General features: G+C 47.9%; 1 protein-coding gene across 1 annotated transcript; it reads left to right on the top strand.

The window, feature by feature from the left end:
- Positions 1–8,795: 8,795 nt before the first annotated feature.
- LOC127226678 (receptor-interacting serine/threonine-protein kinase 4-like) lies at positions 8,796–31,666 on the top strand. The gene is given in 10 exon segments (XM_051190772.1): positions 8,796–9,034; positions 17,297–17,588; positions 22,316–22,464; positions 24,085–24,134; positions 25,962–26,120; positions 26,791–26,894; positions 27,963–28,227; positions 29,885–30,133; positions 30,136–30,497; positions 30,499–31,666. Coding segments are annotated over 10 exon segments (2,358 nt in total). The 5' UTR covers positions 8,796–8,852; the 3' UTR covers positions 31,045–31,666.
- The last annotated feature ends 24,408 nt before the right edge of the window (positions 31,667–56,074 follow it).

The following is a 56,074-nucleotide window of genomic DNA, read 5'->3' as shown; positions in this document are numbered from 1 at the left end:
ACACACACACACACACACACACACACACACACACACACCACTTAGCATAGACCAAAATGAAAATAAAAATAAAAATAAAAAAACAAGTAACAGTCAATTTGCCTCACAGCTCTGGAGGCTGGAAGTCCAGGTCACATCTGCTAAGGGCTTCTGGTTGTTTCATAGCATAACAGAAAGCATCACACAATGGGGTGAGACCCTGATATAGCAAATCTGCTCAGCAGGGCTGGAAAGATGGCTCAGTGGTTCCATGGACCCAAGTTCAATTCTCAGCAGCCACATGGCACCTCACAACTGCCTATAATTCCAGTTCCAGGGGATCCAACACTGCCACACAGACATCCATTCAAGCAAAATATCAATGCACATAAAATTAAAGATGAATAAATTAAAAAGAATGAAAATCAAATCTACTCAGTTATGATGATATCCATCTGCTTCAGAGGACAGATCTCTCCTGGCTTGGTTACCTCTTAAAGGCCCTGCCCCTCAACTCCATTGCCAAATCAAAAATTTTCTACATAAGTTTGGAAGGGATATTCACACCATTGCTCCATCATACTAGATTAATGTGGCCCTGTCAGAGTATATCCTTATAAGAAGGGAGAATCTGAGACACAGATAGGCACATGGAACAATCTAGGTGCTTGGAGGAGACTGGAGAGGTGCAAGCATTAGGTAATTTTAAGGGCCTGGGAGCAAACAGGAAATACCCAGGACCCAAGAGAATAAAGGACCAAAGATCACCAGACATACAAAAGGCTAAAAGAGATTCAAAACAAGGAGGAAAACCCATGGACCAAAACCAATCCAGGAGCTACAGAGATGTTAGCACTAAGGGAAAGTGATAGCTATACAACATATATGTTCAATAAGCCAAATAGAGGCATGGAAAGATTCATTTATTTGTTGAAATAGGGTCTAAGGTGCGATGGCAGGCCTAAAACTCATATCTATCCACCTGCCTCTGTCTTCCGAGTACTGGGTTTAAAGACCTGTTCCACCACATCTGTCTGAAAAGTTTGTTTTTAAAGACCTATATTGGGCTGAGGATGGGGCTCAGCTGGTAGAGTGCTTGCCTAGCATATGGAAAGTCCTGGGTTCTTTAAATATGCATTTCATAAGCGGCCCCAATGTGGGGCTGTCACACTACGGGGCAGACTACCCCCCACAGACACCACGACACTTGAGTTCTGCAAAGCAGAACTGTTTTTAGCTTCACTTTCCAAGTCTACAAAGAGAGAAACTGAAGCACCACAAGATACTTGTGTCACCTTGGGGTGTGTGAAGGTAGGACTGTAGCATAGCTCTGTTCCTGCTTCCAGCTGAGTTCCAGCATTGTTACAGAGGAGCAGAAGAGAGACACAGAGGCAGCGGCCAGGCCACCACCAGCAGGAGTCCTGGAGCATTTGTTGGGTGAATGAGAACTTTGGCAGGAGTTTGGTGGGCTCATCCTGCCACTGTGCAGAGGGACAAGCAACCAGTCTGCAGTTCCCAGCAAAGCCTGAAGGTGGCAGTTGGTGCCCGGTGTGGACACACTGGACACTGGCAGAGCTGTGCAGGGCATGTGTGAGAAACAGAACCCTGAGAGCATTCTTTTCCAAACAGAGGGAGAAGTTTGGCCTCTCTGGCAGAGCTACTGAGCTGGGGACCCAGTCTCACCCCTGAAAGGCGGCTCTCACCTTGCTCACCTGTTCTGATGCCGCTGATCACCAACGTCGAAAAAGCAGCTGCAGCCACAAAACAGGCTAACTATTGTGGGAAGTAATGGCTCCATCTCTAGCCCCCTGTAAATGGACATTCAGGAGGCGGAGGCAAAAAGATCAGAAGCTAAAGTCATCTTTGGTACATAAAGTGGTGGATACCAGCCTGGGTTACATGAAAATCAGCCTTCCACCCCAGATACAAATGAATCTAATCAGTCTAGGAAATAAAAGGCTCTTCTGGTTCTAGAAAGTATGGCTTGGGTAAAATAAAACCTTCAAGATCCCATGTTCACTGGGGGCTCTCTAGAGAAGCAGGGCCAATAGGAGATGTGCCTATGTATCTTGTACACATCACACATGCTCCTGACTTACTGTGAGAATGTCCCATTGAAATCACAGGAAGTTGAAAAATACCATACATGTGAATATATTGAACATACTCTCTCAACCTTCCTAGCGTAGCCTTGTCAGCCTTACTTAAACATGCTCTAAACACATACATCAGCCTACAGGCAGGCAGTTATCCAACACTAAAAGCCCGTTGGATGGTGAGTGTGCAATATTTCATGCTACCTACTGAATAGTGTCTCTCCCTGTACCCAGGGACAAACAGGTGCACTGCTGTGTGCCTGATTCTGTTCTGTGGTCTTAGCAGGTCCTCTTTGTCCCATTGCCGTCTAAAACCAGTTTAAGGCTTACAGAAATGGACTGTCACTCAATCCTCTCCTGTACTTCTGTCTGGCCAGTCATCGGAACACCAAGAAGGCGACCAGGAAGGCACATGGTTATCTCCTGTGCTGCAAGCTCCAAGGAGTAGAGTCAGCCATCCTCAGAGGGCACATGACCTGGTCAAGCCTTAGAACTCTACAATAGTGAGAAGAAATCAGGTTCCCTGGACCACTCTAGGTTGGACCCAACAAACCTGCCCTCTGTAAACTGCCTGAAGTCCACATTCAGGACTGGCTAGAGCTAGATCCTGGACCCTGTGCTGGGCTTACCCCACCTGGAGATAGAACTGCAGCCCTTTCTTGGCCACTAAGATCACCTTTCATGACAGAGTCAGACCCATTCTCTACTACCCAGGGTGGTTGCCTGAGAAGTGTAGTGGCTTCTAGGGTACTCCTGTGGGTGGTGTGTGCTCCTTAATTACCATGTATGTAGCTACTGCCACCCCTCAAACCTTCCTGTTCCCCTTTCTCCTTTCAAAGTAACAGCAGCTGAAACAGCCTGTCCCATTTCTCCTCTGTTCATCTTGGTGTCACAAACACTGGGATGAAATCTAAGACTCTGAGGTTCCCAGGGCTTTCTCCATACTTTCCTTGATGTGCTGCGAGGGACCAGTGCCTCTCTATATGTCTTTGGAGCCATGCCTCAGCTTCCATGGTTTGTGTCCCAGTTCTGGAAATGCTAGACTCAGTTCCTTGAATGGGCTCTAAGCATCCTGTGTGATACCAGTGGAGCTGGGTGTCATGACCTTCCCTTTGCTGCCACAGTGAGAGTGGGTGTCTGCAAGTGTGAGAAAGCCTTCAGGGCATGCAATCATTCTTCCAGAAGCGTGTGTCTCTGGGAAGTAATTGGCCAGGTATTTACAAAATCACCTGAAAGGGAAAAAGTGAAAACAAGGAGAAAGGAGAAGCTGGGGCCATGCAGTCAAATGGTGTTTAGGACACATTTAAGTATTGGCTTGACAGTCAACTGAGTCATACAGGCAGATGAGGACAGCCCAGACTTGTGGTAAAGGGCAGCACAGAGAACTCACATGAGGCCGTGGGATAGCTCAAATTTTGGAGGGAGCCAGTTATGTCTGTTAGAAACGAGGGAACTTAGCACTTTCAGCATTAGGTTGAGATACTTTTGTCTGTTTGTATATTTATTTGGTTTTGAAGGTGAGGGTCTTACCCTATTGCCCTGTCTGATTTCTCTGCTTCAGTCTTCTGAGTGCTGGGATGCTAGGATTGCAGGCATGCCCCACCATGCCAGGCAGTATTAACAAATTCCTTTTGATGATGTCATGTCTTTGCATAGTTGGGTTTTCAGAGATTGCTATGATACAGAATGAGTGCAAACTAGTGTGGGGAAAGACCAGGCCCAGAGTGGTTCCCACGCTGGGAGAAAGTATGCCTGCAGCTCTCTCGCTATGAAGCCCTGTCTGGACTAGATCTTGCTATGTAGATCAGGCTGGTTTTGAACTTGCAGTCATCTTCCTACCTCTGCTTCTGAGTGCTGAGATTCCAGGTGTGTATCACCTGCCCTACTTAAAAAAAATATTAATTACCAAGATTTTCCTTTTTTCAGACAAAGTCTCAAGTAGACTGGGCTAGCCCTAAACTCACAACATAACTGATGTGGCCCTGAACTCCTGATCTTCCTGCCTCGACATTTCTAGGGCTGAGGACATAGGTGTGCACCACATTGAACTATTTTTTTGTTGTTGTTTTTTGTGTTTTGTTTTTTTCTTTGCAAGGTTAGAGATGGAATCCATGAGTTAAATACAAGCAAGGCAAGTACTCTCCCACTGAATTGCATGGAGCTTTTCTTTTAAGTTATGTGTATTAATTTTGTGACACCCTACTAAATAGTTAGGGCCTAATTTTATTATAGTAGTGGTAAAATTCACATAATACAAAGTTAACTACTCAAAAACAAACAACCCACTTGGTGCATTCAGAGATGTACATGCTCTCTTCCTTTTTGGTGTTTCAAGGCAGGGTTTCTCTATATCCTGGAACTTGCTCTGTAGACCAGGCTGGCCTCAAACTCAGAGGTCCACCTGCCCCAGTACTATGATTAAAGGTGTCACCATTGCCCGGTTATGCTCTCCAATTCTGAAACATGGTTATAGATCCAAAGGAAATCTCACTGCTGCTAAGAAATGATTCTCCACTCCTGTCTCCCTCTAGCTCCTCACAGGACTGATTTCCTGCACCTATGAACTCACCTACTCTGAAAATGTTATCTGAATGGGCCACATAAATCATGATTTTCTTTTGAATGTGACTCCTGTTACTTATCACATTTCTTTGAGGGTCACCTGTATGGCATACATAGAAATTCACTCTTCATACAGTGGCACTGATATGGAGGTCACATGACTACTTTTGGGGGTCGGTTCTGTCCCTTCATTTTGCTTTTGAGGCAGGGTCTCTCTTGTTTCTGTTCTGTGTACTCTAGCCTAACTAGTCTATGAGCCTCTGTGAGATTCTCCTGTCTTTAGCACTTATTTACTGGAAATACAGATGTAGGACAAATCTGGGCTTTTATGTGAGTTTTTAGGTCTAAATCAAGTTGTCAGGCATCACCAGAATTTTCTTTGACTTTCAGTGGCTGTATAGTTATTTCACAGTGTGGAGATGCCACAGCTGGCTTATCCACCCAAGCATTATTGAGCATAGGGGCCATTTCTACTCTTTGCTGTTATGGATAATACTGCTGTAAACAGCATTTTTATTTGCATACTTGTTTTTAAGTCTTTGGGGGCACACACTTAAAAAATGGTCACCTGGTAATTTGAGGTTTAATCTTGTAGGAAAAGCCATATCTTAGAAATTGTTTGGGTCTAACTACCTAACAATGAGACCATCAGATATTGCTTTTGGTCTGAAGGCACTAGACAATACGACCAGGATAGGGTGCCTCAGGTAAAGTGAGTCTGATCCAGGAGTAAATGCAGTAGCTCCTGAGCATCCTGGGGTCCCTAAGCAGGACTCCCTTGAAGAGCTCATTAAATGCAGAGGCCTCAAGGTACTCCAGGGAGACTCTAATCCCACAGCTCCCACTGGCTCCAAGAAGCTAAGTCAGTCTAGTTGGAGGGGTTCCTGGATGTTCTGTTTTGTTTTTGTTTTGGGGAACTGTCTTACATAGCCTAGGTTGGCCTCAAGTTTGCTATGTAGTTGAGGATGGACTTTCTAATCCTCCAGAGTGCTGGGGTTGGTTTATATGGGTCTGGGACTCCATCCTAGGATTTTATACACCTGTTAGCACTCTACCTGCTGAGCTTCACCCCTAGACCTGGGATGAGGACTTTAAGGAGTCATGGGTGTGGAGGAGGCTGACAAGTGGGACAGTGTCCAACATGGCTATAGCTTCACACCACTTCCAAGCACCAGACTACAAGCCCCTGGGATAGTCAGGCGGTCTTCCTGGGGTTAAAGCTCTGGGGCAGGGAATGAATGAAAGTTCTCCAGAAGATCGTGGGAAAGGCAGAAGGGAGTGGTGATGATCTGGGGCCAAAGAGGGTGGAGTCTCTGTGAGGGGGAGTGTTTGTGTAAACAGAGAGTATTTGCTTCACAAAGACATGGGGAGTCAAAGAGGGTAGTCTAAGCCCTTTGCCCCCAGGGGGGCTGCTGAACACCTACCTAGGCCTCTCCCAAGCCAGGTCTTTAGAATTAAGGCAGGCAGAAACCCTGCCAAGAACAGGCTGGATTCTTTTAGAAATACCACTCAAAGTAAGCCTAGAAGTCTCAAAGACAACCATGCAAGTTGTGACAGGAAGGAAGCTGAGGGGCTGGGGGCGGGGTGGCTTCAGGATGCTTCTTTAGCTCCAAGTTCCTGGGTCTTCGAGATTAACTGCATCCCAGAGTTGTGATTGCCCTAGGGAGCCTGAAGTTCACAAAGTTGAAAATAACTGTTTAAAGACCCTTAGCCCAGATACACACCAGGAGTAGGAAATGACTGCCACTGTTTAGTTGTCTGGTTGTGTTGGTGTTCAAATTATCATCCCCAGGCTGCTTGCAGCACTATCCTGAAGCAGGCACTATTCTCCCACATCTGAGTATCTGAGGGGTGTATTCACTCTTGCAGTAACAGATTTGGGACTCTGTCCCAGCTAGGGCACCCGCAAGCCCAGAGTCCTTTGCTCTAGTACCCTGGACCTGGAAAGCTTAACTGTGTCCTTCCAGGGAAGATGCCAAAGGCACCTCCCTTGCCCTCTTAAGGTCCTCTGCCTGCCTCACTGGTTTGGACATAGTGATAAGTGGTCCAGATGAAGAAGACTTGACCTCAGGACATGTCACTCACGTTGATAGTTAAAGGGTAGGATAAGCATTGGGAGGGTGGGGGACTTCAAATGTGGGCAGCACCCTCACCTCACTTCAGGTTCCCAGTTGGAAAGCAACCTCTCCTCTGAACCTTACCATCTCATCTCCTAAAAACCTTCCAACTGTGCACAATGGCAGTGTTTTGCGGCTGGGATCCGAGCTGAGTGATTTCCTCACATAATCACTCGGGTCCTTTCACAGATTCGTTAATGTTTCAGGGATCCTCACTGCAACAGCTTCCCAGTTCTGGGGCACAGAACTGGCATTTTTCTTCTAATCTGTACATTTGTCTTTTGGCCTACAGTGTATGTAACTTGCAGGTTTACCGTCTCACTTGGAGATGTCAACTGCCAGCTAGTGAGTGCTCCTACAGCAGGGTCCGGCCCCACCTTCCAGAGATAGTCCCCTCTTACAGATGAGCAGACTGTTAGAAGGGAGGGATAAACCTGGTCACTTACCAGGAAGAGGGAGGACTCCGAGACAGTTCCATGTTGTGATCTGGGTCCCCATGGGAGCTGGCGGTTTTGGTCTCCCTGGGTTCCAGTTTCCATATGGAAACTGTAGCAGACACTCCATAAATATTTGTTGAGTGAAGCACACAGATGATTAAATAAATGAAATTGGGGTGTTTTATTACTTGACTACTATGGGCTGTTAGTCACTCCCTCCCTGGTGTTGAGCAGGCAGAGTGAGACTAGAAGCTTGGGGGAAAAGGCACCAGGGGTTATACCCCAGAAACGGTGCCGTGGCTCATTTTCTAGTTAACTCTTTTAGTTTCTCACCAAAATAATGTTTACTTTCAAGTTATTTTTTATCCATTGAAAAGTCCCAATTATTCTTTAAGTGTTAGCTTAAACACAATTATATCCATTAAAGGTGAGTTTAAAATAGATATCTGCTGCCTTGGACTCAGAAATTTGTGGAAAAAGAAGGCTGTGTCTATAGCTCCCAGGAGACCCACCCCACTCCCAAGCAAGCATCTGGGCTCTTCCCCTGTGAAGCCAGCCAGGATGTGGGGCTCAGGGGAGAAGGCTCAGTCACCAGGTATGACTTGGGGTGGCCTTCCTCTCAGGAGAGAGGTTCTCCAGCATTCATGCCTCACAACGCCCCCTCTTCGCTTCCCCTGAGGCCCATTATTCATCTGCTTTGGTGAGGAATAGCTCTCTTACACACAGCATGAGTGTTGCTGAAGGTGGAGAAGTCAATCACAGGACTTCCACCTCTGACCCAGCTGTCCTCCCAAAGCTGACTTCCTTTTCCAGTCATCTGTTTACATTGAAAAGTTCACTGTTTTCCATAATGAAGGGACCCTATGCATTTGCAATGGAGAATTATTATGTACATGTTTGTACATAATTATTACGTACATGTTTTAAAATAAGTTCTCACTCTGCAGCCCAGGGTGATCTGAAACTCGAGGTGATCCTCCTGCCTCAGCCACTCCAGTACTGTTATTACAGACTTGAGCTACAGGGAAGGAGTGGAAAATCAATTCCAAAGATTGGGTACTTTATAACTCTTTAATATAAACAAAAGTTTTCAAGAAAAACGAAGGAAGGAAGATAGAAAGGAAGATACATAGGTATTATGACCGCCAGGGCCTTCTTAAGAGGGCAGTTACAAAAGGTATCCAGAAAGGCACCTAATGTCCCGTTTCTCCACTAGCGTCGGGTACATGAACCGAATCAGACGATAACATTGTGTAGGACTTTTAGCGTCCGCAAACGGCACAAACATAACCGTGGAAACCTAAGCAAGCTCGGAGATGGGATCTAAGTCCAGGTCCTAGTTGGAGACTATACTTTTTTCTTTGCCGCGTTTTGCAAAGTGTCAGCACTGTGAGCCACGATCTATGTGCGTGAGAAGCCGGCCAGCAGCGGCGCTCCCTAGGGACCGCGGGAACTCCATACATCCCTAGTGGGTCCGCAGCACCCAGCGCGGGACACTCACCGCTGCGGATCCCGGGAGGGCGTCGGGGGGTGGGCCCAGGCTCGGCGGGGCGGGACGGGGTGGGACTGGGCGAGCGTCGGAAGTGACGTCAACGGGCGGGGCGCGCACCTGAGCACCTGGGCGGTCGCGGTTGAGCCGGGCAGCGGCGATAACGCACGCGATGGAGGGCGAGGGCCGGGGCCGGTGGGCGCTGGGGCTGCTGCGCACCTTCGACGCGGGCGAGTTCGCAGGCTGGGAGAAGGTGGGCTCAGGCGGCTTCGGCCAGGTATACAAGGTGCGCCACGTGCACTGGAAGACGTGGCTTGCGATCAAGTGCTCGCCCAGCCTGCACGTCGACGACAGGTCAGTGGCCGGGCGGGGCCGGGCTGGATGGGGGCTCAGCGCCGCGCGAGGAGCCGGGGGACAGAATTCGCGGCTCTCAGCCCACCGGCACCCTGCAGCTCCGGAGCTTCTGGGATCCGGAGCTGGCCTGGCGCAGTGGCCCTGAGAGCCCGGAGAAGCTCGACGGGCTCGCCCGGGACCCACCTAGGCGCTGCGGTCCGCGCCCGGCTTAGAGAAATTGCGGTGTGGGTCTTTGTGCTTTGTGAATGAGTTAGATTTAGTTCCACGTACTAATTTTCTTCGGAGCACAAATTAGTGTAAGACCGTAATTATTTCGGTCAGAAGCACCGGCTGGGTTCGGGTGAGGCATCCGCGGCGCCCAGCCGCTTCCAGGGCTTCGGGTCCCTCATGGGTCCAGGATTTGGTTCTGCCCACCGTTTTTCTGCGCACACCTTCGTTTTAGGGGACTTCGGGTGGAAGCCGTGGCTTCAAAGAACGTTTTGCTTTGATCCTGGCCAGATGCCGCCCCCACTCCCCTTCCCCAGTATCCTGGGCCTTTGTCCCTCCTAGCGGTTTGTTCCAGCAATAGGAAAGGACTCAGAGCTGACCCCGGTAAGCCCTAGGGCTTTTGTGATCTGTGTAAATTCGGAGGTGAGGTGCGAAGCAGATTCTTGAAAAGCATTTTCCCCAGATTGCACTGTTTACGTTCGGTGGTGATAGTTTATGTATGAGCAGCAAGACGGCACGTTTAAATGCCTTATTCTTTAACCAAGCTGACATGAACTTCGTGTTGCATTTTACCAGCTTAAGATCCCTCTTAAACCCCATTGAGCCATGGCTGTCGGCAGGACCAGCCTTAAACCACAGCAACTTTGAACTTTTACTGTGGAACGGTGACCGTGGCAGGGCCGGAGTGAAAATAAGAATGGTTTGAGGATGAGATCTCAGCCTACTCCCTTTACACCTCATCCCTACTTCTGACTCCTTCAGAGAGCTGCTGGTCGTTTTGTTGTTTGCTTGCTTGCTTTTTGCTATAACCCAGTTTTTCTTAGAAAGTGTGGTACAGTGAGGACTAGTGTCTAAAATCACTACCAGCTCACCAGCCTTACCATGCTTTGTAAACCCTCCCTCAACCCAATTGTGGGAACCCTTCAGCCCAGTCCTCCCCCACCCTCCCGCAGGGGCACTGTGGTTATTTTGGTGAAATTCAAACCATTTTGAATAGCAGCCAGCAGTTTCTCAAAGGAAAAACAACAACAGACACAAAACAAAACAAAAATCCTCAAACTCTTCAGGGATGTGTTTGTTTGTTTGTTTTTTATACCACCAGAGACCTATGGGATTGTGTTTTCTAGGCAGAGAGAATATTATTCACCATCAAAGACTTGACACAGGTATCATATGCTTTGCAGGCCTCTAATCCTCACATCTTGTATTTTGGTGACCAGGTTGCAGGCAGGGTTTTTCCATTTGCAAAGCGCCTGTGTTGAAGTGTGTATTCTTTAACTGCAAAGCCTTTCTTCCCTGCCTGAAGCAGGCAGGTGGTGGCTTGTCAGCAGCCAGATAGAGGTCAGCAGCACCCAGCAGGAAGTACTTGGCCACCAGGTCAGGCTGGCTGCTTGTATGTGGAGTTGACTTCTCCCACCCAGGCCACATTTGGGTGTTTAAGCTCCTGCATGTTAGGAGCTCACATCAGTTCTCAGGCTGGGAAATACTAAGGAATTCACTTGGTTCTCCTACCTGAGTGGCCTGGGCTGTATCTGAAGCTTGAAATAGCAGTTGAGGGAGGGAGGCTCACTTTTCCAGGGCTGTTCTAATTTATGTCCTTCTTTTGCAAAGCATTACCTAGAGAAGAAACAGAATTTTCTAGGGACTTTGTGTGTAGCCCCCAGCCAGAGGACACAGGGACTTGTTCTCAGGCTCTTACCCTCAGAGATGAGAGGATTTAAACATGGACTTGGAGAATAATTTTATTGAGGTTCGAGAGAAGAAAGCAACAGGACCAACAAGCATCAAGTCTTGAGAAAAAGAGAAAGTCCTGCTTTCTGAGTTAAGAGATCAGGCAGGCAGGCGCCACAGTGGCCCTCAAGTAGCTCCACAGGGAAGGGCTGAGAGGAGACAGAGAGAAAGACAGAGTGGGGTGGTGCCCGGAGTGTCAGAGTGAGCAGGCCAGCATCCCTAAAAGGGTGCCAGGAAAAAAGAAAGGAAAAATTGTGGAAAACACACAGGCTTAACAGTGAGGACCTCCACTCAGCTGCCTGAAAGGAAGGGGCTTTCCAGGCATCACACATACATCTCATTAACAGAGTAGTTATTTCTCTCATCTCCTTAACATGCTTTTAGGTATTTCTTAAAGTTAAACCTTTCCCAGGGGTCTTTTTCTGTTTAGATGCTCAACAGGCCCCTTTGAATTAATTCTGAAGGGAAGGACAATAATTTGTCTTTACAGTCTTGTGTGTATTCTGCAGACAGGTAGAACTCAGGTTCAGTTCTTTTGACCAGAATAGATTAATCTGGCCAGGGTGGTGCATGCCTTTAATCCCAGCACTCAGGAGGCAGAGGCAGGCATATCTCTTTAAGTTTAAGATCAGCCTGGTCTTCAGAGTGAGTTCCAGGACTATGGAGAGCACTGATTCTCAGTCTTCTTAGTGCTGTGACCCTTTAATACAGTTTCTCGTGTTGGTGACTTCCACTTACAAAATTATTTAGTTGCTACTTCATAACTGTAATTTTGCTAATATTATGAATCATACAGTAATATATGATATGCTGACAAACACTGATGTAGAGAGACCATATCTTAAAAGAAAAAAAAAAAGTTAAAGAAAAAGTATATAAGCCAGCCATAAGCTGCCAGGAGGAAACAGCTTTCCCTCTCTGGTTCTCAAAGCCTCTAAGGAGCTGCCATTGTGGTACTTCCCCAGGGGTAGTGGAAGCCGTGTCCAAAGCTAATTGTGAGAGTGGGGTCCATCCACAGTGACCTCCGAGCCAGCTAACATCTACCTCTGCTGCCTAGTATGTAGCTGAGGTCATGTATAGTCTTTACTTACTGCTTGGGGGGTAGAGGGAGGGGTCATTTTAGCCACAGCTGTGGGCCGGTCCTATTTTCACTGGCCAAGGCTGTTCACCTTCCAGGATAGCTGGTAGTGTCTTGGCCCTCAACAGCTGCCCAAGCCCCAGCCTTTACCCATCCTGTGGTTTGTGACCCTCCATTTCTGTTCTGGGAAGGTGGGGCCTTAATCAGGTCAGAACAATGGTAAAGATCCTTGTGAAATTTCTGCCAATGGAGGGACACTTAGAGGACCTCAGCACAATTCGCAAGACCTCTCCACTGATCAGATTTCTCCTCTTGGGAGGGTTCCATTGGTTGGCTTTGGGGAGAGGGCTGTCTTCCTTGGCTGGCTATCACTTAATGAGGTCACAAGTACAGGGAGGGGGGCAGACCTGGCACTCAGAACAAAATGACCCAGAGGCCCCATGCCTCTCCCTGCTCCCAGCTAATAGGAGCTCAGAATAACAAAGTCCCTGGCACAGGGGCCCAAGAGCTGCTAATGCAGAGTTGGGCCTCAGCTAGTCAGGGCGAGCCTGAGCAAACCCCAAGTCTGTAACTACAGAGCTGACAATTGGACAAGTCTGATTCTTGTCAGTTTTAAAAATAGCAGTCGCAGTGTGGGAACCCCTCTGAGGCTCCTGGGAACGTAATTGGGGTGGTGTGCAGGAGCCTATTGGAGAGGCTGAAGTACTCTTCTCCCCCAATGCTTCCCAGGTTCCCTGGCAGCTGTTACTGAGCCCCCTCTACTCCCATGTTCCCTGAAGGCATCAGGCCCATTCATGGCTGACTTAGGTTCTCTCTCCCTTTTTCAGTAATGGGATCCTCCACTTCTTACCATCCCAGGGTCTTTGGAATTTCTTGCTGAGCTGGGAGGTAGGGGTTTGTCTCCCAAAGACCTTCCAGAAATGATGGGTGTCGGCTATCACTGACATTTATCTGTACTCCCTCTCTTGGTGGGAGACCACACTACGCTAGGTGTAAATGGGATGTGTGTGAATTATTATAAATGCTTTTGAAAAGGTTCTTAGGCTATAATCTTAGTAATCGGGAAGCTAAGATGGGAGGATTGTCTTGAGTTCAAGGTTTGCTTAGACAAAAAAAAAAAAAAAAAAACTTGGAGGGAAGCTGTGACTATAGCTTCCTGGTTAAATCCTTGCCTGGCACATGTGGGATTCTGGGTTCAGTAGCCAGCACTGTGCAAAAAAAAAAAAAAAGTGTCTTTAGAAATTGTAACGCTAAATGGAACCCCAAAACAGGGATGAGAGCCGGGCAGAGGTGCCTTTTCTCTTCCTTCTCAGAGGCACCGCTATCCCAGGGGCAAAGGAGATGAGAATATTAACTCCGTCCAGCCTTTCTGCACTATGCAGAAGCAAAGATCAAGTTGTGTTTTAATGAACCTGACGTCAGTGGGTTCCTTGGCCCAGAAGCATTTGGTTCACTGAGCAGAAAGGACAGAATGGAACAGAATAGCAGCCAGGAGCATGCCCTGGGCTTGCCACCGTGATCCCTGCCCCACCCAGGCATCCATCCAGGCTAGAGACAAGCTGGAAAATCCCTCTAGGTTTTAAAACAATAGTAATAATTACAAATGTACAGTTCCTTTTGTGTTGTTACCAACACTAATCTGAAAACACTGCTTATGAGAAAGGTATGTTTTAAATGATAAGAATCAGGGAAATAAAACGATTAATTCTATGTATACTGGAGTCCGTCTGCCTCTCCCAGGCTAGTAGCTAGCCCAGTTTAGGCTTATGGAGTGGCAGGTGCCCCTGACAACACCTAAAGCCTGAAGCTTCCGGCCCCGGGTAGCATGTCCCCAGAGCATCAGGATGATGATGTGGGTATTTAAGTTACTCTGGATGTCTCTGGACTCTGCCGCAGTGCTAGTCTCTGATTTTTGTCCCAGGAAACAGTGGTCATTTACCAATGAAATGCCCTGAAGTATGTAGCCCAGGCAAGAGGTGCTGTCATGGGCTCCTTCTAGCCTGCTGTACAGAGTAAGTGTGTAAATGTAGCAGGGGACAGCTTTCTCTGGCAGCCCTATCTATAGCCATGTTCTTTTTAAATGAAGTTTATGTTCTGGAAAGGGCCTGGGCAGAGAGAGGGAACTTGCTGGATTTTGAGTGGTGGAAAAGGTAGAACTAGTTATTTTTCTGCCTGTGGGACTCGAAGAGCTACCACAGAAGTTGCTGTGGGCATTAAATCCTTTGGGCAAATAATAGATTGGCTGAGTAAGACTATCCAGTGGAGGGAAAGTGGCCCATACTACAACCAGGCAGCAGACATGAATACTGCCAGCTCCTTGGACTGGGGATGGACAGGTGTACCTCTCCAGTTCACTTGGTTGTGGGTTCCTACACTCTGGAGTTGCAGTCACCACACTGGAAGGTACAAGCTGGTGACTTTATAGAAGAGAATGAAAGTAGCAGAGGCGGTGAGGAGGGTTTTAAATTATAACTTTTATTCCCCCCACCATCCCCCAGACAGTGTTTCTTGGTTTGTAACCTTGTCTCTCCTGGAACTCACTCTGTAGATCAGGTTGGCCTTGAACACACAGAGATGCGCCTGTCTCTGCACTCCGATCCTTGGGATTAAAGGCACACACCACCATCTCCTGGCTTATAACTTTCATTCTTAGCACAAAAGAGAGCAGAAGCAGCACCTGATAGTAGGTCTCAGATGCTGTGTGTGTGTGTGTGGCTGACCAGCCTGGTCCTTATCTCCTGTCTTCCCTTGGGGAAATAGGAGCCCAATCCAAGAAATAGTGTCTACTCCTTCACTGTCAGATTCTTGTGGCGTATAGGAACAGGCCTGGGAGTGTCCCAGCCTGTTGTAAACTGTTAGTGGCTAAGGTAGGATGGTCCCCTGATGCTCACGGTCTGCCTCCTGTTAGGGTCAGACTCTTGGAGCCTTCCAACAAAGAAGAGAGCCGTGGACAAGATCCTAGTATGAGGGCAAGTTTGTCTACTCAATCAGGGGGTCTTAAAGACTGGCCCTGCATCCCTGTGACTAGTTACTTTGGGCAATGTCTCCAGAAGGCTGGGTCAGCACGCCATGCTAGCTCTGTTCTGAAGCCCTTTAGTGATTCATTTCAGAGGCTTCATTTAAGGCAGAGGCCTGTTGCCTGCCACTCTACCATAGGCTCAAAGTGCATGTTAACTCTAGGACTGACACTGGTTGACGAAGATCTGATCTCCTCAGCCTTTAGAACTTGTGGCAGTTCCCCTGAAGAGACTGATGCTTTTTGCGGTGTTCTTTTTTGTTTGTTTGTTTTTTGTTTTTGTTTTGGTGCCCAGATGGCTCTACCTGCCTGCCTGCCTTTTCCTTCCTGCATGGGGCCAGCGAAGCCTGGGAGTCTCCTACAGTTTCAGAGGGGAGGCCGGGTTAGAAAGTGCTTTGTCAGCACCATTCTGGGTTCTCCAGTAGGCTCCTGGTGATTTCCCAACAGGTACTTTAGACCCAGAAGAGCCCCTTTGGGGAGTAAGGAAAACCCAGAGAGTTTTAGGCTACAAGTGGAACTTCGTGTTAGACTCTTTTGGGGAGGCAGCAAGGCACCTCAGCCTACCAGGCCTATGTGTGAACACGCAGGCTGCCAAGTTCCAGCACCAGCATGTCTCTCTGGAAGTGGCTCTACATTTCTAGGAAGCAGATTTTTTGTGTCAGGGAAGCCTCTTCCCAGCTTACTGGGTGCTTTCTTGTGTGTATTTGGAGAGATGCTGACTCTGTATAGCTTAGTCACACCCTCTTGGGATGGGGCCTTTTACCCTGAGTGCACACTGAGACTTTTGACCCTGTTGCTGGCACAGGCTATTACACAGCAATTCACATCTGTACAAACATCATGGGATTGACCTTTGGCCGAGACTGGTGAATGCAGCCCGTGCTTCATCTGTCTCTGCCACAGACTGTACCTAAATGTGTGAGATGTCCCCAGTGGAAGATCACTGTCGAGGAAGTAGCAGGCCGTGGACAGCAGCACCACAGCTTCTCTAGATGTTAGGCGTAGACCTGCCGCATGATTCAGCAGCTCTGCTTCTGAGCAGATACCCAGAACTGACATAAGAGCTGTCTAGACTTTTGTCCCCCAAAGGTACAGCGTTACTTTCAGGAGCCAACAGGTGGGAACAATGTCTTAGTTTGCTTTCTGTTGCTGTGATAAAACACTAACCAAAAGAACCTTGTGGAGAAAGATTTCTTTCATCTTTCATCTTACAGCTTGTCATAAAGGGATGTCAGGACAGGGACCTGGAGGCATAGGCTTTGGAGGAATACTGCTTCTGACCTTGTTCCCTGTGGCTTACTCAGCCTACTTTCTTATGAAACCCAGGACCATCTGCCACAGTGGCCTTTGGGCCCCTTCTACATCGATAGTAAATTAAGAAAAATTTCCCCAACAGGCTTGTCTACAGGCCAGTATCATGCAAGCATTTTCTCAATGGAGGTTCCTTTCCAGATTACTCTAGATTATATCAAATTGACAAAAACAAAAAACTAATTAGTACATACAGGCAGTCTTGTCCATAACCATGTGGGTGGATTAGCAAAATGTAGTGTATACCTACACCATTCTTGGCCATACAAACAGAACTTGGATGTGCATAACAATATGAATGGGCTTTGAAAACACCTCATGAAGTAAGGCAGGCATGGAAGAATGATGGAGATGATTCCACCCATTTGGGGCACCTGGATTTAGAAACAGAAGGATGTAGAGTCTGGTGGGGGTTTAACGGGTACACTTTGTTGGAGGTGATGAAAATGTCCTGGGTGGTGATGGTTACATATGGAATGCCCCTGTGTTTTCCACTCATCTGTAGTTAGAGGAATATGGACAACCTCTGTGTAATCAGTAGAAGGTGTGGACAGTTATTTGTGGCCCTTTTGGCCAATCCCCTGCTATTCTGTTAAGTATGAGATTAGATCTAGGAGTCATTGGGCCAGAGAAAGAGTTGGGATTAAAAGGCGAGGGTGAAGGTCCTTGGCTAGCTAGCTAGCAGTTTTCCATCCAGACAAGGGATGTGATGTTGCCTGTAGGTATCCAGATAACTGCTAGGCTCTGTCCTCACAGTGACCCCAGGTGCAGAGGGTGTAGGCTTTGGAAGGCCCTGTGTTTAATTATGTGACAGTGAACTCTGAACACGTGTGCATTTATCACTGCTTGTATCCTGGCCTGTGGCTCTGTGTCCTGCTAGGTGACAGCTGCATGCCCTTACACCTATGGACTTTTTCAGGGAACGCATGGAACTTGTGGAGGAGGCTAAGAAGATGGAGATGGCCAAATTCCGGTATATTCTGCCTGTGTACGGCATATGCCAGGAGCCTGTTGGTCTGGTCATGGAGTACATGGAGACGGGCTCCCTGGAGAAGCTGCTGGCCTCCGAGCCTCTACCTTGGGACCTGCGCTTCCGCATCGTGCATGAGACAGCTGTGGGCATGAACTTCCTGCATTGCATGTCTCCACCACTACTGCACCTAGACCTGAAGCCAGCGAACATCCTGCTGGATGCTCACTACCATGTCAAGGTAGGGACAGCATGTACCCTGGGGAGTGGGCAGCCAGGACACTGGATATTTTAAGGAGGACTCTGTGTCTAAGATTTTGGAGGCTGAGATTCACGGTCTGGATTCTGATAAATGAAGTGATATCCCCGAAGCAGAAAACTTGGAAGCTAGGGGCCGCTCTCACTGTAAGACCTGCTAGAGCACCGAGCTGGTCATACTTGTGATAGCCACCTGAAAGTATGACCCTTGTAAATCCATGGATCTCTCTCCCCATATCCTGAGCACCCTGAGGCAGGGGTGAGATCAGAAGTTGGGCTGTGAGCTAGAGAGACCCCATGCCCTCTGATAAGCATGTTTTTTTTTTTCTTCACTGGTCTGGCACTGTGAATAGGTGCACAGCACAGGCTGTGAAAAGGACTCATTTACCTGTGTGCCCTCTGCTAGGAAGCTGTGGGCAGTCATATTGATGTGAGGCCTATAAGGTTTCTTTGGAAGTTTATAAATATGGTGTGAAGAATGACATGGGAAATGGGTTGTGTGCCTGGATGTAAGTATTGTTAGTTTGCAATGGGTTGTATGGCTTTGGACATATTTTTCCCCTGAACATCTTTACCTCAACACCAAGGGTAACATAACACATCTGTCATGGACTTTTTGTCCTATGACATGCACATGACCTTGTGGGGCCCACAGTATTGGTCACATCCACCCCTTTCTTTCCCTGTGGGCCTGAGTGAGGGAGTGGGCCCAAGGGCCCAGAATCAAAGTGTTCACACAAGGAACTAATATTGTCCCCAGCCTGTCACTGTGATATGTGATTGCATAACACTTCCAGAGCCACTCTGCTGGCCTGACCTTCAGTAGACTCACTGTACCGCTCAGCTTGACTCAGTGCCCCATGTGGCATAGCACTCATACTCAGCCAAGCAAAGAAACTGATTTCTATTCTGGACAATAGCTATGAGTTGTGGCTTAGGTAGATATTGCTCAGTCATGGCTTTTATATCCCGAAAAGTGAGACAGGATATCACACAAGTTAGTGTGAGCCAGCTTCAAGGTGAGCAGGCTAGCAGTTTTCCATTCTTCCTGTGCAGGACAGGGCCTGTGGGCCCAGTGGGTCGTAAGATCATTGCTCCCATATGTGTAACCTATACTAGAAATAGAAAACAATAACAACAAGCCTGTACCCTGGGCCAAGGCCTCACCACAGAGCAGAGGTGTAGTATGGTCAGGTGGTGGCCACAGAGGGGTTAGATTATTGCGTCGGGAGGTCTGGAGCGGAGGTCGAAATGATAGACTCCAGAGATTGATTGATTGATTGATTGATTGATTGATTGAGACAGGGTTTCTCTGTGTAGCTTTGGAGCCTATCCTGGCACTCATTCTGTAGCCCAGGCTGGCCTGGAACTCACAAAGATCCACTTGCCTATGCCTCCCAAGTGCTGGGATTAAAGGTGTGCGCCATCCATTCATGACCTGTTCAGGAAACCTGCTTATTGACACACCAGAGTCACAGGAGACCAGGGTGGTTTGTGAAAAGTAGTAGGGTATGCAGACAGGCCCTGGATACCCAGGGCTGGCCTTCACATCAGATAGGCCTTGCTTCTGTGTGCAGCAGGCATGCAAGGGCAGGGGAGGGAGGCCTTTAGATGGAAGGAAGTCCAGAAACCATATAAAATTCTGGGCATTTGAGAAGAGGTAAGGAAAATTGCAGACAGTGCTGGGTGGTGTATGAAAGCTCCCGTGTCTTTAAGAACTGCTGACACCTAGCGTTACCTAGGCAATGGGTCTGGTGTTGCCCCCAGAGTCATTCTACCCAGGGTCCCTCTGCTGCCCTAGATAACAGTTGTTTCCATCTTATTCCCTTGCATGTTGCCCTCCTCTCCTGACAGGCATATGGGTGTTTGGGAGAGTTATGCTTCTGGGTGGGGGGAAGGGGGTCACAGAGCTGGGACATGGGCAGAGCTTCTCAGCTCTGTCATTTTGCTGAGAGGTGTAGTAAGGAGACACTTTACTTTGGGTTATCATCTGGATCAGTGAGGATGAGTGCTCACAGAGTGCCCCTGTGGGAATACAAAGCAATGTCCTAGTATCTGGTTTGTCACTAGTAGGTTGTCCTTTGTAGGTCTGGGTACTGACTTTTCTAGGTGTTTTCTCAGTTCCAGGTACACAACAGGCGCTTAATGCTTTTTCTTTGAGGAAGTGAGGGCTGCCCTTGACAAATTCTGGGTTAGCATTCCCTTCAGGCCATTGTCCCCTCAGCCTGGTGATAATTACAGTTCCTACAGTGTCAGCTGATATCTGGGCTGGGAGCTATAGAGCCATGTTGAGAAGGTGTTCCTTTGTTAGGTTGGTTTTGTTTTCTTGTTTGTGATTTTGTTTTTTTTTTTTTTTTGCTTTGTTTTGTTTTTTGTTTTTGCTTTTGTTTTTCCCTCTGTGTAACCATCCTGGCTGTCCTGGAACTTTCTCTGTAGACCATGCTGACCTCGAACTCACAGAGATCCACCTGCCTCTACCTCCCTAGTGATGGGATTAAAGGCATGCACCACCATGCCTGTCTGAGAAGGTTTTTCTTTATCATGAAAGAACATTGTCTCAAAGCTGGGATGCTGAAGCCAACCCCTAACCTGAGCCACCCTGAAAGGCTCTGCAAAAGCTGCTTTTGTGTGGTGCCAGGCTATTATTATCAGAGAAGTTAGTCACTGACAAAAAGATGAAAACAAACAGAAATGTGCTTATACAACACAGTTTCTTTGTCTTGTAGAAAGAGCCTCACAGGAGGAGCCTGTGGTGCTGATGGGTCTGTACCTCCCATGCAGACAGATCCCTTGCAGTTCTGAGCCATTGGCAGTTCAGACTTACATTGGGAATCCTGAGGCAGGGCCAAGAGCTGCTATTCTGCCAGCCTCGTTTCCCTGTGTCTGGCAAAGCACTGCTGTTCTGAGCCTGTGCTCAGTGTGAGTACTACTCATGCTTCACAGCAGCCTGGGGTTGTCAAGTGCATTTCTCTATTAAGTACACTAAATATCCAAGTTAGAGCCAGATCTGGATATCCCCAACTTCTTATTCATGGTGTCTGGCAAGAGGGGTTCTTCCTACTGGGTCCAAAGAAGCCTTTCTCTCTGAGGTAACAAGGGGCCTTTGGTAGCTTGGTCTAGCTACTGTGTTCCTGTAAACCCTGAGCTCTTTGGGGCTCCTGAGTCAGGTGCCAGTGTGAGAGCATCATGAGACCTCAGGTGTCCACTGTTGAAAGCTGGGGGAGGAGGCTACCCTGTCCTAGGTAGGAGGATGAGAGAGAAAGCACCCCACCCGGCTTTCTGTCTCACTCCGGTGTGCCTGCAATGCCAGACTTCCTACAGTGATATTTTTCCTCTTAAGTGGTTTTTTAAGTAGCTAGTGTGTCCAGTGTGCACATGAAGGGACAGTGACAGAGAAAAAAGAGTTGTCTGGTGCTAAGGTTTTCTGAATGTAAAACATTTAGTCTGCTCTCCCTGAACTCTTTTGAGAGGCGCAGTGAATGAGCGCTCTGCCTCCCACCTCTGAGCCACATGAAGGTTCTGTGGGACTTGGTGATAACTTTGTCATGGTCACTGGCTGCTCTTCCAGAGCTCTTGTTTCTCCTGAGGCCATATAGGCTTTCAGAGCCAGCAGACCTAAGGGGCCCTAGAGGTCTGCTGAGCTGAGCTTAGAGTGCTAGCAGAGACGGAGGGCCAGCCCTGAAGGATATCTTCCTGTCAGCTCCCACAGCCATCCTCAGGGTCTTTTAATCACCACTCAGTCTTTCTGCTGTTGGGCACTGATGACACCAGGCAGGCCCGTGGGCTCCTTTCATGGGTATGGCCAGGCTGGAAACAAAAGTCCTGACTCAGCCCATTTCCTGTTGCTGCCAGGGTGTGTTTGAAGACGAGCCCAGAAGTGAATTAAAAGGCTTAAAACCACATCAGCCTTGAAGGAGACTAGAAAGGGGCCATTTCTATGTACACTGGAAAGCTGTTTGGTGCTGAATTGGGGCTTAAGTACACAGTGCTTCAAAGGGTCTGCTTTGTACCAGGATGTGGTGACATGGTCAGAAAAGGGAGACTCCCAGAGGCGCCTGCCAATTCTGCAGTAGAGGTGTGAGTTACAGGGACATCTTCACCGATGGGGGACTTTGGAAACAGAGATGGGGGTTCCTCACAGTGACATCATAACCAAGGGAAGGGACAGCATATCTGGAGTGAGCCCGGAAGGTGATGAGGCGTGTGTTTTGCTCACTCTAAATCCCTCTGAAGGCGTGTTGTGCTTTAAAGGACCTGCTGGCACTTGTAGCTGCCCCAGCTGGAAGGTGGCATAACCGGACTGACTATGGACAGGATACGCCCCAGCTTGTCACGTGGCTCCTTTGCCTGAAAGCTGAAGGCTGTTTTTCCGTTTCTGCTGACCGTGACCATCAGCCACCAGAGCAGTCATGAAGCGTTACAGCTCTTTGTGAGCTCTGTCTCCAAGTGAATTCCGTTCTTTTATTTAAGAATGATGTCTTTCGTCCCTATCCATCAAGTTTATACTGATAGTGCATCCAGGCTTGGCCCTTTCATATCCCTCTGTTCCTGCCTGCCCAGGGAAACCTGGAGCTCAGCCCCTCTGTTTGGATGTGAGCACCTGTATCATGTGTTGGGGAGCCACCATCTGTTATGGCAGTGAAGAGAGATGCCACAGCCTCTTCTGGCTCTCTTTAAGGCTGACATGAATCCTTTGGATTGCTTTTACAGATTTCCGACTTTGGGCTGGCCAAGTGCAATGGTATGTCCCACTCTCACGACCTCAGCATGGATGGCCTGTTTGGCACAATCGCCTACCTCCCTCCAGAGCGCATCCGTGAGAAGAGCCGGTTGTTTGACACCAAACACGATGTATACAGGTGTGTGACACGACACCATGCCCTCTGTGCAGGCTGGGAGCTCTGAGTTTCACTCTTCCTTCCTGCCCTGAACAGCAGTTTCCAAAAAGGCTCTGGGGCACCGTTCAGCCATGGGGTTTGGCCAACGTGCAAGTGGTGTGTGCCTGTTGGGCTTGGGGGTTTTAGCTGGTAGCTACATACTCCCCAGGCACAGGAAAGACTTTTTCCTGTGGGTGGTACTGGCTGAGGAAGAGGCTGTTCCTGCTGCTGGTACTAGGCAGAAGCAGTTAGGAAAAGCAGCTTCAAGTCCAGTGTTGTTCATGGTGTGGTATTTCTTTGAAACATGGGTTTTTCTACTTGTCTGGCAGAAGAGCCTGCTGCTTTGAGTAGCCCACAGATTCATAGGTCTGTGGATTTCGACCCCTCAAAGCACACACTCCTCTGAATCCCAGCTCACACATATGGGTCACTTGCCTCTGAAGGAGGGACATCGGCTCACATCCTAACTCCTCAGTGAATAAACTGACAATGCCCCGTGGTATGGTTAAAGAGGGTTTTATTATAGATACGAGTGAGAACAGCCAGAGGCATGTGGAAGATTCTAGAGCAGAGAGAGAAAAGTAATAGACTGAGCAAGAGACAGGGAGACAAAGAAAAGCACAGGCAAAAGCACAGGCATAGCAAGGTTATGAGGAGAATAAGTAGCTGTGGGGGTGGGGGAGTCTGTGAGCTGGAGAAGTTTAGGGCAGGGGAGGAGGCCAGAAGGGCTTGTATGCCAGTGTGGACTTTGAAATGTGTAGCAGGTACTTGTGATACTGAAGGAGCCTGGAGGTCTGTGTGAGCTTTGCTATGCTGATAGGCACTCATAGTCACTTGTCCCAGTGATAACGGACATGGCAGTGTGGAACCAGCTCCACGAGTTTCTCAGGAATGCTGGCTTTTTTTTTTTTTTAAACCATCAGAATTTGGGGAAATGGTGTTTCCTTTGGACCCGATGTCTACCTGCCTCCCTTTCCTCCTCACATCATGAGGGCCCTATGTCAACCAACTCTGTCTTTTGTCACCAGGCCCAGCTGACTGGTTTGACAGAAGCCTGTGTGCTGAGTCTCTCTGGGAATGGCCCTCTGGGGACTAGTTGGGGCTTGTAGAGTTTGGGGAGAATCCAGTACTTTATTTTAAAGTTGGCTTTAACTTTTGAACCTGTATTTTCCAATTGATGAGTTAGGCTCAACTCTCTCTCTCTCTCTCTCTCTCTCTCTCTCTCTCTCTCGTCTTTTTTTTCTCTCTCTCTTTCTTCCTCCCTCCCTCCCTTCCTTTCTTGTTTTAGATTGGACTATTTCAATGATTTATTTATCTAAACATATGTCCCCCGGTAGCTAAGAGAGGGTTCCGGGCTCAGCTGGTTGCTTCTTAGTACTTTCTATACATTTTCTTTAGCTACTGTCTGACGAGGCCTCTGAGGGCCTTTTGGAGTATTTTAGTCAGAACCAACCTGACCTTGGATTTAAAAGTCAGAGAACAGAGGTGAAAGTGCCCGTAGATGTCTGAATCTTGTTCTGTACCCCTGTGAGAAGGTGGCTCAGAGTTTGGGGACTCTACCAAACCTGAGTCTCCAGCACTGACACCTAGTTTCTCTTCCAGTTTCGCCATTGTGATCTGGGGCATGCTCACACAGAAGAAGCCATTTGCAGGTAAGTGGCCCTGCATGAAAGCAACGGGGATGTCCTTGAATTTTCCCAGCCCTTCTATAATGCCTCTGGTTCATACTTCGCTGCATTGGGACTCCCAGTGTTCAAAGCTTCATGGCAATCCTCAGGTAGACCCCTTATACCTGCCCTGCAAGTACATTGGAGGCCACAGTCAGCTTACTGCAGGTGGCTGACAAAACACTCCTGCTATGTCACCTATATATAGGACAGATCAATTGTGGGACCATCAGACAACACCTTGTTCTTTGATGCCACTTAATGTTTTGTGCTGGTAAAAAAAAAAAAAAAAAAAAATCTATATAACAAACATTTAAAGTGCTTAACTCCTTGGCATTCAATATATTTCGGTTTGAACAAACATCATCACTGTTTAGTTCTGGAACATTCACATCACTCCAGAAGATCTCTGTCTCCAATAGTTGTTCCTGTGATCCAGCAGTTAATTTCTTCTTCCCTCCCTCACCTCCCTTTTCCCCAACATACATGACAGAATCTACTGTTTTAACCATTCTAAGCACGCTGTGGATTGCAGTAAAAACATTCATGTGTTTGGCCTCTAAGACTTGAGTCACTTTTAGCTGCATTGGTAAGGGAGGAGTCTCTTTGCTTTTGTGACATTTCTGGAAATTCACACTACGGGATGTGACCAAAGATGTGTGAAACGACAGAGCATACTCGGTATATATGTGGCTCTGGGTTCAGGCTCCAGGGCCAAACAGACACTCTAGCCAGGCGTGCAAAAGGGGAAGGGTGGAGACAGCAGGATTTAGGATAATGCTGGGAGTTTATTAAACACTCAGCAGAGTGAGTCTATTATGTTTCTGTCCTCCGTTTTTTGTTCTTTGAAATATTTTATGGATATATGTGTGCAGGAGTCTGTGGAGGTCAGAAGAGGACATTGGATCTCCTGGAGCTAGTGTTACAGGCAGTTGTGAGCAGACGGAAGCAGGGCATCTGAAAGAACAGCCATGTTCTTAATCCTTGAGCCACCTCTCCACTCATGCCCCCACACCCACTTCCAATTGCATTCCTGCAGTGGAGGTCCACAGTCTGGATTCTTTTCCATGCAATAGCCTACTGGTTGGGTGTGAAATTGTCTGATAACAGTGACTCAGATCAGATGTGTGGTGTGTCAGAGATCTAGGCACTCAGGTTTTATTGTCTCCTAGATGGGGGGAATCAAGGTGCAGGATTTCCCATATCATGTAGGCTTCATCTGGCTCGCTTTGGCAGCAGGCATTCTTTTGACTTTCGTTGCATTTGGAAAGCCTGCTGGGTTTGGAAGGTTGGATTATTGTGGAAATAACCTGCAGATACTGAAGAGATAGGCATTGCACAAGACTTAACGGGAAAGTGAACAAAGCATCAGTGTGGAACCCTGGCAGCCGGTGGTGACTTTGGGCCAATTTTCCATACCTGCCAATAGGCTCCTGCTGCTGTACAGGGTGTGATTGGAATGCAGGGGTGGGGAAATGCCCGTGGGAATAAGTGGCTGATGGGCTGCATGGTGTAAGATGAACAGAAGGTTGGTTACCCACTGAGAGTCACATTGAGTCCTTCCTGGTAATAATAGATAATGGCAGAGTCTGTGCCCATGAGACATAGTTTTTAAACTTGGGAGAACAGAGGATGGATGGTATGTCCTATAAGGATATGGGTTAAAGAAAGCTCCCAGTTTGGAAAAGGAAATAAATGGTAGTGTCCCGGGTGATGTGCCTGTCACAGCATATCCCAGGCACTTGTCCATGCATCTGAGTGAAGAGCTATCTCCTGCTCCTCAAAGTCTTCACATGTGCCTCTCCTTTGCAGACGAGAAGAACATTCTACACATTATGGTGAAAGTGGTGAAGGGCCACCGCCCAGAGCTGCCACCCATCTGCAGACCTCGGCCACGGGCCTGTGCCAGCTTGATAGGACTCATGCAGAGGTGCTGGCATGCAGACCCAGAGGTGCGGCCCACCTTCCAAGGTGAGTGTCCCTCCCTGTCTCATTATTACTATGTGATGGCTTTTCCAGTGACACGGGCCATGGAGTTGATGACCAGGACAGGGTTGAGGGTCAAGCTCAGGTGGGGAACAATGGGTGTAAAGACAGGGATAAAACAAGCCCACCACTAACAGGGTGGCCCATCCCCTACTTTAGCTGTCAGAACCAATGTCCGCCTCTGCTCCCAGCAGGCTGTATTTGCCTCCAGGTAGCTCTGAGTCCTGGATTTCAAGTTCAGGTACAATGGTGGGTCTTCAGGCACCTGGAGGTAGCTAGTGGCCTGCAACTTTTCTTTCACTTCTCTTAGGGTCTTGCCTCATGATAGATGTGCCCTATAGAATTGCTTTTTAATGAACCTAGGGAGACATGAGTAGGCTGGGGGCCGGCCTGCCAGTCCTGGTGGTTTTAACCCTTGGGGGTCTTGTAGGTTACTGAGGTCCCGTTTTGATCCTAATAAGACCTTGCAGATGGCTTCCCACCCAGGATTGTGGGTGGGTTGCCTTCCGGTGATGCCTGGGGCTTTTCCTATGAACCAGCAGTGGTACTGGGCATGACCTCCACTGGTTAGAGACTGGGGTGTCACTGCTTCTGTCCCCATAGAATTATGTAAGAGTCATAGCTAGGTGACAACTCTCTGTTTTCTCCCCCAAAGAAATTACCTCTGAAACTGAAGTCCTTTGTGAAAAGTCCGATGAGGAGGTGAAAGATCTGGCTCATGAGCCAGGTGAGAAAAGCTCTCCAGAGCCCAAGAGTGAGGTAAGCATCTCTGGCAGGCATCTTCAGCTTTCCAGTTTGTGATGGGATTTCCCAGCCCACCTCCCTATTTCCCTCAACCTGTCCTACACCTCCTTCTAGGAATGTAGGTTCCACAGGGGTCCCCCACCTGCCCAGCACACTGGAGATCATGTAAGGGCAGACTGCCCCAGTCCTCCTGGGCCCCAGATAGGTGGAAGATGGGTCTGATCACAGTCTATCTGTTCATACATAAATTGTTTGTGTTACAAGTACCACTTGGTTACTCATAGGTGGTGAGAAGTTCCAAAGGTCAGTGCTAGCTGAATGCCCCAGGGTAATGATTGAAGCTGGGAGTAAGAGAACTCTGTTATGAGGGTTGGGAGTGGTGGTGGTTTATCTGACATTGGACAGCTTCTCCCAGGGAGAGTAGCAATGGGACAGGTGAGAGCTGGGACAAAGATGCTCCTGATAGCATTAAAGGGGCAGAACCTACCTCCAAGTATACAATGACAGCAACAGCACAAACCTACCTCTGATATGCTGGTGGCCCCCAAGTAGACGTAACAATATACCGGTGACAAACATAGTAAGGCCAGTGATTCCCAAAGGGAGCGAAGGCTCAGAAAGAGTTGTGAGCAGTGCTCAGACTTAGTCGCTGGAAATTTGCTCTTCTTGCAACAGCCAGACCTGTAAAAGCCCCCTATTTCCCTCGTTGACACAGCCCCAAGCCAGACTGGCATACCTGAGAAGTCTGAGTGGACTGGGCCTAGCCTTGCCTGTTCTGTGCTCTTGAAGCTTACCCATGTTTGCCTTTGGTCCTCACACATGGACAGTGCCCCTGAGTGGGAGGCAGCATCATGCAGACTTTTCCATTTTTTGTAAGGTATTATTCTTACAATGTCATTGTGCCATGAAGTTTCTTTGCAGCCCTGAGTTTCAGGGCTTCTTGATGCTATTTGTCCATGGTAGTTCACAGCTCTGGGACTGCCATCTCTGCTTTGTGTGTGGCCAGCAGTCTCTTCTTCTCTGTACTCTGACATGGAGGCTGGAGGAGTAGAGTCCTCACCACCGCCCTCTCCTTCTTTGCAGGCCAGGCCTGAGTCTGCACGCCTCAAGCGCGCCTCTGCTCCCCCCTTTGATAACGACTGCAGTCTTTCTGAGTTGCTGTCACAGTTGGACTCTGGGATCTCCCAGACTCTCGAAGGCCCTGAGGAGCTCAGCCGAAGTTCCTCTGAGTGCAAGCTCCCATCATCCAGCAGTGGCAAGAGGCTCTCTGGAGTGTCCTCAGTGGACTCAGCCTTCTCCTCCAGAGGATCGCTGTCACTGTCATTTGAGCGGGAACCTTCGACAGGCGGTGAGTGACTGTGAGCACTGGTGAACTTGCATACGGCTCCCTTGTAAGTTATGTTGGAGTCTGAGCAGTTGATACACCAGGTTTCTTGTTCTGATGATTCCTGTGTTTTTTCCCGTTTCCTCTCATGAGTCTTAGGCGTTATCAGCATAATTGATGCTCAGAGCACAGATCCAGAAATTCCTTGCATTGTGTAGCATGCAAGGAAGACAGGCCACATCACCTGGCTGAGCCAGCCCTGGGATAGAGGCTGGCCTCAAGTCTGCAACTTGGAAAGTTCAAGTCCCATCCAAGGGAACTAGTGGTACTAGGGGGCTTTACTTATGCCAGCCTTGTGCCCTATACTCAGACACTTCCAGATAACCCCTGTCCCGAACTTTTGTGTTTATGGGCATTCTCAGTTACCATAGCCTTGCATCAAGCTGGGCTGGCCGTCCTGGGAGGTGCTGACACTTGGAATGCTTTGTAAAGCACAGGCATGTCAATCTATGATGTAGCATGAAGGAAGCCAAGTGTAGATAGCTGTGCCAAAGACTTGGGATCTTACCAGCCTTCAGGGATTTTTCCAGTAGAATGTTTAGTAGAAGAGCATTGAAGGTTAAGGAAATGCCTTGCAAAGGTGGGTAGAGAGGACTGTATCCAAGCTGTGGACTACAGAATCAAAAAGGACAGTCAGGACTAATTTCACAGCAACCATAGACGTACCACTATCTGCTATGGAGAGATATGTTCTAAAATCTCCTCTTCAGACTTAATCCTCTCTGGTCTTGTCCTCATGCTATCCTATGAGCATTTAGTATTTAAGTCAGTCATGGTGGTGCATGTCTTTAATTCCAGCACTTGGGATGATCTCTGTGAGTTTGAGACCAAGCTGGTCTACAAAGCAAGTTCCACAACAGATGGTTCTACATAGAGAGACCCTGTCTGAAAAACAACAAAAGAATGGAGTGTTGAAACACTGGGTAGGGTCTGTCCCTTAGTATCACCTATACCCCCACTGCACTGCAGAACAACCTGGAGAATGTTGCAGGTGCTTGTCTATGGGAGTCAGGACTCTGAGTATTGGCAGTAGATTTTTAGGTCCAGTGTAAAGTTCCATTGTGAACACTGAATGGTGTCCTGAGAAATCCAGTTTTGAGGATCATCCCAGAAACACCTCATGTGATGTCCCCATGATGTGGGATACAGCTTTGAATCCCCTTGAAGTTCCAGGAACCATCTCTGTGGGCCAGTAGAGCCCCAGGAAGAATGTCTTGGAGTCTGTCTAAGTCTGCAGGTTGATTGTGTTCCTGTCTGGCTTTCCTTTTTGTTACCTCTTTTTAAATGATTGTCAGCAGTCCTGCTGTTGCTGGGGCAGGAGTGTGGTCAATCCCCTTTTCCTACCCTGGAAAAGCTGGAGTGGTTTTATTCTGAATATTGGCAGAGGAACATGGGAGACATTAAATACACTGCCCAAGGTCTCCCTGGACTAGATCTGAATGAAATAAGCTCATAGGGTGGATGCTTAAAGGCCTGCACGTAAAGGGTGTACCCTGAATGCTCTTGTTCAGAATCCCTGGAGAGGTAGTCCACCTGACCTCAGCCCATAGGCCTTAGAAGCCCACATCCAGCAGTAATGGCCTTGCTCTAATGTCTGACATTGTACCCTCTCTCCCTGCAGATCTGGGTCCCACAGACATCCAGAAGAAGAAGCTAGTGGACGCCATCATGTCAGGGGACACCAGCAAGCTGATGAAGATCCTGCAGCCTCAGGATGTGGACCTGGTCCTCGACAGCAGTGCTAGCCTGCTGCACCTGGCTGTGGAGGCAGGACAGGAGGAGTGTGTCAAGTGGCTGCTGCTTAACAATGCCAACCCCAACCTGACCAACAAGAAGGGCTCCACACCACTGCATGTGGCTGTGGAGCGCAGGGGCGGGGAATCGTGGAGCTACTGCTGGCCCGGAAGATCAGTGTCAATGCCAAGGATGAAGACCAGTGGACTGCCCTGCACTTTGCGGCCCAGAACGGGGATGAGGCCAGTATGAGGCTGCTCCTGGAGAAGAATGCCTCTATCAATGAGGTGGACTTCGAGGGCCGAACACCCATGCATGTGGCCTGCCAGCACGGACAGGAGAACATTGTGCGCACACTGCTACGCCGTGGTGTAGACGTGGGCCTGCAGGGAAAGGATGCCTGGCTGCCTCTGCACTATGCTGCCTGGCAGGGCCACCTGTCCATTGTCAAGCTGCTAGCCAAGCAGCCCGGGGTGAGTGTGAATGCCCAGACGCTAGACGGGGAGGACACCCCTGCACCTGGCTGCTCAGAGGGGCCATTACCGCGTGGCCCGCATCCTTATTGACCTGTGCTCTGACATCAACATCTGTAGTCTGCAGGCACAGACACCTCTGCATGTCGCTGCGGAGACTGGACACACTAGTACTGCTAGGCTGCTCTTGCATCGTGGTGCTGGCAAGGAGGCTTTGACCTCAGAGGGCTGGACCGCCTTGCACCTGGCAGCCCGGAATGGACACCTGGCCACTGTCAAGCTGCTGGTAGAGGAGAAGGCTGATGTGTTGGCTCGGGGGCCCCTGAATCAGACGGCACTGCACCTGGCTGCTGCCCATGGGCACACGGAGGTCGTAGAAGAGCTGGTCAGTGCTGACCTCATTGACCTGTCTGATGAGCAGGGCCTCAGTGCACTGCACCTAGCTGCCCAGGGCAGGCATTCACAGACTGTGGAGACTCTGCTCAAACATGGAGCCCACGTCAACTTGCAAAGTCTGAAGTTCCAAGGAGGCCAGAGCCCCACTGCCACACTGCTGCGGTGCAGCAAGACCTAGCTTGCCACCTGCAGAACCAGGGCTCTGTGTAGGCTTCTGGTCCATCCTTGTATTCCTCGTGGGAACAGAATGGTCCTGGGACACTGCTCACCCTGTTGGTGGCCTCTCCATACATTGACAAAGCAGAGGCTAATGGACAAGGTGATAATAGCTGTGTCAGGGCAGAGGCTGCCACCGGCCACTGTGGCCGGCCATGGTGTCTGATGTCAGATGGGACTAGGTCAGTGTCATTTCATTGTAGTCTTAATTGGCAGCTGATGTGGGTCATTCATAACAAAGCCCATACAAGGATAGCCCTTCTGCCCTAGAGCAAGCCACATCTGCTTGCTTGGAGCACAGCATCCTTGGTAGAGGCATGGAAGAGGCAGTGTCCTTTGTCTTCTCACTGAGATGGGCAGAGCATCCTGTCTTTGGAAGCATAGTGTTTTCTTATATATGAGTGACATGCTAGCTTTGCTTGAAACCTGTGAGGTTATAACTGGCACTGGCTGATGGCGTCTAGAAGGGGAATGGTTATAAAATCACAAAGCTGGTCTTAACATTGAACAGCCTTACCAGCATTGAACCACTGTTTCATTTGTTTTGCTTTTTGTGTTTTGTTTTTTGGTGATGTCTAGGTCACCACACCCTGACACCCCGCTCCCTGACAGTTGCTGAATTCTCACCTAAAATGTCAGAGCCACATCTGTAAAAGTTAGTGGAAAACTCTTTATAAATAGGTTTTATACTAAACATTTTTTAATCAAATCACTCTTCCGGGCTCTTGTCTTTTGGTGAGGTGGTGGGTTTGTGCCGAGGGTTTTGCTGATTTGCCCTGTGGTGACTCCTGCTGTGTTCCAGCCACAGCAGTTGAATATGGCTGAGGTGGCCATTGGAGGAGATGGTTGTACTCTTGGGGTGGGGGGAGGGCAAGAGATTTGATAACCTCATTGTTATACCTACCCCCTTTGGCATTCTGAATATTGTCACTGTAGATATGTGTTGCAGAAGTGCCCTGTTTGCAAACACATGCTATAGTTTGCAGCACAAAGAGTGACATTAATGTACTGTTTACTTTGACATGAATCATGGACAGGATACTCTTCTGTGACAGGAAGTGGTGGAGCTGGCTGTGTTTTAATATGCCTCAATTTGCCTTCACTGTCTTCTACTCTTGTGAAACGCAGAGACCATGGGAGATCTGTATGATGTCAATAAAGGACTTACCTACTTTTGGAATTCACTAAGATTATTATTATTATTTTTTTTTTAATCAGTAAGCTCTATTCATTTAGTCCTTGAAAACCAGAGATCTGAGGCAGTACCTTGGGGTTTGGAGATCACGAAACAGAATGGCCAGGGGCATCTGCCTTGCATATGCCAGATCTGGAAGGGAGGAGCTCCCAGCACCAATGTTTGCATTTTTTAAAATTATTATTCTCATACTAACTTTACATCTGAAATAATTTCAGATTACATCAATTATGGTGGTAACTTCACATTGACTCTGGGTTTCTCTTTCAGTTACATTTGACCTTATTTTCCTGACCATCCTTTGTTTTTTTAGTCACTACCTTTCTATCCAACTGTCCATTATCCCACCATCCACCATTATACCTAATTTCCAACCACCCACTTGTCTATCCAACTGTCTGCCATCACTGCCCATCCACCCACCCTTCTACCTGTTTGCCTTCCTCTCTGACTACCCACCACATACCTACTCACCTCTCAGAATAGCTTGCAGACAAAATGCCCAGTTACTTCTCAGTGTGTATTTCATCCACACCAAGGATTTTAATTCCCTAGCAGCCATCAGAATCAGGAAGTTAGCATTGGCATGATACTATCTAGTCTGTAAATCCTTTTAAAATTATACTGGTAATCTCAGCAGAAGTGGCTCTTCCTAACCTTGGGGGTCCTGGATTCTATCTATTTCTTTACGTTTTATTGTCCCATCTCCAGTTTTCTGTGCTCATTTCCAGGCTTCTCTTGCCTTGCACAACCTTTACATTTTTTGTGATATATGTAGCACTATAGGCTTGTCTGACTCTACTTATGGTGGCTTAGGTTTTAACCGGCACACACAACAGACTCGATACTGTGTTCCCATCTTTCTATTTAATTTTTCATTGGTATTGGTACACAGTTACAGATTACTGTGTATAGCCAATGTGTCAAACTCCATTATCCCTTAATGCTCAGTGATCCCCAAGTTAGTCAGCTTGAAGGCCTCTATGCACATTGGCTGCATGAGGACTTACTGCTTTGACTGACTCAAAATACCCAACACACAAACAGACCACTAGATATAGACTACATACCCCATTTATACCATACATACATGAAATGACTCCAGCCACTGAATTAATTCTGCCTGACAGGTGACATGGGGGCTGACATGAACAGGATTGTTGTGATGAACAAACATCACACTCTGAGGAACCACTGAAGTTGGTTCTGAAGGTGAAAAACTCTGGAGCTTGCTGGGTAGTTGTCCTGTACCACCATGAGGGCAGTAAGCTGTGAGTTGTTCCCTGGTTGACGGCAATTGCTATCATGATAAAAATATCTGCGCTGAAGCAAGGAAGTGCAACAAAAGCCCCTCTGATGCTGAATAAGTAGGAAGGAGAAGGCTGCAGGTGGTTCGTTTCTCTGCTCATTGCCACAGAGTTTATGCGTAATAAAAGGTATAAAGGTATAAAAGGCTAGCTCTTTGGAAAGATCCCCCACAGTGTGTGCTGACCCTGAGTGTAGGACTCTGGGTGAAGGGAAAAGAGCCCCCCCCCCTCCAGGTTTTAACGTCTGATGATGTTGCCTTTTGGAGCAACCTGGAGGTTTCAGCAAGCCTTGTCTTCTGTGGCAACACAGAAAAATGAAGTCCCTTCATAGTCTCCTTCCATAGCTCCAGCTCTTCCTCCTGGAGTCACTGCCAGGAACAGCTCCTGGAGTCACTGCCAGGAACAGCTGGGCCACTGGAAAAACAAGGTTCAGTGAGGTGGCAGCTGAGGCTGCAGGTGTGGCTGGTATGACAGGTGTGGCTGGTGGGAAGTGGCCCTGGGGGAAAAGAACTGAGCCTCCTCCATGGGCGGTAGGCTGAGCTGTCCTTCATCACACTTCCTTTTCTATCTTCCCTGGAAGCTGTAAGAGGACCCCTGACTTCTCTGCACTGAAATGGGCAAGCAAGGACCCCATCTTTGCTTCAAGGAAAAGGACAAATTAAGCAGAAAATGGTGGTGCTGGGGCCATCAGTGACAGAAGGTGGCCATGTGCCCATGCACAGACTCTCTCTGAGTTTGGGGACAGAGCCAGGTCCAGACAAGGATTTACTGAAGAGCCTGAAGAGCCAGCTTGAACTGGTCTTCCTAAAAAGATGGAAGGTTGATGGAGGAGTGACAGGTAATAGAAGCTGACTGTGATTAGGGAGAGTGGATGGAGAAAAAAACCTCTATCTGGGGGAAGGGATGGAAGATAGCTTCACTGATGGTAGAAGGAAGCTTCACAGAATCAGGTTTCCTTTCCATTTGCTATGAGAAAGTACTCAGACAAAAATAATTTATGAGAGAAAGGATTTATTTTAGTTCATAATTGCAGGTTATGATCATTCATTGCAGGAAAGTCTAAGCAGGAACTTGAAACAGCTAGTCATGTCACATCCACAATCAAGAGCAGAGAGAATGTATGAATACATTCATGTCAGTGCTCAGTTCATTCTCTCTCTCCCTCCCTCTCTCTCCCTCTCTCTCTCTCTCTCTTTCTCTTCTCTCTGTTTCTGTCTTTGGTGCAGTTAAGGACAAAATGCAGTGAATAGTGCAACCAATAGGTTTTCCCAGATGAAGTGATGTGATCAAAACAGTCTCCCACAAACATGTCCAAAGGTCAATCTGATCTAGACAATCCCTCAATGAGACTCTTCCCAGGTGATTCTAGATTGTGTCAATTTGACAATTAAAGCTAACCATCACAGCTAGTATCTAGTGTCTGTCTCCATTTAGTAAATGATCAGGCAGGGATGTATGATTGGATAAGCCACATGGTCTCTCTCAAGAGGTACTTTTCTACCTGTAGGGGTAATACCTGGAGGCTGCCTATGAACCTGCCATGGGCCTGATACAGACCGTGTGTGAGTCAGGTTGAAGATGAGGATCTGGGAACTGTTTGTTCCTTGAACACAGAAAATGCTTAGCAGTTATAATGAGGCTATGTCTGCTGACTCTTAACACTCCGCATGTCAATCAAGAAGGCACCAGACATGGGGAACCGTCACAGAGTGGGACAAGAAAACCAGGATCAGTTTTAGCTTCTCTCCTGCCTCTGTAAATAGGCAGGAAAAGTTTAGGTCATGTGTGCCTAGACCTGAGGAACACAGGCAACCTGGAGTGTTGTTGGGATAAAGAGCTAGGGCAGAGACAAAGATTAGCTTCTTAAAGTGAAGCCTGTCCCACCACACTTGTCCAACCTCTCCCTCCTCTCAGCACCAAAAATATTTTGGCCCTAACATTTAGATCTGTCATCCTACAGTGACAACATCAATAAGTTCTACTCATGTGCATGGAACTTCAAATACCTGTCACTAACTGACTGTGCAAAATGAACTGAGCCCATTAGACAGAATATTCTACCTTGGAGGACAAACCCACAGCTTTCCCAGTCAAGCCAAGAAGCAGGTTTTAAAAACCAGAAGATACAGGATCCAGTAAGATGTTCCAGCTGGCAAAGATGTCTGCTACCAAGACTGATGGCCTGAGTTCAATACCTGGGACCCACATGGAGAAGGCAAGAATCAACTTCTACAAATTGTCCTCTGACCTCTGGCATGAGTGCACACATGTGTATGTGCTTCCAGATCCGTGGGTTCTGGATCATGCTGTTAGCATGATTTCAAACGGCAAGAGCCGAGAATACAGAGGCTTGGCAAGATGCTTCTCAAGGGTATTTTAATTTCTCCCACAGCACAGGCTGAGATACATTTTCAGGTCATCCCCCTTTGCAGGTGGATAGGATATTTTCCTGCAGAGGTGGCCCTTCAGGGTTTCCTTAACAACTGCATCACATGGGCCTCTGGTCTCTGAGTGATTCTACCTGCACCCCTTGGTACTGAGTTTAGCACTTTTTTCTTATTTCAGTCCAGGGCCAGCTCTGTCAGCCACAATTGTCTTCATTCATTTACTTCTGTCCCTGGACTTTTGTCCCCTCTCCTCCTTGTCTGCCTATAGTTACTTGCAAGGGTTCTGGTGCTTTGGCCAACAGTCCTATATGGCAAGGAAATGCAATGGCCAAAAATGAATGTATCTCCAAGCCAAGAGTCAATGTCTCACCAAATCAGCAATGAGGGGTTGGTCTAATGACTGTGGCCTAGTCATAATGATGTCTAAACAGTGAATTTGGATTCCAGTGACAACAGTGACATAACTGTAACCACCCTGTGGGTGTGGGAGGGGCTGTTGTGTAAGAGGCAGATCTGTATGCTGCACAGCTGGAAGTCACAGTGTTTAGAAGAAAAAGAAAAGGGTAGAGAGAGCATGGGATGGAAGCTAGGCCTCTGATGGACTCTGGTTGGGGTAGGTGATGGGACAGAGAAGGTGTTACGGTCTGTTTTCTCCATGTGAGTCTTTCATTTTTTACACTACAGCATTTTTACTGTATTAGTTTAAAAACAGACAAATTAACATGGAAAAGACTGAAGATACAGCTTACACGTGTGCACAGGCAGGAGGGTCTTGTGTGGCTCAGCACAGGAACAGAGTGATAATCTGACTGTGTTGGTCTTTTCAGGGTTACAGGAATTGACAGATGCTTTACTTTTCATAGTAGTAGCCTGGAGTTTTAAGGTGGGCTTCTAAACACCATGTTTTTAGCCCCCCCAGGTGCCAGTGAGTGGGCCAGGTGGTCTTCTGTGGCAGAGCTGGTGTACAAAGCTGACCTGGGCTTAGCATCACCAACTGGCTTTCTCACTACTTCACACCCAACTTTCCGCCACGCAGCCAGCCCTCAGAGGCACCGGTGACTTCTTAGGGATGGAGAGACAGTGCTCTGAGATCTTCCCCTGCCCACCGCTTTGGGCTCCAGTGAGAACATTCCATGTTTCCTGTGTTTCCTTGTCTGAGTAACTGGGCAGAGCAACTATGAGGAGCTTGTTTCTCCTGCTTGGCTCCCCTCCACCCAGCTTCCCATTTAGCCTCTAGAGGATGTAGAAGCCTCTGACCCTGGGTGGTTCCCACCTTGATCTTGTTCCTATGCCCTAGCCAGGTGCCCTCCAGCTGCCTCATGTGTGGGCGAATGTGGTGTTCTAGAAGGTGACTGAGGCCTGCTTTCAGCACCACTGCCTGTGGTTGGCCTGGTTGGTGTCGCCCAACCTAGAAAGGCAAATGAACTCACCTTCTATCTCTTTCCATGGACCTCTATCACCAGAATGCCTCTGCTGTGGAAAGAGAGCAAAGAGCATTGGGCCAGGCCTGGCCCTGTTGTTCTGACAGAGTGCCCTTGGTTAAGATTGATGCTGGAAACCGAGGGAGAGGGGATGTAGACCATGACAGGGTGTCTTAGTTTGCTTTCTGTTGCTGTGATGAACACCAGGATCAAAATCAACTTGAGCGGTAAAGGGTTTATTTATCTTATAGGTCATAGTCCATCATCAGAAGCCAAGGCAAGAACTCAACACAGGTACTGAAGCAGAGACCAAGGCAGTAACTCTGCTTACTGGATTGCTCAGTTTGCTTTCTTATACAGCTCAGGACCACATGCCCTGGGGATAACACCACGTGTGTGTGTGTGTGTGTGTGTGTGTGTGTGTGTGTGTGTGTGTGTGTGATCTGGACCTTCTAGAATCATCAATCAAGAAAATGCTCCCAAAGATTTGCCAAGAGGTCACTTTGATGGAGGCATTTTCTCAATTGAGTTTCCCTCTTTTTTAAGATAACGCTCACTGCATTAAGTTGCCAAAAAACTAACCAGCACAAGTAGGTGGCAGGCAGAGCCAAGCCCCTCCTCATTCCCACCACACTTCAGATTTACTTTATGTTGAGCAAGCATTGTGGACACTACTTAGCATGCAGGGGGAGTCTAGAGGGGACTGGTTGTTACTTATTTCTCAGGATGCAGACAGTCTCAATGACCCCACATAGGGCTGAGCCATACTCAGGAGGCAAGGGGTTAGTGCAGAACTTGTGAGCCTTCATAGGCTGCCAAACCACCAAGAACCACTTCTACTCATCAGGGAACATTTTTCCTTCATTTCTCAAAGCCAACAGCAGCTTGTTGGGACCTGCCACCGGAAATCATCACCTGCCAATCTGCACTGGGTGGGGGCCTTGTGTTCTGGGTGGATCCATCCCATTGTCCTAGAAGTAGACTGTCCTTTGTTTGGAGACAGGGGAGAGCTGAAGCCTTCTACCATCTGGTCAGGGGAAACTCTGACCAGGGGGGTGGGGGGATAAAGATGACAGCCAAAGTGAGCAACTTCTCAGGAGTTGTGCACAAATGTTCCCAAAGAACATGGAGAGTCCAACATCCTTTGAAAGGTTATGTACAGCATCAACCAGGGCCTAAGCAAGTCTATATAGTCCTTGGCCTTTTTTCCTTCCAGCTCGTGAATGCAGGTATATTGCCAAAGAGTTGTGAGAGGAACAGAATCTGAGTCTGGGGCTGTGTGGGGCACTTTGTGTATGCAGGGCCAGGCGCTCAGGGATCTACATCATTGTCATCTGTGAATGTCAAGATTGTTCCACTCCATCCTCCCAGTCCTGCCTAAGCTTTTTGCCTCTGACCATGACACTAAGCCTCCGGCCCATGGCTAGGAAACCTGGGTCTTCTTGGCCTCTGCCTGGGTCTTGTTTAACCTGATATTGCTGCCCCCAACTCCTTCTAGAATATGCCTTCCATTCTTTGTCCTTCCTACCATTTTTTAGTCCATTTATACTAAAGGACATCTCCTAGAACATCACAGGGGCTTACAATTTATTGCTGACTGTCTTGGTCAGGTATCCATACATCTTACACCCTGTGGTGGGACCATAGGTATGCATCACCTGGTTGAGAAAGCTGTGTAGCAGGTTTGGCCAAGGAAAGTGCAGGATGACCCCACCTGATTACAGGCCAGTGTAACCAGTCAGCTACATGCAAAACACCAGGCTTGATAGCCCCTGACAGAATGTACAGAACTCCCTCCACAAGCATGCTCTGCCTCTGCCACACCTCTTCCAGAAGCACAAGGCCATTTGAACAATCTGGATTTACCCCTATTTTCATATTATTTCTGATGCCTTCAAGAAGAACTAAATGATCAGGCAGTGGTGGTCCATGCCTTTAATCCCAGCATCCGGAAGACAGAGGCTCTCTGTGAGTTGGAGGCTAGCCTGGTCTACAGAGTAAGTTCCAGGACAACCAGGGCTACACAGGGAAACTCTGTTTGAAAATAAATTTAGAATAAAATAAATAAAAAAGAAGAACTGACTGGCTAGGCAAGGTGGTGCATAGTTAAATTGAAGCACTGAGGAGGAAGAAGCCAACCAGTTCACTGCAAATTTATGTCTAGCCTGGTATACAAAATAAGTCCTAGGCCAGCCAGGACTACTTAGGAAATATGTCTCAAAAACAAACAAACAACAATCAAAACAATCCCCAAACGGTAACTTCTCTGCAGAAGAGTGAGGAGAAACTGTTGTATGGGAGAAAGATGAAGCATCCTCTAGCTTCTCACATAGAGCATGAGACCAGGGCGCAACAGAGGCAGGTTATATTTTGAACATGAATAAGCCAAACTTTCATTTAAACTTTTGGAGTAAATAGAATCCAAGATGGTCTGTGAATTTCAGATACATGCTGAATCAGTTTTCAGTGCACGTCCCAATGCTAAATAAATTATCCACCATATATTTTATTATATCTTAATTATGTTTTTTGAGATGGGGGGTCTCACTCTACAGACTAGTCTGGCTTGGGATTTACTATGTACCCCAAGCCGTCCTCAAACGTACGACCAATCCAGCTACTCACGATCTGCCTCATGCTAAGCCTCCATGCCAGACCCATATTTTATTATTGTTGTTGTTTTGGTTTAGTCTTTTAAGACAGGGAGGGTTCACTCTGTAGCCCTGGCTTTCCTGGAACTTGCTCTGTAGACGTGATTCATTTAGCCCAGGCTAAGAATGCCTGATCTTTGCCTCTAGCTCCTAAGTTCTGAGATTTCAGGCGTGTACCCCAATGCTTGACTAAGAATTGCCTCTTTCTTGGTCTTCAGCCACAGGGGCACCTGCATTTTATACAGCAGCTCTTTTGGCTTCTAGCATTTCTTGGCCATATAATTTTATTTTTAAGTGTTGTTCCTGAATTTGGAGTTCTCCCCAAATAAGCTTCTCCCTGAGTTTGTGCCCACAGACAATGGAACTGTTTGTGGAAAGGTTCATACCTGCCTTTTAGAGGCAGCTTTGTCAATTGCAAAACTAGGTGCATTAGGAGCAGACAGAGGGTTCCCACAAAATGGGAAAATTCCTACTTCAAATTGTCATAGCAACCACTGGTGAACCAGCTAAGGGATAATGTGTGGTGACCCTTCACAGGACTTAAAGGTCCTCAATGAGCCCAGGCTGAGGTCATGAATTGGCCTGTCTCAGGCAAAGCCAGGAACCTGGGGCAGGTAGGTACCCAGTGTATACAGCCCCACACTGCTCAGTTCAGTGTGCTGTGGCTCCCACAAGCTTGATGTCTGGCTAGTGCTGACCACAGAGGGTGTGTCAGGATCAGGTGAGGTTGTGAAGACAAACATCTGGCACACGGGCTGCTTCCCTTGGTTAGCCACTGGTCCAGGGTGTGTCTCTTGGCCTAAGGGGTCACCAGCCTCCTCCTATTAATCCTGATTAACTGGTGAGGTTGGTGTCAGCCTTTGGTAAGGACTGGGATTTTCCTCTGAGGCAGAGGGAGCTTGGGGGCAGGGATGCAAGAAGGAAGCTGCTCCTTTCTCCGGGTCCCAGATAGTTTGCAGAATGCAGGTAGAAGAGCCATCTGCAACACTGAAGAGAGTCTGAGGGCTGAGCAACCCCACAGGGAGCCAAGTATCTTGGCTCTGGGAAGCAGAGGGAGGTGTTTCAGCACCTGAACCAGCTGAGCCTGGTCCTCAGGCTCTGGCAGACACTGCCGCCCTCAAGGTTAAGCAAAGCCAGATGCAGGAATGCCATTCCTCAGCCCCAGGACAAAGCTGAATTCATGCTCCTGAGAGTTGGAGGGCATTGAGTATACTGGCTTCATTTTGCTTGGGTCCCCAGACAGAATCCCCTTCTGTTACCCAGTGCAAATGGTTCTGATGTACTTTGGGTCCTAATTTGAGTTCACCTTGTTAAAGAAAGTCCAGTGCATGACTGACTGTTGTTCTTACCCAGAGGCTAAAATGCAGAGCAGAGGCCAGTGTATTCTAGGTACTCAGAGGCCTCACAGGTCCCCCAAATGAAGTAGCAGGATAGAGGAAAGTTTGTTCTATCAGAGCTCTGACTTTTCCAGCCCGCCCTCTGTCATAAATCTGAGCGGGGATGGGACAGTTACCCTTCCCTCACACCTCTCAACCTCTCCAGATCTAACCAATCTCTGGGTTCTATCTTGATCTCTTCAAAATCTAGCACCTGACCCTGCTCCCCTCATCTTGAGGGATGCTCTACAAGGTGTGAGTCTTTGGTCTCCTGTATCTGGCCCTCCTCTACTGTTCTCTTAACAGTAAACATGGGCTCCTAAGTGGCCCCTCAGGCTGCCAGGTCCCAAGCTCTGTAGGCAGTCAAGACCTCATCCAGGGGCCTGGCTGTCTGAGACCTCATTCTGTCTTGTCTTTCTCACTCCTCATCTTTTCTACTGCCTCTGCCTCTAAGTCACTATCAGCTTCTCCAGGAAGCCTTTGGGCCCACATGCAGATGTTCACACACTGGCCTGGGTTGCATAGGACAATGCCCTGAAAGACCTGGCTGAAGCTTCCAACAGCCCATGAGGCGTCTCTCCAACAGCCACAGAGGATCTCATCATGGTTGACACCCCTCACCTGGAACTTCCAGGTAGAGCTATGCAATGAGCTAGAGAATTGGGGGTGGTGAGGAAAAGGAGGGAGAGGAAAGAAGTGTGTGTCTAAGAGTTGGACCTGGACAGTAAAGCCTGGGTTAAGGTCCAGGATTCAGTCCGCATGGGTTGGTCTTACTCATGAGAACGAGGAGGTGTGTGTGTGTGGGTGTGGGGGAGTGTTGTAGGTGTTTCTCTTCCTGAACCCATCCTCCCAAGCCAACAGCCTATCTAGAATGTAAGTCTCTCCCTGGTCTTTCTGCACTGAGGCTGGAGGTTGGGCAAGGTACAGTGGGTGCTGGCTCTCTTCCCTCTGTGTCTGGCCCAGGAGCCAGACCTGGACTGTGGTACATACTCTGGGGGATCAGTGAAACAAGGCCCAGTGAAGGTAAAGCCTGAAGATTTCTGGAGATGCCCTTGAGATTTCTGGCCCCATAGCACACAACACCTTCTCCCAGACAGTGAGACAAGTTCCACTTCCACAGGCTGTACCTGTTACACTCTAGGGAAGGAGAGGAGAGGAGGTTCTGCAGAGAGAATCCCAGCGGAAAGTCCTTCGAGCAAGAGGTGTCTGAGGAGTGTTCCAGCTCCCCTCATGACACAACCAAGTGTCTTTTAAAGGTTTCTGAAGTAAAAGGAGACCTTGCTTCCAGAAGACGCACACAGAGTTAATATGTGACCTGTGTACATGACCAAGGAAGAACATGGGGCCATACATGACGGGGGCCAGTCTTTATCTATGTAAGGGAGTGGAGCTTGGTTAATGTCTGAGTTGTCAAATATGACGAACTAAAGGTGCCTCTTTTCCCCAGACACAGAGAGGGGGTCCTAGTTACCCGAAGGGCCTGGGTTTACTCACAGTGCTAAGAGGATCTAGGTCTCAGGCTGGTAAAAGAGGAAGAGATGACCATAGACAGTATAGGCTCTATGCCTGATGCAGGGCAGGATCTCTTTCTACCCAGGAGGAGGAGGAAGACAAATCTTCAATGTGAGCATTCAGCCTGCATGGTGATCAGAGTCAAAAGAAAGCCACAATAGTTGGGGGAGATGGCTGAGTGGGTAAAGTGCTTGCTGGGCAGGTGTGAGGGCCCGAGTTTGAATCCTCAGAACCTATGTAAAGCCAGGTGTGGACGAACATCTATAATCCTGGTATTCTTGTGGTGAGATGGGGCGGGAGATAGGAGAATCCCTGGAATCCTGAAGGCCAGCTAGAAGGTGTTAAACAGCAAGAAGAATCCCTGTCTCAAACAATCAAACAAGGTGGAAGGTGGGGACCAAACCCAAGGTTGTCCTCTGACCTCCACACATGTGCCATGTCACATACATGCCTGTAAGTCACACAGGAATGCATGCACACACACACACACACACACACACACACACACACACACACACACCTTTCACAAATGCCAAAAGAGGTTGTGGCTGTCAAGCCACAACCAAATGATTAGGTAGGCAAAGAGGGTTGTGAAGGTTAGGGTCTCAGGTACTTGTGTCTGATGCCAAGAACAGTTCACTACTGCAAGGACAAGGCTTACTCCAATGTCACTATAGTCCCCACAGAATATAGTCTAGAAGAACATACACCCGGCTGCTGATTATCCACCTTCTTGTTGGCCCTGTAACTGAGGAGGATCATCTCATGGAGGCCACTTATTCACCTGCTTCACTCAGTCTTTGAAAACTTCCCAGCCACAACCTTGAACACATCACCATACACTTGCTTTCCCATTGCAAGGATCTGCCAGCTCCAGGTAAGCTTCCTCTAATCCTTCTCCCCATCCAGTGCAAATCCTGACAGTGGCTGGCTTTGGGGGCGCAGGTGTTCATCAAGCTTGGGGGGGGATGTGATGACTCCAGGCAACCCAGCTAGTTGAGGATAACCTTCTATCTCCAGTTGCTGCTGAAACATTTTGGTAGACAGTGTTGGTGTAGAAGTAGCTTGCCTAGGCTTCCACAAAAGGCACCCCTATTACCTTTCCTGGAAAGTTAGTTGAGCCTAGTTTGGACTCTGTTCTCAGGCAGGTTTTGCTGAGATGGCCCCTCCAAAAATGTCAGCGTCTTTTCTATTTTCAGAGAGGTTGGGTACTAGGCAGGGCTAATGCAAGAACGGACAATTTATGTAGTAGGTGCTTCACAAATGCTTCTGCCTGTCTGCCTGGTGTGCTCACTGGAACTTACAGGTCCCATTTAGAACTTCTGCCCAGGTCTGATCTTCTCAGAGGGTGAGGCTGGGTGCCATTTCCCCATGAGCTCTGCCTTGCCAGTCCCGGGGTTGCTGAGTAAGAGATCTGCTTCTGCCCTGGGGACAGCTTGGCAGTGGCCTGAAGGTTCCTAGGAGCAGAGGCACGTGCAGGGGGTGGGAAAGGCAAGGCTTGTAAAGACAAGGAAGGTGACCTGAGGCAGATCTACCTCCTGTCCTTAGGGAAGAATTAATAAGTAGACCATTGTGTGAGAATGATAATAATTAGATCATTAGAAGGGCCCAATCTGCCCTCTCCACTCCCTGCCCCAGGGTTGGGCCCTGGACCCACCTAACAATCTGCCTCTACTGTAGGTGTCTGGTCTCTATGGAAACTGGGAGTCATTTCACAAACAGAAGATTAGGCCTCGTGGGAATGGGGAGGTGAGGAAATCTCAAGGGGCAGAGTTTTCATTTATAGTGCTATGGAGTGAAGGTGTCAGACCAAGGTCTCGAAGCCAAACTCTACTGACTAAGTGGAGTGCAGAGCACAAAGACTGGTTTCCTGGCCCTCTGCCTGTGAGCAGGACGGCACCACACTTGATTCATTTGGCACCAGAGATCAGACCCAGGGCTTCATGCATGCTAGGTGAGCACTCCACCCTGAGGCACCCCAAACTCAGCACCTCACTTTTTGCAACAGAGGGAGTATTTGGCAGAGATGCTGGTCTCCTCTTGTCACCTGGTGACTTTCTGAGTTTTTCCCAGGGAAAGCTAACATTTCCTCTTCCTAAACATTCAAATAATTTACCTCCAGGGGGCTGTTATGTGGCTGAGCTGGTACAGTGCATGCCTAACATGCACCAAGCCCTGGGTTCAATCCCTAGCACTGAACAAGCTGGATGTGATAGGGCAGTCCTGTAATTCTGGCACCTAAAGAATGAATTCAGGGTCATCCTTGGCTACATAGTGAGCTCAAGGTTAGCCTGTGCTACCTGAGACCCTGTCTCAAGACAAACAAACAACCCTGACACCCTAGGTGAATATCTAGCAAAAAGCTTGTAGGTTTCTTGCTCTGCTGATAGAGGCTTCCCCAGGTGACTGAGTGGTGGGCTCCAGCTGGACCAACTCTGGGATCTTGGCCCAGCCTGGCACAAATTCCAAATTGATGTGCAAGAAAACCGTTTAGAAAGCACTGAGCTGTCCCAGTGCAGGAAGTTTCCCATCAGCAGGGCAGGACCCTGGCAGATACATCCCATAGCCCAGTATAGTAAGGGACAGGCAATGACCCCTGAAGAGAAAAGATATATCTTAGGTCCTCAGGTTCTCAAGCATCCTAGAAGTTATTACACATACTATATAAGCTGGTGACCATTTCTACTTGCACAAAGGCAAGAGTGCATCAAGTATGTGCATCAAACCCACAACCCAGCAGCCCAGGTAAGTTGTCATCTAGATGGTGCTAGACCGGTACTTACTCTCCCTCCATCCTACCTACCCTGCTATCCCTCAGGAGACACCTGATTTACCTACCCTGCTATCCCTCAGGAGACACCTGATTTCAGAAATCTCACTTCTGAGGCTGTGACAGTGTTACTCTGTTGTCTAGGGAACCCAATCTGTAACAGATTGTCAACATTGCCCTAATAGACTAAAACAGGGAGTCAAGTTCCCCTGAATGGGAAAAATATTCTTTCAGGTTCTGTTCAGTGTAACATGAATTAATAAAAGATCCAGAGACAGATATGGGGGTACAAACTTCAAGCTGAATATCAGAAAAGTAAAGCATGTGGCTACTAAGTCTCATCTCTAGCTCAGGCTGAAAGGGCCAATCCACCAACCAGCTTTTCACCAAGTCTCAAACTGCTCTCTTTAGTGTGACTGGAGAATGAATCCTTCTACTGACTACCAAAGATCCTGCTTCTATCTTTTATACCCATCTGGTGCTGGGATTAAAGGCATTTGATTTGTTATTCTTTTAGACTGATTCAATCTCATGTATCCCTGGGTGCCCTTGAACAGCTTCTGGCTGCTGGTATTAAAGGTGTACGTCACCACTGCCTGATCTCTATAGCTTGAGGCTTACTTTGCTTTTCTGAATCCTAGGGCAAGCTTTTAATAAATCATAAATAATATATCATTACAGTTCACATTATACAGCCTACCTGCTCCCCTGTGTGAAATAACTAGACAGTAGTGGAAACTTAATCTATGTTTCCAGGACTCAAAAATGTGAGCTTGCTCAAGGCTTCCTTTGCAAAATAAAGAATATGGAGTGTGTCAGGCTTTGTGGTACACACCTGTAATTCCCAGAACTATCAAGGCAGGGTCAGATGGATCTCTGTGAGCTCGAAGTCTACATAGTGAGTTCCAGAACATCCAGAGCTGTGTAGAAAAGACTGTCTCAAAAACCCCAAAACAATAAGAATGTATGATAGGCCATATTTATAGATTTTTTTTAAAGATAGGGTCTCATATAGCCCAGGCTGGCTTTTGAACTTATTGTGCAGCAAAGAATGACCTTGAACTCCCTGATCTTTCTGTCTCCATACCTCTAGTGCTAGAATTAATGACATGCATGACTATACCTGGGTTATGTGGTGCTGGGGAGTAAACCCAAGCAAGGTATCTTGCATGCCAAGCAAGCACTCTACCAACTGACCTACATCCCCAGACCATATTTATGAACTTCTTTTTATTAACATGGATACTTTTCAATTGCTCTGCTGTAGGGACCATGGATCTCATTGTCCTAGGATCTGAAAACCTTGTTAGGTCAGTTCCTCTCCAGAGTATACTGTTACCATGGTTCTGCTTCACCTACCCTCAGAAAATGTGTGGCACCCAGAGAGTTTCCAGTGTCCACCATTCAATTTTCAGATTTCCCAGGGTCCATGATTGAATTTACAAAGCTTCCATGGCTACTTCTGCTTCAGGAGGCAATGGGAGCCATAATAGACTCCATTGTCACTGTGCTAGTGCTTGGAAAGAATGACATCAGACTCTGGCTGCAAGTTAGAACTATTTTTAGCAGCTGGTTTGCTGGCAGGGAGGCTGGCAGCCTGGGTATAAGGTGAGGTAGAGGTGGGGCCCTGAGATTCCAGTCTGGCAGAGTAAGAGGCCAGCCCTGTACAGTGGCCTCCTTTCTTCCCAGCTTGGGTTCCATGGGGGCCGCCATCCACAGAACTGGCATTTGACAGCAACTGGATGCACTGTTATGAATACCCTACCCTCTCTGGCTGCAAGGGCAAATGCTGGCAAGGATGGTTCTGTACTGCCTGATATGGACCCCTGCCTCAATGTCACATGGGAGTAGCATCACAGTAACTGAGAGGGGTCATGTGCAAGCTCAAGGGGAAATGGGCATCATGCTCAACGCACCAGGGCACATTGGCCAGCACCAGCCTCTGTGAAGGTGACAGAGCCCATCAGGGCTTTGGGCTTCTAGTTGCCCTCAGGCTCCCATGGTCCCCAGCTTCAGCCAGGCTGAAGTTACCTGTAAGAGTCACCTTTCTGGGACCATAAAGTACTGTAGTCAATGTGTGCAAAGGGGGGAAGAGACCACTACCTCCTCATAGAAACCCCAGGCAAAATCAAATAAGCTACTCCTGGGCCATCAGAGATGCCATTGGCCAAACAGCCTTAAGCTCAGATGGTACAGAGGGGTTCAAGATGGTCCCTCTGGATAGCTGTCAAAGCCTGTCCCTTAGAAAAATTTAGGGAAAGGATTATATTGAGTAAATGAACTATAGGACTTCCCAGTCATGATTAATGTCCCAGATTAAGCTTAATCCTCAAGAACTCCGTGAACAGGGCTGCAAACTTTAAAAGACAGGCTCCTAGAGCTGGGATGTCGCTCAGTGGTAGAGTATTTGCCTAGCATGTACAAGACCCTGGATTTCCTAGGCTGCATCCTCATCACAACAACAGTAATAATAATAATAATAATAATAATAATAATAATAATAATAAGGTTTAAGAGAAGAAGTATCCGAGATAGAATGGGATACACTGTGAATTCATTACATATTTGGGCAGCCACCCTCATAATGCACACACAGGATGCACAGGGAACCCCAAACTGCCCTCACTCCCCCTTGGCTGCCCACATCCTCCTTCCCAAAATGCCTTTCAATTTATACACTTTTGTCTTCTGGAGTGTTGACCCCCTGGAAGTCATTCCTTTCTCCCTAGAAGTTCCTGTGTTGGCTTCCCCTCAATGATGGACCCTTTCAAGATGGCTTTGTACAGAATGTTTTATCATAGCAATGGAAAGCAAACTAAAACTAGGAGTTTGACAGAGTTTTAATTATTGAGGAAAGTTATCAGAAAGTACTTAAGAAATTAAGTAGCAATAACAATTAAAAAAAAAAAACAGCAATGGTTAACTCCAGGAAAAACAAAACGTTTTGCAAAAAAGCATCCTAAGCGTCTCAGTTGGGACAATATTTGTGGGTCATAATGACACTAACAGTAAACATGAATTTGGTCACAGATTGTAATACTTGTGAAGACAGTGAGTAGGGTATTATGTAGTGAGGGTGTATGGAGATTTATAGTGTGCATCAGGGGAAAAATAAAAAATAAGAAATATTAATATTATTATTAATAGCAATGTGGAAGAAAAAATATCAAGAAGCAGAGGGAAGGGTCAGTAGCAGGAGTCAGAGATAGGAAGGGAGAGGGTGCCCATGTATAATGTCATAGCCTTGAAGTATTACTGGGCTTTCTAAACAATGTCATTAAAAAATCACACTCACAAAGGGAAAAATAATCTGGACGAAGAGGTGACCCCAAACACCATCGTAGGCTCATGAGATAACATGCTTGCCAACCAGCCTAACAACCTAACAATCCTTAGAGTCCACATGATGAACAGAGAGAACTATTCTTGCAAAGTGTCCTCTAACTTCCACATGAGTTCTGTGTCGTTTGTGGACCTCACATATGTACACTTACAAAAAAAAGATAAGTAAATGTAAGGAAGTTTTTAAACAGCAATAACAAATTGCCATCTTGGTGACCATCTAATCCTCACACAGCTGCTCAGAACTTCCTGCCCCGAGGAACCCTTCTCTATGAATGGGATGGGGTATGCTCAGGTGGTGTGGTGGCAGTTGGAACCCCTCTCTTTAGTCACATCTGAGGCTCCATTGTTGTATCTTCTTCCCTTGGCACCAAACTTCTGGAAGAGTCCTTTACACTTCTACTTTCCCTGACACAACACTTCCCCATCGTTGTGGTTTGGCCTACATTTTCTGGAAGCTTTCCAGCAAAACTTTCTCTTATGCTTGACCCTTCTCACACACAGCGGTTTCAGAGAATCCCCTCTTTGCCACCATCACAGCCTTCCAGAACGCTGGACCACAGCGGACAGGAGGAACCTGCTGCTTCTTCACTTTCCCAGACAGCCATACCCACTGCTTGGGAAGAAAAGGACCCACTTTGTCTTCAACAAGACTTTTCACCCCATTCTGTGGCTCCATGCTTGCCTGAGTCTTTGGAGGGAGGCAGAGGATGAATCAGTTTTGTAGCCTGGCCATTGGTGCAACAAATTTGAACCTCAGCCTTCTTGCAGCCATGCTGCAAAGCCATAGCACTTCTCCGCTACCTGCAGCCTCCATCTCCACAGCTGATTGCTGGTGCCCCTTATCTCTTCCCTGCAGTAAGAGTCTGGCTACTTGCCCTGCCTCCTTTCTCTGATGTGGGCAGATGAATATTATTGATCCTCCCCTCACCTGCACCCACTATGCCTTGGGAGCCACTTTCAAAATGACTTTCCCAGGCCCAGCCCTTGTCTGGAGCTGTGGCTTTGCCTCTGGAAGGCCATGGATGAAAGACCATCCCTAGAACTCAGTGCAGCAATCAATGACCACCTGCATTGACCTTCAAGGCCAGTGTGGCTCCTGTGAGGTGGTACTAATAACAGATCCACTCTGATGATGAGGGAAGTCCCTAGCAGAGGCTGTAGACATAGTCCAAGCCCAGTGCCCCAGCTTGTGAAAACAATTCTGTACCTCACTACCAAGCTGTTGCTTCTAGTTCACAAGTGCATCTATCTGTCTCTTCTCTATGTTATTTTTCCCATGTGCCAGGCATGAAAATCCCCTGTGAGGGTGGAGGGGAGTGGGAGGAGGTTATCAATCAATCCCATGGCCCCCAAGCAGGGTAGCCATTATCAGGAAGAGCCTGGATTGCACAGAGCAGCATCTTATCTGCATGTGGACTAGATAAAGATCATCTAATGAGAAAAACAGGGTTATTTTGTTCACTAGAGCAAGGCAGTCAGGCCCCTTGCTTGTCTTTGAAGGTGAGGGGAAAGAAAGATTTGTCATGGGCAGAAGGCACCAGGTCTATCTTGGTGAGGGTTTCCATCCTAGGAAAGGAGGCAGGCTCCTTTGAAGTAGGTGTCCCATGTGATTGATTAGAGGAACTTACCTGGCCTTCTCTGGTTGACTCTAAATGAGACAGAAGCAGCGGCAAGAATAAGTGAGGATGTTTGTCTCCGCAGGGATCAGTGACAGACAATCTTTTCCCGTTACAGGGAAAGATTAAAAGTATGTACCACCAACCCCAGCCAACTTTAAACTGATCCTCTTGCCTCCACCTCCTGAGTGCTAGGATTACAGGTGGGTACAACCCATGGTTTATTAAGTGCTGGGGACCAAACCCACAGCATCAGCATGATGGGCAAGCACTCTCCTCTCACAGAAAGGATTATGGGCGTGGCACTTCCAGGGAATGGTGTGCATGGTTTTAATCCCAGCACCTTCAGACAGAGGCAGGAAGATCTCTGGTAAGTGTGAGGTTTGTCTGGTCTGGGTAGTGAATTCCAGGCCAGCCAGGCTACATAGTGAGACTCTGTCTTAGATAGAGAGAGAGAGGGAGAGAGAGGGAGAGAGAAAGAGAGAGAGAGATTATCTTGCAGTAGTGGCACAAGCGTTTAATCCCAGCACTTGGAAGGCAGTGGCAGGTGGATCTCTGTGAGTTTGAGGCCAGTCTGATCTACAGATCAAGCTCCAGGACAGCCAGGGCTACACAGAGAAACCCTGTCTCAAAAAACAAACAAACAAACAAATACAAACACAAAAAAAAAAAGGAAGGAAAAAAGAAAAAGTTTGTTCAAAGTTGTCTTTGATTGCATAGTGGAGTTTGAAATCAGCTTGGACTATGTGATTCTCTGTCACAAAACAAAGCAATCTAAGCTTCCTGTGCTAGATTTGTGACCCAAATTGTAGTACCTTAAGAGCTGCAGCCTCCTCCATGCAGCTCAACCCTGTACCCTCACCTAGGCTCCCTAGTAGCCCTTTGAGATGTAACTTGGAGACACACACACACACACACACACACACACACACACACACACAGAGAGAGAGAGAGAGAGAGAGAGAGAGAGAGAGAGAGAGAGAGAGAGAGAGAGGAGAGATGGGAGGAGAAAAAGAAAAGAAAAGGCAGTGGAAAGGAAAGAGAGTGGCAATCAGGGTTGTAAGAATGAGCTGAGCTCACCATGCCCCAAAGGCCCTCCCACATTCAAAATACCTTGAAATACTTTGGTGTTAGCAGAGGCCAGAGGACAAGAGGCCAGGCCCACTATAACGCAGACAGAGCATTTCGAACCTGAAAAGCAAAAGAGAGAGGGATCTAGAGCCCCTAGAGTTTAACAGGCAGCCTCAGGGCAGGGCGTGTGTGGAGGGGCTGGGGGTGCCCTCCCCAAGTATGGTGGCAGCTTCCAGATCTGAATGAAGCAAGATCAAATACAAATGTGTTCAAGCCTGACAGAGGGGTTCTTCTCCCTAAAGGTCACCTCAGCCAAGATGCCTTGCTCACTTGACCCAAGAATGAGCCCCTTCTATCCTTACTTGGTCCCTAGATGAGCAGCAACTGTCACCCAAGGTCAAAGGAGGACACTGAGATGTACAAAATTAAGGACACGTGGCACAGTCAGGGGTGGGTCTTGGCTAGATTTTTAACTTGACACAAACTAATGTAACCTGGGAAGAGGGAACCTCGGTTGATTCAATAGGTCTCCGGACACATCTGTGGGGTGTTTTCTTGATTGATGATTGATGTGGAAGGGCCGCAGAACACATGAGCATTGCTACCCATGGTAGGTGGCCGTGGGCTGTATAAGAAAGCAGACTGAGGCAAGCATGGAAAGTTAGCCACTAAATCATGTTCCTCTGTGGTTCTGTCTTGGCTTCTCTTGATGATGTACTATAAGCCATAAGCAGAAATAAACCCTTCCCTCCCTGTTTTAGTTACTTTTCTATTGTTTTGATAGAACACCATGACCAAGGAAATTTACAGAAGGAAGGGTTTATTGGAGTCTTAAGATTCCAGAGGGTTAGGGTCAGTAGTAACCAAGTAGAGGCATGGTGGAAGAAACAGCTGAGAGCTCACATCTTAAGCCACAAACTGGAAGCAGAAGGAGTGCCCTGGAAATGGGGCAAAGCTTGCACCCAGTGACACACTTCCTTCAGCAAGGTCACAGCTCCTACGCCTCCCCCCTCAAAACACCAACCACTGGGTGCCAAGTATGCAAATGTCCGAGATTTATGGGGGCTCCTTTTGGTCATGGATGGTGTTACCACAGCAACAGAAATCAAATCAGGGCACCAAGCATCCCCACTTCTCTGTAGCTGTGCCTCACCATTGGGTCACAATGGCTTTCAACACACGTTCTCAAAGATCCTAGCAGATATGCCTGGCCTGTGCCCTGTGGGCTCAACACAAAACTGAAAACTTAAAACATGAGGTTCCCCCTTCTCCAATTGTTTTGGTAAATTGACTGTGTGATTCTTAATTTGAACTTTTATGCTTTTGCAAACACCTGTTTGGTTTTGGACACTTCCTTGTGTGGTGTTTGGATAACCACTGCCTACACATCGAAGAAGGCTTCCCAGGGTCTCCAGCCATGCAGTAAAGGCTTTTGTGACACATGATTCCTGGCCAAACTCATGAAATGAACATTGAGAATCTAAAGGCTGACAAAGATTCTGGGAGAGGGCACTAGCTGAGGGATGAAGGACTCTGGTCAGGTAGAATATTTTAGGCAGAGGTAGAGTGGCACCAGGAGGTCCAGAAAAATCAGACATGAAGCCCCGGCTGGTCCATCAGGTCTGGTGACCTAGGCAGCTCCACTCACCTGGGAACTTAGTGGCACTGTAACAACCACTACAGGTCTCCCATCCTTCTTCATCATGACCTTTCAGGGACACATACTTGGAATCTTGAGTGCAGAAGTTCCCTGATCTATGATAGCTCAAAGGGGGAAATTCTCTAATCTCACATGATAAAAAGCAAAGCATAGCCAGTAGAAACTGAACTTAGCATTTTGCCTTTCCAGTTTTCCTGGGAGAGCCGTAGGTGGTACCAGATTCTCTGTAGACACGGAGGCAACTGTAGCCCCAGTCAGCCACAGATCATGAGGGGAAACTGGAGTGCTGAGTGGCTAAGCCACAGTGTTAGGTGTGTCAGGTGAGTTACACACTTTTTAACTTATGCTGTGTTCAACCTACCAAGGATTTTCTGAAACATGACACCATCCTGGGTAGAGAGGCGTCTGTCTAGTGATTATCACTGTTGTTGGATCAAGTGTCATGTGGTATTATCCCAAGTAAGTTTCCTGTGGTTGTCCTTGGCAAATGTGTCCTAGAGTACTACCAGCAAAGTGTTTCATACCCCTCACTCTCCTTGGTCCTTGCCTAGGGAGTTGCTGTGCTCTCTCTGAGATCCACTCACTCTCTGGCTGGCCTGACCTGCCTCCCCACATTCCTTATCATCCCCATTCTGGAAACAGCATCTTTCACGGCTGGTGCCCTGATAGGCTGGTGCAGGCTGTCTCAGAATAAAGATGCATTATAATTCTAGTCCAAAAGGTTTAAGTTGTAGGTCCGTGAAACTGTCATTGGGGATCACAGAAGGGTTGATCAGACATTGGTGCTCAGAGGTGCCCTGGGCAGAGAGAGGTATCATGACATGCAGATTGGCTGCAAAGAGGGAGCTTGGGATGTGTGGCCTGGCAGATGACTCCTATTATCTAGCCTCAGTTTCCTTATCTGCTTCTCATGGGGACAATGGACATTAGCCTGGCGCAACACAGTATCCCTGAGGACAGAGATTTTAAAGCTGTGTGGCCTGGTCTCAGCTGGGACAGTGCCCCAGACTAAGTGTTTCCTGACCCTCCCTGAAGGGTCAGCTCATCCAGTAACTAGCCTAAATGCTGCTTGTCCCTGAGCCTTCCCTTACCAGAATGGCAGACACATTCTATGCCTCCCACGCTTCCTTTCTCCTCCCTTCCCTTCCACACCCTTCTTTATCTAGCAAGTTTAGAAAAGATGTAAAAGCCTGTAACATTGGCTAGAAGGAGAACTGAGCTAGAGGTCACAGATCAGAGAAGGATTTTCATCTTTTGAGTTTTGCATCTTCATCTGGTCCCCCAAGTCATTTGTTTCAATGTTCCCTGAGTCCTCTCTGTTAAATGACCACAAAGTCCTTTATTTGCCACCCATGAAAGAAGCCAAAGTTATTGTTTATGCACTCGTTTATTTAGTTTTATTTAGCCTTCGGGTTCTGAGCAAGCTGAGCCTGGGCAGTGCATTCCAGGAGTCAGGAAGATGATTCACTTGTGTCTGAACTGGATGGTGGAAGGAATTGAATGGCATTCCCTTCTCCACTCTTCCAGCTAGTGGGTGTTGAAGGTTCTGATGAGTTCCTTGGTTCATCCTGACCACTAACAAAAACCACTATAGACTCTGAGTGGCTGTAGGGACAGTGGGAGTCTCTCTGGCCACAGAAAAAGAGAACCGTGGGACACTTGATAACCACCAGAACCTGGGTGAAGGTTCTGCAGTTTTGGAGGCATTGACAGGTTCTGGTTCTGGGCAGGGCTTCTGAGCCAAAGGTGGTACCTTCTGTTATTCCATGGTAGAGGGAGAAACCTCACCTCTCATGAGGCCCATTCATAAGGGCTCCCGCTTGAGACCTAACCATCCCTCTATCCCAGCCCCTGAAAAGGCTCCACCTCTAACATCAGTATTGTGTAGTGTGTGGAGGTTCTAGGACCCAGTTCCAGGGAATCAAAATCAGGAAGATAACTCTCTGACCTTAAGGATGCCCTCCCCCAACACCATGCTCGCTGCCCCATAGGAGGCACACAGCAAACTGCAAACACAAAGTCTAAGGAGCAGACCTGCCCCACTAGGCAGAGAAAATTCAGTGCTGCCCCAAGAGCTGGAATGTGGCTTGGTCCTTAAGATAATGTTTGAAGGCTCATAATCCTATCTTCTGCCAATGGCATCAAACATGCTTTTCCTCCCCTTTGGGGACACAGTCATGGGAGCTGGCTGAGACAGGTTTTTGCTTCCAGGGAAAGTAGTTCCACACTGGTGAAAACAATTCCAAGCCATTGCCTCACCACCCACCTGCCAGCTTCTAATTACTGTTGGGCAGACAAGGAGAAACTGGTTAATGCCAGCCAAGCCCTAGGCTCTGATGCACCTTTCATGGTCTAATGGGAAAGTGGTCCCCTGTGAAGGCCCCTGTCATGAGTGAGAGAGACAAGTGCCCTACTGGCAAGAGGCCCAGCTCTGCCCCATTGTGGTCTCCTCTCTCAGGAAAATGGCCAGGCTGTGGAAGCCAGGCGTGTATGCCGGAGTCCCAGGGCAGAGGGGAGGAAGGCTAGGAACAGACTTGATTGTAGCCAGTCCTAGAGAGGTGTTGGGGTCATGCTAGCAACAGAGGAAAGCAAGAGCCAGGAGGAAACAAGGAGGAAACTCTCCTGAAGGAGCAGGGCTTTGGAGGAGCTTTAAAGGAATTCAGAGGTAGGTTTCAATTTTT

This window comes from Phodopus roborovskii, unplaced genomic scaffold (genome assembly GCF_943737965.1).
Source record: "Phodopus roborovskii unplaced genomic scaffold, PHOROB, whole genome shotgun sequence".
NCBI classification, from domain to species: domain Eukaryota; kingdom Metazoa; phylum Chordata; class Mammalia; order Rodentia; family Cricetidae; genus Phodopus; species Phodopus roborovskii.
The sequence above is the reverse complement of the archived record's forward strand: the minus strand, read 5'-3'. Positions and strand labels throughout refer to the sequence as shown.